The sequence below is a fragment of the Phragmites australis genome, chromosome 6 (genome assembly GCF_958298935.1).
Source record: "Phragmites australis chromosome 6, lpPhrAust1.1, whole genome shotgun sequence".
Taxonomy (NCBI): Eukaryota; Viridiplantae; Streptophyta; class Magnoliopsida; order Poales; family Poaceae; genus Phragmites; species Phragmites australis.
In genome coordinates this window covers 1430323-1495559 of record NC_084926.1, presented here as the reverse complement: position 1 = coordinate 1495559, position 65237 = coordinate 1430323, and the positions used below count along the sequence as shown (strand labels likewise).

At 45.6% G+C, this 65237-nt stretch overlaps 4 protein-coding genes and 1 long non-coding RNA gene across 10 annotated transcripts; 4 read left to right on the top strand and 1 right to left on the bottom strand.

The window, feature by feature from the left end:
- The first annotated feature begins 10991 nt into the window (after positions 1 to 10991).
- Positions 10992 to 20597, top strand: LOC133920970 (uncharacterized). 5 transcript variants are annotated; one of them, XR_009910187.1, is made up of 24 exons: positions 10992 to 11388; positions 11495 to 11551; positions 11660 to 11687; positions 11789 to 11855; positions 12033 to 12146; positions 12333 to 12555; positions 12847 to 12981; positions 13937 to 14041; positions 14211 to 14306; positions 14531 to 14660; positions 15386 to 15436; positions 16163 to 16273; positions 16540 to 16649; positions 16770 to 16935; positions 17015 to 17095; positions 17182 to 17241; positions 17331 to 17465; positions 18282 to 18343; positions 18421 to 18468; positions 18550 to 18646; positions 18870 to 19041; positions 19825 to 20022; positions 20148 to 20247; positions 20352 to 20597. XR_009910187.1 is itself a non-coding variant. In XM_062365641.1 (21 exons), the coding sequence occupies exons 1-21, from the start codon at positions 11015 to 11017 to the stop codon at positions 18987 to 18989; spliced, it is 2349 nt and encodes a 782-aa protein (XP_062221625.1). In that variant the 5' UTR covers positions 10992 to 11014; the 3' UTR covers positions 18990 to 19262. The 5 variants fall into 5 exon arrangements, 3 of the variants coding, with proteins under 3 accessions (XP_062221625.1, XP_062221624.1, XP_062221623.1); XR_009910188.1 differs by having other exon boundaries at positions 20148 to 20262; XM_062365641.1 differs by lacking the exons at positions 19825 to 20022; positions 20148 to 20247; positions 20352 to 20597 and having other exon boundaries at positions 17352 to 17465; positions 18870 to 19262.
- On the bottom strand, positions 19524 to 22333 carry LOC133920971 (wall-associated receptor kinase 1-like). Its single transcript, XM_062365642.1, has 3 exons — positions 21349 to 22333; positions 21086 to 21253; positions 19524 to 20981 (listed from the first exon to the last, which is right to left on the bottom strand). Exons 1-3 carry the CDS (start codon positions 22274 to 22276, stop codon positions 19789 to 19791), a joined length of 2289 nt encoding a protein of 762 aa, XP_062221626.1. The 5' UTR covers positions 22277 to 22333; the 3' UTR covers positions 19524 to 19788.
- A 5206-nt stretch (positions 22334 to 27539) lies between these two features.
- Positions 27540 to 30811, top strand: LOC133920969 (SAP-like protein BP-73). 2 transcript variants are annotated; one of them, XM_062365637.1, is made up of 2 exons: positions 27540 to 27741; positions 29460 to 30811. In XM_062365637.1, the coding sequence occupies exons 1-2, from the start codon at positions 27705 to 27707 to the stop codon at positions 30563 to 30565; spliced, it is 1143 nt and encodes a 380-aa protein (XP_062221621.1). In that variant the 5' UTR covers positions 27540 to 27704; the 3' UTR covers positions 30566 to 30811. The 2 variants fall into 2 exon arrangements, with proteins under 2 accessions (XP_062221621.1, XP_062221620.1); XM_062365636.1 differs by having other exon boundaries at positions 27544 to 27741; positions 29451 to 30811.
- A 14908-nt stretch (positions 30812 to 45719) lies between these two features.
- On the top strand, positions 45720 to 46508 carry LOC133920328 (uncharacterized). Its single transcript, XR_009910090.1, has 2 exons — positions 45720 to 46217; positions 46312 to 46508. It is a non-coding gene; the product is annotated as an uncharacterized LOC133920328 (long non-coding RNA).
- Positions 46509 to 54332: 7824 nt separating this feature from the next.
- On the top strand, positions 54333 to 55483 carry LOC133920968 (protein G1-like6). Its single transcript, XM_062365635.1, has 2 exons — positions 54333 to 54609; positions 54747 to 55483. Exon 2 carries the CDS (start codon positions 54755 to 54757, stop codon positions 55481 to 55483), a length of 729 nt encoding a protein of 242 aa, XP_062221619.1. The 5' UTR covers positions 54333 to 54609; positions 54747 to 54754.
- Positions 55484 to 65237: the final 9754 nt, after the last annotated feature.

Sequence of the window (65237 nt, the reverse complement as noted above, 5' to 3'; positions counted from 1 at the left end):
GCGAGGCCTGTACAGCACGCACGTGAAGAAGGCCTGCTACGCCGAACAACGAGGCCCAAATCAAATGGGCGGCGGGCACCACACAAATGGGCCGTGACCGGGGTGGTAGGCTAGGCCAGAAGCGACCCCACCAAACCGCGAGTTTTTTTATTTTTATATTTTTTCGATTAAAAATTTAAATATATAGGTTCCTAGTTAATATTTACAAAACTAGACGTCTCAGAGAGCGATAATAACTCCTTACCGACTCCTGAGAGGACGGGTGAACTAGCGCCCTCCCTTATTCGTCCTCTATGAGGGCGGTTATGCCCCTTGCCGCTCTCTTAAGAGGTGGTTAGGAGCCAGCCCCGCGCCCCCCTCCCCTCCTCACTCCTCTATATAAGGCGTTAAATTGAGAAAAAATCCCTATTTTATTCTAAAAGAAGAGAAAAGTAGAGAAGATGAGAGAAGAGGAAGACAACGCGGCGAAGCCCTACTGTTTTCGATCGACGGATTTGAATTGCATTTTCTGGTAATTTCTTTTATACTCATATTTCTGTTAGTAAGTAAAGTAGTACTAGATCTAGAGTTTAGCGGTATGACCTAAGGTTTAGGGTTTAGAAAATGCTGTATTTAGTAGTATATTGTCAATATTAATTACGACACGGTAGAATAGCCATTAAATATATAGTAGTATTTTTGAATATCTAGATTGTACAGAGTAATAATTGTAGGTTAGTTTGCATTATTGAATAACTTATTGTTAGGTAGTAATCGTTGTCGGTAATTTTTTTTATTCTGATAATTAGAAATATAGTTTATCGGTTTTAACATTGGATATATTTGCGAATGTTTCTAGGGATGACACATAAATTATATTTTCAGATATATTATGGTGAATGTCAAATTAGTTATGGTCCTAACGGTATAGATTTCTCTGGTTTCGTCATGTCGTCAAGGGTCTTAGTAAAGCTAATGAGAAGACCATTGTGGGTGTGTGCAAGTGGCTGATGCGATATTTTCAACTGGATTCGCAGCAACATGATCTTAAGCTGAGAGATGTCCTCAGTTGTGCTAGTCAGGGCTACTTTGGCGAGTTCGTCCCGATCGATGCGACATCTACTTGGAGGCATTATGTAGATATATCATGTGAATGTGTGCTTCCTCTGATTTTGTTAGCTGAGGTGTACCAGAAGGATCCAACAGAGATAAATTCTGCGGAAGCAGTAGCCGGAATAAGTCAGACAGTGGTAGATTAATCAGACCCGGCAAATGTCAGAGCCAGGCAAGATGTTGGGGATATTCCTGAGATGCAACCGATAGGTGTAGCCGATGAGGGGGAACACATCCCTAGCATAATTAAAGAGATGGAGTTGGAAGATCAAGAGCTGGAGGAAGCCGTTGCCGATGAGGATTTATCCGACAAGGAGGGAGATGCTCCTATTCTTGTAGAGTGGAGGAATCAGGAATTTTCAAAGCTGGTGGTTAGTGAGGCTGATCGGACACCGTGGGAGTATCATGAGAATAATGTGTCTCAGGGTGCTATGTACACTACAAAAGAGTCTATTATTGATGCAGTTAAATTCTGTTCGCTGTCTCTTCAGAGGCAGTTTAAGGTTGTTAAGTCGAGTAAAAGGGAGTACGATGTGAAATATTTGGTGCCTGAATGTCCTTAGTGGGTGCACGCATTCAGGGGGGAATGAGTAGACTACTGGCAGTTGCAATGTAAATTTTGATTCAATATATTCTTCTTGTCTATATGTTGCAATATATTAATGTACATGTGGTTTTAATGCATATATGACGCACCCTCCAACCCCCGAGCTTCTTGACCCTGCAGTGGACAAGAGACACCGCAGCTTCTTGTTCGCCGTGCACCAGCCGGAGTTAGGGGTATTCCGACCATGTGGCCATGGAGAGCTACTTACGATCCACGATTGTTGGAAGCACCGGTATGTCACTATTTACATACACATGTGCCGATTCATTTATGTATTGCATCCTCCAGTTTATTTATATTCCCAATGGTGCAGGTTGTCAGCATCGGAACTCCTATCGCTTTGTCGTTTGGTGGAGGCTCGAGCGACGGAGAACCCCTAGGCAGCGGTGAGATGATTCTATTTTGACCGCTCGCTGATAGCAACCCTTGTTGACCGATGGAGACCTGAGACACATACTTTCCACCTCCCCTATGGCGAGATGACTCCGACGTTGCAGGACGTAGCCTACATGTTAGGCTTACCTTGCATGGGAGCTGCCGTTGGAGTCATCGACATGGATGCTGACTGGGTGAACACCATGCATCAGCGCTTTGACCCGGTTCAACGGATATACGACGCACCCCCCTACGTGCCTGAGTTCTTGCACGATCCACGAGGGCCCACGAAGAAGTCGATCCTGCAGTTCCATGTACCTTCCAATTAAACTTCTCATTTACTTTTCGAGTATCCAAATATTTTTCTTATTATAACTTGCCATACTTGTAGCCTGCGTACATGCACCCAGAGGCCGACGTGTACTCAGTGTCGAGGCATTTGGAGGCCTACCTATTTTGGCTGTTTGGCTGGGTTATGTTTACTAGCGCCCAATGCCACATTGTGTCGAGAATACTTGTTCCGTACGCAAGGTTGATAGCGGATGCGGAAGGTGATGAGGTACCACAGTTTAGTTAGGCATCTGTTGTCCTTGCTGCGACATATCGGGTGTTGTGCGACGCGTGCACGAAGAAGTAGCCACTAGCCAATTTTGCTGGGTGCCTGTCACGGCCCAGAGTTTCTAAAACATGTAGTTAAGTGCTAATGGGTGTCATTAGCATCATTTGTTTGGTTTTGAGCAATTTTAGGCATTTCAATTTTCAATTAAACAAATCATAAAAATCAATATTAGTTGATGCGTTGTCAAGCAACTCACCATATTGCTATACAACATAGGGCTGGAAACAATTTTAGAAATTAATAGATGTCAGGAGGAGAATATAAATGAATTTTCCCAAATTTTTGGGAATTGTTTTAAAGGCATAAAAATCAAAACAAGTTAGAAAAGCTTGCCTCTTTAGAGAATTTTTATTTGAATTTGGTGCAAGCTTTTTGGGTCAAACAAGGTAAAATGGATTGTTCATGATTTATAGAAGCCAACAAAATTTGTTCCACAATTTTTAGACCATAGTAAGACCTCCACCTTGATAACCAAAGTGGTGAAGATATTTTTGTTGCCGGCCGGTTACTGTTCATCGGCCCAGCCTGTCATCCCCTTCGCGCGCGCACGGCTCTGCTCCCCCTTCTCCCGCTCTCACAGAGCAAGCGGCGGCCGCCTTTGTTGACTTCGGTGGCCAGGCCACGTTGTCGGAAGCCGAGCACAGCGCCGTGTCCTTATCTTCCCCTCCCCGCCCTTTTCTCTCTCTCGCTCTCTCTGCTCCTTCTCTCGCGCGGCTGGAAATCAAAGCGCAGAGCACACGCACTGGCCGCCGGCCAAATCACCGCGCCGCCGGTGTTTTCCGCCGAGCCCGAGCAAGGTAGAGCACAGAGGGAGGTCGTCAAGGCCCTCCTCCGCCGTTTCCCCTCCTTCCTCGGTCGTTTCCCGCAAGGATTGAAGCCGTCCGCGCCTTCTTCTCCAACGGCGGCAGCTGAGCTCCGCCGTCCTCCGTCGACCCGCCACGTCCTCACTTCTCCGGCCCAACCGACTGCACGGTGAGCTTCCCCGTGCTCCTGTACACCTTATGCGCGCGCCGTTTTCTCTCTGTCCCGTCGCCGGCGCGGTGTTCCGCGGTGGTTGAATCGCCGCCGCCTCCCCACGCACGCCGCTGGTCGGGCCGCCATCGAGCTCATCGGTCGGGAAGCGCGCCGTTAGCTCTACGCGCTCACGTAGAACGTATTTGTGTGCTCGGCCGGGCTTATTGCGTCGCCGTTCGCCGTCGGCGTGTCAAAGCCGTGCCGCCGTCGTGCTAGTTTTGCCCTCGCCGTCGCTCGCCGTGCTCCGGCCGTCGCCGGCGTCGACGTGTGCCCCCACCGTGACCGCGTGCTCGCACCAATGCCGTTTTTGCCCTCGGCCGAGCCGTGCAGGCTGCCGCTCATCGCCGGCAGCCACCGCAAGAGCCGCCGGCCGTCCTCCAGTTGCGCGCGCGCAGCTGCCGTGGCCGATTTTGACTTCGGTCAAGGGAGCCGGCCCCACCGGTCAGTAGCTGGGGCTGGGCCGGTGCCGGTAGAAAAAGGCGTGGGCCCATTTGAATATTAGAAAAAAAAATCGAAAATTGCGAAGTAAATATCTGTTGAGTTGATAAATCGGCTGAAATCTTGAAAAATGCATAGGAAATTATGTAGAGCTCCAAAATTCGTGAAACCAATTTTGTTGGTTTTGTTGTACCATGATATATCCATTAAAAATACCAGTGGCCATGAAATGTGTGCTGTGAGTTGTTGAGTTAATGAAATATGTCTAAGCTTTGATAATTCATAGTTAAAGTTTGGTATTTCCAAAATTGATGAATCTAATTTTGTTGGCCTTGTATTATCATACTCTGCACATGAAAAATTCTAGGTGTTGTGAAATGTATAATTAAATTTGTTTAATTAATGAAATGTGTTTAATCTTCAATAATTCTTAAACAATTTTTGATAAGTCCAAAATTGGTAAATCCAATTTTGTCAATCTTGTTAAATTATGCCACGTTCTTTAAAAGTGCTAGGGTTTATGAAATACTTACTGAGGATTAATGAGTTGTTAAATGCTAAGCAGTAGTTCAGATAAGGAAATCCTTAAGGCTTTTAACTCATGGCATAAGTGCATTGCATCTCCACTGTTGTCTTACAGTGAAGCACCTTTCATTACATGTCATTCATATTCATTACATAGCATGCGTGATTCTTTTAGGGAACTTCGACCCGGCGAACGAGGCGAACGAGGCTATCCCCGGAGGTTCCCGCAGTGGTGATCGTGACTCGGGTAGCTGTGAGCAGCAGCTAGGGCAGCAAGGCAAGCATCGTTCATATTGCACCGTGTCTACTTGAAAATTTAATATGTTATCTACGCTTATGTATACATTGCATGTGTCGGGTACCGAGTTGGGTAGAACCTATGCCGATGCATTCTCCCATTTCGGTCACGTGTCATGTGTTATTCCTTGGAGCCTAGTGGTGTCGTCGAGGTCTAATTATAGTTCGCTTTGCTTAGTGGTACTTAGGCTTTCCGGTAGAAGTCGACGACGGCGTCCACCGTTGTCGCGAGCCTAGGGCTTATTACTTGTTCACACTTATGGTTGTGTTGATGATGAGTCGGTTTGGTGAGTGGTGAGTTGAGACGAGGTGTGGGCGGTGTTAGGGGTGTCATCTGCTCACGAGGAGTCCTCAGGCAGTTCGGGAAGGGAACCCGGACACCGTAGACCGCTTGTACCGGTTAAGCACCGATCATCGGTGTAGTCGGCTTTAGCACTTATCTTACTCACCACATGCTGATATAATGGTAGGCGAGCCGATTACCTTCGCAGACGTGGTCATGTGGGCCTCGTCATAGACGGTGTGAGTCCGGGCTTTTAGCGGTATTAGTTTGCTCGGGGAGTAGTTCTAATACCGTCGTGCCGAGCTATGGTTGATCCACATGGTTGGGCCTGGTTGGGAAAGGTTGTCACGGGTACCCCCTTGTGTGCATCTTAGCGGGTGGCACAAGCCGTATGGTCCCTGTGTCGTGTGGGTCCAGGAGTATCCCCCTGCAGGGTGTATAATCAGTTCGAACTGCCGCGCTCTCGGTCATGAGCATCGCTATCGCTTATCTCCACCGAGCGACCATATTTTGGTCGTAGAGTTTCGATATGGGTTGTGGCATGGTTGGATTGGGGTGGTTTGGTCGGTATGTGGTCGGTGGTTTGGGGGTAATGGCTTACTTTTATACACTTGTTGTTTACATATCTGATGTGGTCAGTTGGTTGGCAGAGTTTGAGTCGGTGGTTGGTTAAGTCAGTTGCTTACACCTAGAGTCTAGGTTGCTTACCGCTTAATGAACTTAAACATGTCTTAATCCTTGCTACAGCTTTAAATGCATGATCCTTGGAGTCGAGAATATATATACTCATACTGTGTAAGACTTGCTAGTACCTTCGTACTAAGGGGTGCTGCCCTTAAGTTGTTTTCAGGTTCTCAGGTTGGCGAGGAAGAGGCGGTGTTCGGCTACTTTGTGCCTGCCGATTAGGGTGGCGGGCAGGAGTAGCACCTTCTACTCCGAACTCCGGCGCTTTTGGTATGGAGCCTAAGGGCATACGGCTCCATACTCTTTTGTTGTATAGGTTTTTCTTCCGCTGCTTAGTTGTTGCTGTTCTTCTTTTGTTGTAAATTGTGGAAGCAGTTGCATGTTTAATAATTGTAATCCAGTTTAATTACTTGCTCTCTATTAAACTGTGTTGTGATATTTGAGTTGGAAGGCATGTGTTCCGATCCTGGGCACAAAACACGTGCCGGGACTACCGGAATGGTATTCTGGTTAATCGTCGAGGTTGTGATTATGAATAATGATCCTCCTGATGATTAATTAGAATACTATTTGGACGGTTCCTCACAGTGCCCACTACTGCTACAGCTTTGGTCTTACGAGCGGTTCGCCATAGGCCGGCCAGTTGTGGATCGCTTCCCGTACCCTGAGGAATTATATGACGAGACCGAGGAGGACAGACCCACCATGGCCTCGCTGTGGTGTTGACGCATGGTACATACTTAATTTTTGAATGCTTTAATTGTCACATGTTTTTGTTATGGATTCAGACTATGTTTCTCACATGTTTTTGTTCTGAATTTTGACTATGTTTCTCACATAGCTACACTGGGTGCATGAGCAGACCCATAGCATGTATGAGCTTTTTCGGTCGCAATTCGATCAGCTTCGTCCAGACGACGTGGTATGGACCCCGTACAACTACTTGGCCATCCAAGGTCATGTTGGTTTGAGCCTGTCTCCGTTGTGTACCCACGACGAGGAGTACTAGCTTACGAAGACACCGCTTGTCTTCGACATCTTCGTCGAGGAGTACTCATCGCACCGCGTCATGTGGCAGTTCAGGCGCTACCAGGCTTTCCCCCTTGTCAGCATTCGCACAGTTCCAGGACACGTCCACAGGTAACTATAATCAAGTAAATAATTCATAACATTCGTCTCATTGTCAGTCTATTTAACGTGGTTCACTTGCAGATATACATGAAAGGGATAGCCGGGTGGCAACCTCTGGACAGATCGCTTGGCGTCGTACGTCTCAGCATGGGCCCAAGCCCTTCAGTATGTCATGGAGGAGGCGCGTCCATTCGGCGAGTGAAGCTTCAAGGAGTACCTGTGGTGGTACGTGCCACGTACACATACACGGGTCACCTTCACCCCAGTGAATGTCCGCCCCACGTCGTATCGACTACAGAGGCCTACCCGGGCTATTAGGACATTAGCGGTACGCGTAATTTACATTATATTTTAGTACCATGTACTCGCGTAAGAACGACTATAAACTAAACTTTTCATTTCTTGTTTGTTTTCACGAGCTGATATCATTTATGATATCCATAGGGATGCAGCTGAAACCACAGACTGCCTCAGGCAAGGGGTGCAGCTTAGTGCAGTGGATGTAGTGGGGTTCATCAAACGGGTTTTCAATAAGACCGCGCGGGCCCTCAAGCCTACCTCTTGCCGGTCCACCGCAGACGTCGCAGGAGTGCCTCCCATGTCAAGTGGGGTCAATGCAGAGTCGCCCATGAGGTCTGATGTGCACCGCCATCTACCGGGGTCGGTACCCACACGACCCCTTGTACCACGACCTAGAGGCTCGGACCCAATAGGTACAGATATTTCATACGCACGGCGTTTAAAGATATTTGTTTCTTACTGGTGCATTAATTTGAAATAAATATTAGATGCACCTACACACGTCTCAACGCTGCCACCTAGACCGAGCATAGTGTCGATACCGTCACCAATCGTAGGCCACTCAGGTATTAGGTGACACTACATTGCCGTATTCAATATATTCAATAGTATATCTAATATTGTCCACAGGTTACTTCGGAGATGAGACCGGGCTGTCTTCAGCTACACCTCGACTGATCCCACCACCAGCGTTCGACCCCTACTACGGAACGCACGTTTGGCCATCTGCTGTTGCACCTGCATACCACACATGTACAATAGTGCATTTTATACAAATACTTTCATTTCCATATTTCCCGTATCTAATACATTCATCTCTTCGTAGGCCCCTCCAGTCAGTACACATGGACACCGGTAGAACCTTCACAGTCTTCATACCCGAGCCAGGAGGATGAGCCTGGGTTAGACCCCCAGTTCAATCTCATGAGAGACTTCTTCGGGGGCACACCAGACTACGATGTCTTCCAGCAGTCCCAGCTACCCAGTGCTCCACTTCAGACATAACACACCCAGGAGGAGGCCTCGACACCGGTGATCCCTCCTAGGCCTACCAGACAGGTTGGTGCACCTGACGCCCTGACCTACTCTAGGGGCCACGTGAGGGCCAACCAGTGGCAGCAGCATCGGGACTATGATGGTGGAAACGATCGACGTCAGCGGGGGAGACAGTAGTAGGATTTTATATTTGTTTTTTAACTTACATATGCATATTTGATTCGCGAGCTATTCTTACATATTCGAACGCGTTTAATCTCTATGGTCTACTTACCATGTCATAACTGCACTTCTTATTCTAACGTGACCGCACGCTAGTTGCATTTCTTAATCCAACATGACCACATGCTACTTTGTATCGTCCTCGGATATGTATGAACCGTTCACGACAGACCTAGAAAAGTATTTTTACAAAGCTACTTATACACGAAGTGACCACTCGGAAACTCTGTCGAGAGTCTAACTTTAGTCACGAAGTGACCACACGACTTTATTTTAACCATTAAATAACATCACATCTATCCTGACATAATCTGCATACACGAATTGACCGCACCACTCAACTTTAACCATAAAATAACAATACATTTGTCCTTGCGCAGGCTATAGACAAGAAGTTACAACACGAGACAGCTTTTACCAAAAATTAAATGACAACACTTGTATCTTGACACATGGAATCGCTGTCTAGCATCAATGCCACAACTTTTCTATTCTTCAAGAAGGAATCTAATGCTTCTGCCCCCGCTAAGCTCTTCCACCTACTCTTTTTTCAAGAGAGAATCCAATGCTCCTGTCTTCCTCCCACCATAAATAACCCCACCTTCATACATGGATACACCGCTCATTTCTCAGTTCTCTCAACTGCAGTGTCTTCCTTAGCTCCACCAAGCACACCCAAAAAAATATTAGGGGATTTTCATCCCTCAGAGGGTCGAACCACCGATGTGCTTCTGTAGTGACCGTTGTAGGCTTCGTGAGTCCCAGGACATCTCCTACACCTATGGGCTACGCTTCTTCATGTGTACCAACTACTAATACGACGAGCCTCAATATAGACCGTATGAGTATCCACCGGTATAGCAACAAATATCAGCCACATCTTTCCCGATTTCACACACTATTTTACTAATCTCTCATCTTGTTCTATTTATTCAGTCTCCTCCACCTATCTGTGACTTTATTGAATGGCTCAACATTGATCAAAATGAAGACTAGAAGCGGCGGGTCGACATGACCATACGGCGGAGGAGGGAAACTTACGCACGTCGGAAGTACGAGCAACAACAAGAGGAACTACGCCTGAAGCGGCAGGAAGAAGAGCGCGTGAGGAAGGCAATGCATGACCATACCGCGGCTCAGGCTTGCAAAGCTGGGAGGACAAGAAAGCGGGAGATGGCCCATCGCGCTAAGGCGGCAGGTACCGATGCCTTGCAAAAGGGCAAATATCCTAGATGTACTCAGTAGATAGTATCTAATGTAACCCGACATGTTTTCACTCTCTAAGACATGTTATGATTAGGAGCGTCATACTATTAAGTAGGTCTTTATGCGAACTATACATACCATTTTTTTTGTTGTCGTGTTTTTGTGATTACAGTCTCATGTAATATTTTCCACAATATGTATAATCTTATGTTTGTAGCCGTTTGTAACCTAATTGCCGCGTAATATGCTGCGAGTGCTCCACATATATAATTTATTCACAAATATTGATTTTATATCCTCCTAACAATACGTAAACTAGTCTAAAATATCGCTTCCCCATTATACCGTATTGGTCACTTTTTAACAATTTTAATTCCAAATTTTGCAACATATCTATTTCCCCATTTTGTAACATTTTAAAAAAGGCCTACCCGCCCTTCAGTGAGCGGTTGCCCTACCCGCCCTCTGAGAGGGTGGTTAGTCCCCTTGCCGCCCTCTCAGGGGGCGGTAGACGCCTAGTTTTGTAAATATTACTCCAAAAAATCTATTTACTTAAATTTTTAATCGAAAAATATAGAAATAAAAAACTCCCAAACCGCTAACTCGCCCCGTTAGTTTAGTTTTACGTAACCAACCTGTCCACTTATTCGTACTACTTAAAAAATGTCATCGGATTCCTGTTCCGTTTGTCTGGCGTTCCGCTCCTAAAAATCCCGTTCTCCCCTGAGTTCTGCTCTACTCCCCGTGTGAGCCTGCGTTGCGCGCTCTTGCACCCTCGCTCCCATGCGTTTCCTAGTGCTGCCGCTCACTGCTGCATGCGCTCCCACATTACTACTGCGAAACATGTACCAGAACTTGTAATCCAAAAAATCCCGTGGTATACCTCATCAAAGCCCCAGTCGTTTACTCCAGTGGCAATCATAATTTGGTAACATATGCTTTAGTAAAATATGATGCTATCTTAGTTAGGGACGATATTCATCTATGATTGTATCATTTTTCGAATTTTATAACTAATCCTGTAATTTGGTAGCACGTCTGTACTATATTTATGGTTGTAATTCGATAACAGATGTTTTAATAAAAATATAGTATTACCTTAGTTAAAGATAATCCTCGTCCATAACAAGATCATTTCTCGAATTTTATAACTAGTTGTGTGAAATAACATTTCGTTGAGCCTGGTCTAATGAAATCTGTTTCCACTAAAAATAAAAATCCCCAGATGCACCCCCGCACCACCGCTCACTCGCTCACTCCCAACGGCGCGCACGCATTCCTCCCTCCGCACGCTTCCGCTTCCTTCCTCCACACTCCTTCACTTCCTCTCCCTTCTCCGATCAGTGCAAGCATCGCCGCGAAACCTAGATCAAAGGGTGTCGTGTCAGCCGGCGAATCGGCGAGAGGCGCGGCGCGTGTAGCTAAGAGTCAGGCAGGCATGGAGACGCCGCGCCTCGTGCTCGGAGCGGCGTTGCGAGCCCCACCACCAACTTCTCAATTCCGGCACCGCCGCCTCCCGCGGCCGCGCGTCGCTGCACACTGCCTCCTCTTCGCGCGCGCCCCACGCCCTACGCCTCTCACCCGGTGCTCCTACTCCAGGTGCGTACAGTTCCACACCCAGCACAGGTTCGTGCAGTCGTGCTCGTACACTTGACGCGCGCGCGCGCGCGCCTCACTTAATTCGGTTCTTCGACTTGTGTATCAGGAAAGGGAAAGGCAATTCTCAAGGTAAGCCCGGTCGCGAGAGCTCCAGTACCGTCCGGTTGGTGCCCGCTATCTCTATTTTGTTACGATTTTAGCACTTGGAGTTGGAGCAGCCATTGGTTGATGCTTGTGAGTTTGTCTGTGTCGGGGTGGTGGGAATTTGTAGGTTGGACGCCGAAGCAAATAGCGACCAGGTACGGATTGAGATCGACACAGATAAATGCACATATCTTCTAGTATTGTTATACTTTGCTGGTTTACGAGGACTATGAGTTTAGGGTCACTGCTGTTCCAGGGAACAAATTTGGCTGATGAGCAACGTAAGGGTGACATTCGGGAGCTCTTCAGCCAGGCTCAGCGGAGTAATTACTTCTTCCCTTGCTTTGTTCAAATGCTGTTTTATGTCTCGAACCACAACTTAGTAATACCATCGGTTAATGTGTTTTAGTTTGCTCCACAAGGTTAGCACAGTTAGAAGCATGTATTCACATCACCCCGTTATTTTCTGATAAATAGGTAAAATAATTTGTCTGTTACAGATATCCTGTACCTGAACAAGCAGAGGCTTGTGGCCATGGAGGAGCTGAAGAAACTGCAAGATGAAAATAAATTGCTTCTTCAGGACATAGAAGCACTAGAAACGGAAGCACAAGGTGCACTCCCTGCATTTTTTAGTTCAGGAACTATTAGGACCAGAATATCAAATTGCACAACCTCCAGCAATCCAATGCTGTGTGTTGATCTGACAGTTTTACCTTCCATTTCTCATTCTTAATTTAACTTCATATGCCTTTCTCTTCCCTTTTACATATTTCATTTTCTGATGTGTCTCCTTTCAGGTTTTCCTTTAGAAGCAGCACAATCATCAAGTTTCTGTGAGTTACTCCTGCGGATAGATACGATGACCATTTCTGGAATGATCAGCACGGAAGTAGCATCTGATTTAAGAAAGAAAGTTGTCGATAATCGAAGCACTGTACAAAGTGCCTTTTCTGATATTCATCATAAGCCAAATACTGAACTGCTGTCAGAATTGCGACTCTTTCTGCGTAAACCAACAGAGTATGCTACCATTTACCTCTATGTCCTCCAGCTTTACTATTGCCGCCTTGTATTCAAAGTGTTTGCCACATTATATAACCTGCCTATATTGGCATCATTTGGCATCCATCTGAGTCAGCTTGAAGATTCATGTCTACATGGCAACTCATACACACTTGACACTTATATTTCATCCAGTATAACAAAGAACTGTGCACTTACTTTATTGTAATCAAGCAACCCGTTTGATTTGAGTCTTTGTTATCATAATTGTCACTACAATATTTTAGCATATGTTCAATTGCTATGCAGGAAACCTCTTCATGTTGTGCACATCTGCATCGAAATGGATCCAGTAGCATCATGTGGATCATTATCGGCCTATGTTGCTGGTTTATCTTGTGCGCTACGAACAAAGGGTAACTTGGTGGAGGTCATACTGCCCAAGTACGCAATCTCTCTGCCCTTAACAAATCTTTGGTACAATATTGCTACTGCATGCTTTAGAGAGTAATGGTCCAAGAATCTTTGGTACAAATCATTGGTACAATATTGCTGCACACTGAAGGTTTTTATGTTGTAATGGTCCAAGAATTCGTATGAACGTGGAAATTTCTTGTGGGTTGATTTAGAGAGTGAGCGTCAACAATGTTCAACTGTATAACACGCTTCTATGTTTTTTTTTTAGAAGCAGGAAGGAATCACCTCGCCTCTAAGCTTTTAGCTGTGTATTTGAATTGTATTACTGTATACTGATACTCTAATAGGCTTGAACCCGGGTGCTCGTAGGTCGTGTGCGTAGCTCCCTAAAGGGTTCGGTTCTACCCTCTCTTAAGACAAAGCCAGGGGAGCATTTTCTCCCGTGGTCGAGTTTTTTTTAACTAATACTCTATTAAGTTGCATCAGGTAACAAATCATTGCCTCTCAGGACGTGCTTTAAGGTTTCAGCTATTGTTGTGGGAAAGTGAAATTCTGACATACAAATCACAATATCCAGCTGACACAATTTTTTGCTCATTCTAGATGGATGTTGTAAACTTGGCATTCTTTTGAAGACTGAAGTACCGAACTTGATGGTCAACCTTTTAGTTTTGACAACCATCTATGATTCAGTAACATACCATTTATTCCTTTCAGGGCAGCACATGCTAAGTGATTTACATTACTTAACCAACCATTTCGAAATAAGTTATGTATTACAGTAGTGTTATTTTGGTCTATAGTCCTCAGTTTTCCCTCTCTTTTGTTTTTTGGAAACTGATCACATGCGTGTAAGATTTGCAGTTTGTTGTTATCCTTAGCAAAATAGGAATATCCCTTTTTTGGGTGTTGTGGCACATTTATGTCTTGATTATTGCAAGCAAAACAATCATGCTAATTGCATTGGTATGCCACAAAATAGGTACACCAGCTTAAATGTGGACATAATTCATGGTCTGAGGAAAGCTGAGGCAGAGTATGAATCTTATTTTGGCGGCCTTTGGCATAAAAACAGAATATGGACAGGGTAAAGATATACTCCTAGTATGCAAAGGGACCTTACAAGCACTATTATCTAGCTCTAGTATTATTTTAGTTGTTATATATTATATTCTCATCTTAGAATTGGTGCATGCTTTTGCATTTGTCTAGTTCTAGATTTGTTTTCCCTCCTAAATTTTTCGTCTTTGATGCAGTATATCAAGTGGTGTTGGTATTATACTTATCGAACCAGTTCAACACTCCTATTTCAATCGTGATATGTTAAGTGGCTACCCTGATGACTTTGAGCGGTATGCAGTACTAGATTATAATAATGATAACTTTTTATGAATATAACATGCAGAAGGACCTGATGTTGAACTGATTAACTTTTGTACAACTGTTGATCATTGTACCATTTTAGAATATAAGTTGTTGTTGTTTATTGGAAGCTCAATATATGAGACAATTGTGGTATGCTGCTTTTATTTTGCATGTGACATACAAATGACATGTTCTTACTGCATCTTTTTAGATTTTCCTATTTTTCTCGTGCGTCGTTGGATTATATTGTAAAATCTGGAAAGCAGCCAGACATTTTACACATACATAACTGGGAAACTGCTATCGTGGCACCACTTTTCTGGGATATATTTGCTCACCAGGTCAGTTTTAGCTGAAGCCTATTTGTTATTGACTACTAATATGCTCATCTCTCTCAAAGACAGTGCTTTCTCGAAGATATTCTTTGTATCCGCTCTTTGACGGTATGAGGATAGGTCACAAATTATTTCCTCGACAACCATCCTATGCTCTTCATTGCTTCTTCATGTTAAATGGATGATAATATCTTCTGATAGGATTTTGTCCTGTCATCACCAATGTAACATATCTCAGACTGGAAACAAAAGAGAAAGCATGTGCACAATGTGCCCAATGCAAATAAATTGAATACTACCTCTAGTCCAAAATCGATGTTGTCTTAGAATGCATGCAATCAAACATTTAAAACATTTACTATTATGCGATAAAGTATTTGGAACATGATATAGATATTAATAGATGTATCATCAAAAGTACTTCTATATTATTACAATTTTATAATATATGTTAATACTTATTTTGAAAAATAATGGTCAAATGTGTGCAGACCAGACCATGTCGGTGTCCTAAATGATATGTAAATCAGACCATAGGTAGTAGTTTGGTGCGAATAGTACAGCCCTGGTTGTTGCATTCCCACTTGGATTCTGAATAGTGAGTTTACAGCATGTATAAAACATTACAAATGTATATGCAGAATCAAGATTGAATATTATTCATATACGTTAGCATTTTGTTATTGAAATCCTTGTGTGAAGTTCTGACTTGTATTTTGTTATACTTTCAGGGGCTTGGGAACACTCGAATATTACTGACATGCCAAGACTTGAATTCACAAGTAAATATTCATAATGACTTTTCAAATTGTAGAAGGGGGTACACATGCACTATCACCACCACCAATGTGCCTCGAGATTGATGCAACTTTTAAGATTCAAACTGCCAACCATCTTCTAATCGTTGCAACATCCTTTTCGTAAAATTTGAGGCATTTTTTAGGGCTCAGTAGTACATGTACCTACATCTACTAGTGGTTTCTTATCTTTCCTTAAATATTGTATGTTTCGTGCAATGGTTGCTAGTTAATCGTAGGGAATGGCCTGTAGATCACTATTGCCACTGCATAGTTTAGAAAGAAAAAAAAAACTCGACCTATGGAGAAAGACGGCCCATAGCATTACTTTTAAAGGTCGAGAAAAGGCACCGAAGGTCGACCGTCCAGGGGCATCAGCAAAAGCGACTTCGCGGTCACCCAGGACCACACTGAAAGCGACACACAACGAGACACCTTTTTTTTGTGAGAACTAGGGTTCTGGTTCGAGCCCTGGTTTGTAGCAACACAACTGGGTAACTTACCATTGTGCTATCAGCACGTTCTCACTGCATAGTTTAGAACATACAAACTATAGAGCTGAGATATGCATCTCCACATGTATATGTAGGTACGTGCACTATCCTACCCATCCCAGGATGGACTAGATAAATTGTATCATTTTTAAAAATATTTTCTACCATTCGATTTTTTTTTAATGGACAATTACAAAAAGAGAACTCCTATATGCAGTGCCTAGAGGAGCCAAATAAGTTGGAGCTGTGTGGGCTTGATCCTCATAACCTTCATCGTGCTGACCGTCTTCAGGATCCTAATAAGACACATCTTGTTAATATTCTAAAGGTAAATCTTCTTAAAATTTCAGGATTTGAATGCTTTGGTATATCTTAGACATTGAAGACTATGGATATCTAAATTTCTGTCATCTCTGGCAACATAAGCCTTTAGTACTGAGGGCAATTCTGTTTCTGTGGGAAACTTATTGTTCAAACATGTGTAGATGTCCTTGAATATAAAATGCCAGATAGAAGTAAATTGTTCCAAATGCCCTTGATGTACCCAATTAAGCTTATATCTTTCTATGAACTTCTGCTCATATATGTTTACAGGGAGGAATTGTTTACTCAAATAAAGTTGTTTTAATGTCCTCAATCCATTCGAAAGATGTTCTTATCCAGGATTTGAGACATGGGTTGGAAGCAACATTAGCTGCACATCAGTAATTATCTGATTTCTTGCTTATCTTTCCATAATTCTTCGGCAGGGGCTGGAAAGCATGCTGGCCACAATTGGCAAATGCTTTGCTGAGAGTTTCTCAGACACTTTCTTTTCTTTCTAGGGAGAAGATACTGGTTGCTTCTCATGGATTGGATGGTGAACTTTGGGACCCATCCAAAGACATTTATCTTCCTTGGCGGTATTCTGCCAATGATATTGAGGGAAAGTCTGTTTGCAGAGGAGCACTTAAGCGGCGCCTTGGGTTCCGCAGTTGCTCATCCATTGTAGTATGTACCTTATTGTTTTGCACGTAAGCTCTTCTGTTTACTTAGTTACGACAGTGAACAGGTAAGTGCCATTTGTCAGGTAGGATGTATCTGTGATGGTGATTCAGATATTCATAATCTCAATGAAGCAGTTCATGTTGCTCTGAGCAGAAGTGCTCAGGTTTGTGTAGTTATTAGTTACCTTCCATTTGGACATAAACAGTAGATTTCTCTATTCTCATAGTTACCAAAGGTTATACTGTATAGGTCATCTTCATGGAAAAGTTAGGGTCTGTTGGGAACTCAGCATTAAAGGAAGAGTTAAAGGTATCACTGTTCCGTGTCTAACATAACTTGTTTAAGCTTTTCATGTTCATTGCGTACCTTGTGTGTAGTGTAATTTCATTTCTTTATAGTTTGTTCAGTTTATCAATCAGGGAGACAAAATAACATTCGTTGAGGCATACGACGAGGCCCTTGCACACTTAATATTTGCAGGCTCTGATATCATTCTTTGCTCTTCCTTTCAAGATCCATCTCTGCAAATAGCGGTATGTGAAAGTGAAACCAGCCTTTTTCTGCTTCTGCTTAGTAAACAAAGGTTCAAGTACAAGGGTCTCTGTAACTAGGAAAAGTAAGTGTCCATTGATTTGATGGAAGGAGGAATAAGATTACTGGTTTCCAGAGTATGGCTGATTGATTGATAGGCGTGAACTCATTGAATTGAAGGGTGAAATACTGAAATCTGCTCCTTGTCACAGAACTGGTGTGGATTCATTTCCACATGCTAGTAAGATGGAACGACTAATTCAGATACCATTTTGTTCTTGGTGATTCTTTCCTTTTGCATGTCATATGTAACATGTCGGTTGCAAACATATTATCTACCGGCTGTTTAATTTATCTCAAATAGAGCAGGGGTGTACACAATTTTTTTCGTCTCATTGTCTATGACAGAAAACAGCACGCCCACGTGGCAGCCTTCCATGAAAAAAGGCAATAGCCTGCATACTAGGCTCCAAGTGAGTGGCAGCGTTAGTGCATGGGCATGGCAACCCATTCTTAATTTGTAAACAGTCAGCAAAAACAATATTTTTAGTATGCATATCATTTTCCTCTCAAATATAAGGACTAACATTTTTTATTTGCATACCGTGGTTTTATTCAGTTTTCTGCTATATATATATAAATATATATTTTTGTGAACAGATCTTGCTGCTACATTTGTTTGCATTAAGCTGTGTTGAATTTAGCAACATCATAAATGACGAGTTATATTTCAGGACACAGAAAATAACTGTCTATTGCGATTAGTTTCCACCCCACTATTGTGTCTCTTAGTAAAATTTAAGTCTCTTCGTGGGCAGATGAAGGCAATAAAGTATGGATCTGTGCCAGTACAGATAAACTTTCCCAGTGATGGATCAAGGTAAAAACCATAAAACATTTTTTTCGGCCATTCATCTGTTCAATGTGATTTAGACAAAATGTTTGCTGTGTCCATAGTGAGTCAAAACTGCATGACAACAGCAGAAGCTTACAGTATGGATCAAGGTAAGTGTTTACATCAGTTGATCGCCGACTATGTATTTATGTTGTCACTTATGTCCTCTGTTTGTGTGTACTTGTAACCAGGCTGTCTGAGGGACATGGTTGCCGCAACAGAGCAATGTCTCAGTACATCATCTCAACCTACGGAGACTTGTCTCTTTATCAAGCACTTGATGGCTTTGTAAGTTCACAGCCTTAGGGGGCCATAGCTATCATGTCACAGAGATGTTCATTGTGCACATTTATTTATCTCCCAAGTCTGAATAGATCAACTATTGTTCTGAACCATCAAGATAGGCAAAGTTATAAACAAAAGGCTCAGGAGGCTTTCAGCCTGAAACTATCTTATATTATGAAGTTATTTGCTTCTTGAATTGACACACAATTTACTCCCCAATGTGCAGAAGAATGATCCTTCCCGCTGGGATCAGCGGATTAAGGATGGGATCGCTAAGGGCTTAGAATGGGACGCTGAGTGTTATGACCTTCATTGGGAGGCCTATTCCTTTATAAGGCAGCTGTGAATTGGGCATCTGTTAGCGAAGCCCATGACACACCAGATCCCCAAATAAAAAGGTACAATTTTTGCACATAATCCTGTAAATTTAGTTTTTTAGATGAACTATAAATCAAGTTAAGCAGTTCGTTCATTCTATGGTCAGTAAATAAATAATAATAAACAATGGTTCGCAAAGCCCTTCTGTGTATTTTTTTCCTATACTTGTAACAGTGACTCCGAGCTCTTATGACATCATGTTGTTTGTCCTTTGTAAATAAGTATGACCCGTAGTTTCATTTGAGTGGCTGCAGGCTGTTTTCGTTTTTCTGTTTTTGCCCCTCGGGGCTTTGTATTTGGACCGTTTGTTCTTCCTTCTATAATACAATAACATGCAACTCTCCTGCAATGTTCGAGAAAAGAATAAGTATGACCTGCATTCAGTTTCACAATAATTAATTAAGAAACTACTTATCCTTTTTCTTAAAGAAGAAACATGAACAGTATATGAGATTAGACTCAGATAGTGTTGTACTGAGAAAGTAATATATCATTGGTTCCCTGGGATCTTACAATCGACATAAACCTTTTAGAGGTTCTTTTGTTCCACATTATCTGATCACGTACTAGTTACTTGAAGGAGTTAAATTCGCACTGCACAAATCAAGCAATTTGTTATTAATTTGAGAATGAGTCAACGTCTCACTTTCAAACTCTCTAACTGCTTGATCTAGTTTTGCCTCAACAGTTGTGCACCTTTTTGTTATTACAGTCAAAATAATCCAAACTTGACTTTATTTGCTAAAGAACGGCACAAATATTATGATCTACAAACTAAAAGTATATGTGCTGCCCTCTTCAAGATCAAGGACGTCTTGCTGTCTGAACTTGTAAGGAAGGTTCTGTTGTTCCATGCCAAGCAAGTTCTGCCTCTCTTCAGCATTGCCACCAGCTTGAACCCACGGGTGCTGCTGGTATCTCCTTAGCATCTCCAGCCTCTCGGCAGCCTCCTTCATTGTTGGCCGTTCCTCCCCGCTCATGCTGAGGCATCGCACCACGAGGTGAGCAATTTCTTCTAGGACATCAGCTCTCATCTCGTTCCTCACCTGGCTGTCCAGAAGCTCTTCATACCGGCCAGCCTTCAGTGCCGTCATGAAGGATGACACGAGGCTCCTGTTTTCCTCAGGCCCGTCCAAGTACAGTGCCTTCTTCCTAGTCAGAAGCTCCAGGAGGACGACACCAAAGCTATACACGTCGCTCTTATCGGTTAGCTGGCATGTCATAAGGTATTCAGGGTCCAGGTACCCGCAGGTCCCCTGCACCAATGTTGCAATCTCAGCCTCATCAGTCGGTGCCAATTTTGATGCCCCGAAATCTGAAACTTTCGCAGTGAGCTTGTCGTCGAGTAGAATGTTCGCCGTCTTGACGTCTCCATGGAGGATTGGCGGCGAAGCTGAGGAGTGCATGTACGCGAGAGCCTCCGCGGACTCCACCGCTATCCGAAGACGGGTGTCAAAGGTTATGTCAGCCTTGAGGTCCTTATCGTGGATGTAGTGGTAGAGAGTGCCGTTTGAGACGAACTCATAGACCAGCATGGGAACTTCCACTTCAAGGCAGCAGCCAAGCAGCTTCACGACGTTCCTGTGGTTGATTTGGGAAAGGATGAACATCTCCCTTGCGAACTCCTTGGTCTGGGCCTCCTCCATCATCTTAGACTTTTTTATTGCCACCACCGTCTCGTCCTCGAGGATACCCTTGTAGACGATGCCGTGCCCGCCACGGCCGAGAACTCGGTCATCGGCGAAGTTGATGGTCGCCTTCTCAAGCTCTTCCTTGGAGAAAATCTTGAACCCACCTGCTCCGGCGCCAGCGCTACTGTAGGAACGCATCTGCTGCTGCAGGAGCACGCCCCCGTTTTGCTCGAAGAATTTCTGCTTCGTTCTGATGAGCTTCCTCTTCTGGAGCCCCAGGTAGAGCCAGAAGCACACGAACACTGACAAGAACACTCCGACGCTGACTCCTGAACATTGCGTACTCATCAGTATCCCGATAAGAAAGAGTAAATTGCCGAAACTAACGAATATACAAGTACAATTTTGGCTCACAGAATGATGATTTGTGTACCTGTAACCACTTTGAGAGCCAACGTGAACTTGTCCTTGTCCCGGCAACCGTTCTGCGTAGAGGCGTCACCACTAGTTCCCGGAGGGCATTTGCAAGTGTAGTTTCCCGGCGTATTTGTGCAGACTCCGTAGCAGGGGTATTCGTCTTTGTGCTGGCACTCGTCGATGTCTTCCGTTTGCAGAGCAATTTCATCATTGGATCAGTCAAACAGGTAATGTGGCTGAGGAAAACCAGTGACGCGCGCATTGCGTTAAGATGTCTACCTCTGCATCCGTCGTTGAGGTAGGGGTTGCCCTCGTACCCCTTGGAGCAGTTGCACCGGTAGCCGGCGCCGTTGCTGGAGTCGACGCACCCGCTGTTGGCACTCCGGCACGCGTAGTCCGTCGTGTTGCGCTTGGCGGCGCTGCAGTTGCCGACGTTCCGGACGGCCCAGTCGAGCACGACGGGCACGGCGAAGTCGTCGGTCCGGTTGAGGTACACGCTGTCGCTGTACCTGAACCACTCGGCCTCCACTAGGAACACGTAGCGGCACCTCGTGACATTGGTGTTGAATGTTGAGTCGCCCTGCCCCTGCGGTACGTTGAGCGTGTTCGGCTCGAAGAAGTTGACGCCGGGTGGTATCGCGCTCTGGCAGCACCCCACGCCGGTGCACTCCCCCGGAATGGCGTACTGCGACGGCCGGCACACGGACATGCAGCCGCTGACGTAGTAGCCCGCCATGTCGGAGAAGTAGCCGAGGTTGGGGCAGCCGAGCGCGACGAGGCGGTTCTTGGCCGGGGAGAAGAGGTAGGGGCTGGTGCCGAGAGACATATACGTGTCGGAGGTCCGGCCGCCGATGAAGCCCCCTGTGGCGTTGTAGCACTGGCGCGTCGCGTTGAGGTAGGTCCGGGCCTCGCCGGCGTCAAGGGCCAGGCTGGAGAGCTGGTAGTTGTAGCCGTATATGGTGAGGCGGGGAGGGGAGCGGGTGTCGTCGCAGACGAGCTGGAAGCCTTGGAGGCCATCGTCGCGGTGGCACCCGGCTCCGATGCCAAATGGGTAGGGGACAGTAATGTTGCCGCACCTGTCGCGGCAGCCTGGCCGCGCGATCCCCAGTGGCGGTGGCTGCAGCTTAGCCGACGCCGGCGCCAGACGCGATAGCAGCACGGCCAGTGCGATCGCCTGCAGCCGTAGGGTGGTCGCCATGTTTGACATGTTCTCGTCTTTTTGCTCCGGCTAGACAGTCAGGTTCCGATATTTGTGATGCCCACCGTAGCTTGATGTAGCAACCAAAAGAAGATGCATGTGCGTACACGCGCCGCGGTTTTGGGTGCTGGTCACTTGGTCAGCGTCAGAATGGGGGTGGGAAGCTGCATCGGCGTCCACTTGCGAGGCTGGTTGGTCCAACTCATGCTCAAGTTGATCAAATCGATCAATTCGCGTGCTCCTGTTGCCATGTGACGATGTGAGATTTCCTGGATCGGCCAACCATGACTACGGAAGTTGGACGAAACGGATTTACGGACCCTCGTTGAAAAGTTCAGGCAATGTTCCTTCTAATTTTTTGCTCATATTGGAGCATTATCTTTTAATGTAAATCATGGTAAGTTGAAGGAGAACGAAAGGTTGCTGTTGTGGATATTCTGCCACGCATGAAATTATTTGTCGGAACTAATTTGCACAAGGAGAATAAACAAGAGAAGAAGCCGAAGTCATGCATTCAGATTGGCTCCATGCATATTGAGTTATATTCCAACCGTGGCTAGCTAGTTTAATTAGGAGAGTTAGACTTAGAGTATTAGCAGGTGGCAACACTATTTTTTGGAACTTGTTTGTCACTACTCTAGCTCCTAGCTACATATCAGTACGTTTATAGGTTAAGATTAAATAGTTTAAGTCTCAATTTTTGATTAAAATAGAAATAAAATGACTCATCTAAACATCATCGATGTATACGTAGCTTTAGCTCTACGAATTTTTAAAGCTAGAAATACCTAGCTTAAAAAATTCTAACTTAAGCTCCGCTAAACGTTCCCTTATTACTCATGTCAGGTTGAGTCAGGTGCCTGCGTGCACCTTTGTGGGTCGGCTAGTTAGCCAAGTTGAGTATGGTCGGTTTGCTATATGGTCGAGTCGGACTTTGGTGTTGTGATCGAGTCCGCGTCATCCTGGTGTCTACACACGCATATTAGGTGACTGTCGTCCTCTGTATGGACTATGGAGATGTAGAATTTTTGCATGAGTCTTCATGTGGAGGTGTCTTCTGAAGCCCAGATGTTGACTATAAATATGGACCGTATGAGTATCTATCAGTATAGTAACAAATATCAGCTACATCTTTCCTGATTTTACATATTGTTTTACTAATCCATCATCTTTTTCTATTTGTTCAGTCTCCTCCACCTATCTGTGACTTTATTGAATGGCTCGATATTGAACAAAATGAAGATCAGAAGCGGTGGGTCGATATGACCATGCGGTGGAGGAGGGAAGCTTACGCACATCGGGAGTACGAGCAACAGCAAGAGGAACTACGTCTGAAGCGGCAAGATGAAGAGCGTATGAGGAAGGCAACGTATGACCATACCGCGGCTCAGGCCCGCGAAGCTGAGAGGGTAAGGAAGCGGAAGAGAGCCCGTCGCGCTAAGGCTGTAGGTCTCGATGTCTTGTGAAAGGGCAAATATCTTAAGTGCACTCAGTAGAGAGTATCTAATGTAACCCGACATATTTCCACTCTCAAACCGCTAACCCGCCCCGTTAGTTTAGTTTAACCTAGCCAACCTGCTCGCTTATTCATGCTACTTAAAAAACGTCTACGGATTCCTGTTCCATTTGTGTGGCGTTTTGCTCCTAAAGATCCCGTTCTCCCCTGTGTTCTGCTCTGCTCCCCACATGGGCCCGCGTTGCGCGCTCTCGCGCCCTCGCTCCCGTGCGCTGCCGAGTGCTGCTGCTCGTTGCCGCATGCGCTCCCACGTTACTACCTGCGAAACATGTACTCGAACTTGTAATAAAAAAATCACGTGGTATACCTCATCGAAGCCCGAGTCATTTACTCCGGTGGCAATCATAATTTGGTAAAATATGCTTTAGTAAAATATGATGCTATCTTAGTTAGGGACAATCTTCATCTATGATTGTATGACCGGTGGTGGCCTTGTGGATGGCGTGTGCACGAGGTGTCAGGCATAGCTGTGTGGGCGGTTGCCTCGGCGACTGCTTTATTGCGTGGTGGGTGGGGTGCGGGGAGTCATGAGCGAAGCCTATCCTGGCTGGTTTTTTGGTGCCGACAACGACAACGCCCTTGGGCATTATTCTCCTCTCTGGAGGCATTGTTGCGGTGACTCTCTCTCCCTCCACCCTGCGGGACTCTCCGGGTGAAAACCCTATCTGGGCTTCTGGATGGGTGACAATGGCGTTCTTGCATGTCACATCCTCCTTGGAGGCGTCGCCTTGGAGGTCCATCTCTAAACAGAGGTACTCGCTGGTCCAGATGCAACACTGGTCTCGTCGGCGATGGCTTTCGCCACACCACCCCTCGACATGGGCTCTGGAGTTGTCGACGGGGATGCTGCTTCTTGCTATTTTCGCTTTGTGTTCCAGTGGACAGCTGACACACTGTGAGGAACGTCCTATGGTAGAGTTGAAGCTACTCTGTTGATGGGGTCTAACAGAGCTCAGCAACGATGACACGAGGCATGGCTCCTTGTGGTGCCAATGGTGGCCGTGGACGCAGGCGTGATTAGTGGCGGACCCAGGATTTCTAGTTAGGGCATTCAAACTTCGACGGTAGTATAAAGTATTCAATGGAAAAGAAAAGATTCATAATATTAGACTCCATAATATAATATAAATTATCTATATTAGAAATAAACTCAAATATTTATACAAATTACACAATAACTAATATGATTTAACTATACGCTTCTTCATGGATTGAATGCGCAATATCATGACCTCGTCCATGACTTTCCTGAAAAACTGGCTCTCAGTGAATGTTACGAGATAGTTATTCAATAATTAGTCTCATATTCTATTTCTTAGCTTATTCTTTGCATAATTCACTGCTGAAAGTACCCTCTCAACACTAGCAGTTGCCACAAGAAAACTAACGCCAACTTGAGAAGCTTATGACACCAACTTGTGAAACCTATAAATAATAGGATACATGAGACTTTTATCTCTTCTAACAAGCATGATTGGAAGCTTCCAAGATTTTATATTTCTAAACCTTTTATCTGTACGCATATCTTTAATAAAAAGTCTAAGTGCGTAGCTAAAGGGTATCAAATACTTGCTTGAGAAGACCATAGGATAAAACCGAGCAAGTTTAAACATGTGATCCGGGTCATACGCAACAAATTGATTACACACACACACACACACACACACACACACACATATATATATGCCAAATACATATACATATGCTTAATTATTTGATAAAAAATGGGCATTTAGCTGAATGTCCTTGAATCAAGGGAGGTCTGTCCTTAGGCGTGATGACATCGAGCCAGTGGTTGTGATCCTCTGCAGTAAGTCAGAGTTGGTTGTCGCTCGAGCGGCAAGCTCAATAACGATGACCTACTTTGGACTCAGTTTTTTTAGCTGTATTTTGAGTGGTGTGCGAGCCGTGTTATTTGAATTGTTTCATCGCCTGTTGTTGAGGGTTTTAACTGGTTTTTTTCTTCAAATTAACCGTACAGTTGTAAGGTTTTTAGGTTTAATTTTTCTTATAAACTGAGTCAACTCTCTTCTTCTATAATAAAATCAACTCCTATTAAAAAAAGTGACGCTGACACAGAGTCATGGATATTTTCCTTCACTTTTGGTTTGCCCCCTGATTTCTATGAGAGGGACGTAGGCTATTTGCTGAACCGCGGTTCGTTGTTTACGATATATATAATTGATGTGTCATGTCACACTGCCTTTTAAATTTTTTAGGTCACCACCTTTCTCTGAGAATCATATTTACCATTTTTCAGAGAGAGTACAAGCTTAAAAAAAGGCTTCTTACCGTACAAAGTGGATTTTTTTTCTTCAATATTCGCAAAAATACATACACATTTCAAAATATTGTAAATTTAGGCTACACCACCTGTTAGTAGAGCGACAACAATGTATTACCTATCCAACCAGCGACACCTTTAAAACACTAAAGGGTGCTGGTGAAATAAATATTGTTTGAGTTGCCAATCTCTGGGAGTGTGTTCTAGTAGTTCAGTTTCTAATGGCTGCGCTGGATGTATGAGTTTATTGTAGATATGGCTTTTGTTGTCGCTGTGAGAGTTTAATATAGGATATTGGTTTGGCACTCTGTTCTTGGTGCTGCAATTGGAAGCTGGTTCCGCTGTCTTTAGTTTAAGCAGGGCATGAACTCCCTTTGATCTGCAAAGTATGGAGTGCTCAGGAGTAAGATAGCAATCGAGTGTCGCGGGTATGGATATAAAGTGCTGAGCATTACTTGTATCCGCTAATTATTTTTCTGTTCGTGGGTATACCCATGAACACCTACGAGTGAAGAACGAACATTAAACCTGTCGTTCGTGGGTAAGACTGGATCTTCTACCAGTGCTAACTTAGGCGGCAGGGTGCTAGGTCAGAGCCTAGGCGTCGGTGTTGGTCGTGATGGGCCTCGACGGGAAGGGGCTAGGAACGGGCGGCATTAGCGACGACGATATGAGGTTGGGTGGCAGAGAAGCTGAGTAGCACAAGGCAGGGATGGGTTGGGTGGTAGTGGGGCTGGGAGGCGATGACTGGGTGAGGATCAGGCGGCAACGCGTGCTGGGAGCAAGGGGTGTGGAGTGTGGGGTTAGCAACAGTGGAAATGGGAGTACTGAGAAGGACGGGTTGAGAAAGGGACTGGGGATTTAGGGTTTGGAGGATTATGTTAGATCTACCTATCAAACTAGTTATATGAGTAAACGGATTTTATAAATATAAGTATGTCTTACCTATTACACGGGTATGATATGGATAAATGAATTTAGGGTTTAGAGGATTAGATTTTACCCGCTTATCATATTAGTTATATGGTTAAACGGGTTTCCGGAGCAGAGAAGAAGGGAATACTGAATACTGAAGCCATCGAGGGGCAGAAATTGGGCTTCGAGCTCAGTTCTGCGGCGAATAGAAGTTGAAGAGTGCGTTGTGCCGAGCGCGAGGCAGATCGCAATCTGAATCGGCATTGGTGGCCCACGCACCCAACGGGCCTCGCTCTAGAAAGCAACTGTACGGGCTGAGACTAGCCGTTCCACGAAACCGGGCTCAGGCCTCGGCACGCACGGCCTATTTCGCGGCCTCAGCACGCGCGATCCCTCGAAATCCCCTCCCACCGTCCCGAACCGGCCCACCCGGCGCGGCTCGTCCATCCAGATGCGGAAGGCATCTCTGCCGTCGGCCAGGAAGCACGACGAGGTCCGCGAACGAGTGACACGAGCCGGCCCACGTCCCGGCGTGTGGACTGTGGAGTGACTCCGCCCGCCCCGCAGAACCCTCGCCCAGGCCGAAACCCTCGCCAAAATCCCCCAACTCCACCACTCCGCTCTTCTCCTCCGCAAATCGCTCTGCCCTGATCCAGCGCGCCGCCTCACCACCGACGCCGCCGTCGGTCGGGAAGGTCCAGGCGGCCCACCCCCACGAAGGCATGTCAGCCGCCGCCCCTGCCCTCCTGCACCACCACGGTACCGTCCCCTCCTCCTTCGCCTCTCGTCTTGCTTAGCTACGCTTGCATACCTACACGTTCTGCGCGGTACCGTCCAATTCTGACCAGCTAGGGTTTCGTTCCACCGTTCCGCGGCGCAGTCCCTTCGCCTGGTTGTTGGGCGGCCCTGATGTCAACCACTCGCTTGTCCTGCTGTCCGCTGTGCAGTCTTAGTAAATATCCCGCCGTCGCGCGCGCGCCTCTGTTTCGATGAGGGGGCGCAATGTGAGCCATGCGGGGGGCAGCGTAATAGTGGAGATTGTTTGGTATGTGGCGTGCGTTCCTACATGCTGCGAGGATGATGAGTTGTGGAAGGAATCCTAATCCAGTAATACTATCCTAGTGAGTAATAAGGGGTTAATATTTTCCTATGAAATTCTTGCGTTCCAAATTGTGCCTAATTAGTTTTGTTCCTGATGGAGCGTGCAGTGAACAAACTATAGAAATGTAGGCTGCTCTATTGCAGTACAGCACTGCAAACCTCACTAGCTAAGATACTAGGTAAATTTTTTGTTCTCCAACTATAATAGGTCTGCTGTTGATAAGGGTGCCTGTTGTCGTTAGCGCCTTAGGGTGCGTTTGGTTGCTGGCATGCTTGAGCCTTACCCGTATCTGGGAGCCAGGCTGAGTGTATGCAATAGCAATTTGTTTGGTTGCCTGGTGTACGAGCCATTCTTGCAGTGGTGAACTCAAAAATCTACTCCAATTTGCAGTCTTTATTTAAATGCAAGAGGCTGTTAGATGTTAAAATGGATCTGCGACTTATAAACGTCATCAACAGGATGTGTATGCACAAATAGATGGTGTGTCTACTTCACACTTCCTCCACAGTTTTACAATTAAAGCATATCCACTTTTTGAGTGCTAATTTTTTCTATTTAGACACCCTGCACTTTCTAAGCTGCCTGGATGGACATGTTGACTAAGTTATCAATCTTTATTCTAGCCCGGTAGGTGACTGCCAGATTGATATATGCATGTTCAAAATGGATTACATTTATTTCCCAAATTTAATTTGTATGAGATTTACTGTCGGTCACTATTTCCTGATATTGTCACCAAGTGCATGCATTTCTGATTTATTGTACAAGGCGTAGTCGCTTGCCACTTTTTACGCTGTTCAGCTTTAATTAGGATCCTTTGTTAGCTGATTCATGAATATGGGCAGATCTACTGTATCCTATCGACCTCCGCTTGTGATGTAGCACTGTACATACGTTGCAGATGTACAGACAGGACATATGAATGGTTCATACCATTTAAGCCCATTTTATGCATCTATTTATGATCGAGCTGTATTGTGACTTGCATTCTGGACTAAATGTGAATGAGAGTGTGTTTGACACTTGTTTTTCGTATGAACACCCTAATAGTTCGTTCTGCTTCACCCTTTAGGTGGCCTTTATATTTCCTTAAATTCCACTAGTTAATTTTGTGTGTGTCATATATCCTAGTAGTTTTTGGTACTGATACTAATATGAACATGGTCACCAAGACAATTGGATCAAAAGCATTATTGTTAGTCATCCCATTTTGGTTCATTTTATTACATATATTTTTGGTAATCTAGGAACTTCTCCTCATGCCCATATCATTTACCGCAGATCATTCCATCTTAAGCTGCCAGTTTCCTCCTATTTCACCATACTTCTAAAGCAATAACTAATCTACAGTGTCTTTTCTGCCCAGGAGTTTCAGGCAGAGCAACCCTACCTGTGTATCATGGAGATTGCAGATTCCCTCCAGGAGCTTGTTTCATGATTGCATCACCTATGTTGGGCCTAATGAGGGTATCTCTAGTATGTAATGCTAGCCCCAATAACCATAGGCCGAGGAATTCGGATATGTCACGACAACAAAAGGGCAGTTCTTCTAGGGGCAAAGGCAAGCCATACCAAGATAAAGATGATTCTGAGAACATTGATGAATTTGATAGTGATGTCATGTTCTCCAAAAATGGACCACCAATCTCTTTGGCAAGCAACTCCCGTCCTCAAGCGACATCAGCTCCTGGGGAAAGAGAGAAGGAGATTGTGGAGCTATTTAAAAGGGTTCAAGCACAACTGCGAGCGAGGGGGAAAGGCAGGGAAGACAAGAAGCATGAGCCTGCAAAAGTGCAGGGTGAGAGGGGCAGTGTTGATTCACTTCTTAAGTTGCTTAGGAAACACTCTGTGGACCAAAGAAGAAAGAGTAGTGATGACAAAGAACATAATTTTGATCTAACAAGGAGCAGCAATGATTCTGGAAATAGACAAAGCTCAACCATCTTTGGCTTAAAAAACGACACCCAGGAAGAGCAGAAGAAGCCACCACCTGCATCCTTCAAAAGGCCAGCCTCAAATTTCAGAAGAAGATCTCCTGTTCCTGGAGTAAAATTCCAGCCTGCTATCAACGCCGATAAAGACATTGATGCCAAATCTGTCGCCAATAATGTCACTAATGCTGTACAGAAAGCCAAGACAACTCTTGATGACAGGACTGCTACAGATGAACCTGACACAGTTTCTCCATATCAACCTGACTCTGTAATACCACCAGAAAATATATCTTTGGATGACTTTGATGTTATTTCAGATGATGAATCCGACACTGATGAACCTAATGAGGAGTATCTTGAACCTTCTTTGGAAAATTCAGATGTTACAGATAGTGATGAATCACATGATAACAGTGCTGCACGAAGTTCTGATATAAGCTCTTTGAAGGTTGTGGAACTAAGGGAACTTGCAAAGTCTCGAGGAATCAAAGGTTACTCAAAGATGAAGAAAATTGAGTTGATTGAAGTTTTGAGTGGCACGGCATGAATGTGGTACTGTGGTGGCAATAGTCAACCTGGGTTTCTGTTTTTTAACTTCAATCTGTCTTGGGCATGTGCTCCATCTTTCACTCTATGTCTCTGAGGTCTATGCCCTTTTAGATAGAAATTTGTAAATGAGCAAGACTAACTTTGTTTTGGTCTGTGCTAATCATATGCTGGCTCCTTTTGAACCTTTGTATGTTAGTTAATCTGTGTTGAGTGGAGTAAGCTAGCTGAGCCATTTGTTTCTGCATTAATGCGCTGTTTTTGCAGAGTTGAACATGGCGGACCATTTTCTTAGCACACTGATCTACTGGATTTGTTTAGTGGTGTTGGTATTATTCTGAACAATTGTTCTTTCTATCTGGGCTTTGCTGTGAATGGAAGTCTTGGATGCAATTTTTATGAGAGATGTTTGTGCATCTTCCTTTTCTACTAACATAGATGGTGCTCCAATATTTCCTAATGCACAAGGTTATCAGATATGCATGGTTTCTGTGTTGTGACTGCAGTTTCAGCTTTGCTCGTGAGAGGAAGATAACGCATCGATTCAGTGCTTCAGAGACAAGACAGAGGAGAAGAGAGTATTAACTCGTGGCTGCATTATTACTTCGCTTCTGTTCCTAATGCTAATCGCAATATGTGCTTTGGTGATCCACGCAGGCACACGTACACGACGACCGTACCGGCCCCTCGTATGCTTTGCTTTGATTTCTGGGAGCCTGCCGTCAGATCCGGAGTTCGCCGTCTCACGTGCCGCCTCTCTGCTCCTGTCTCTTCGCTTCTACCTCTACTTCCCGGCATCATTTTCATTTCCCTGGGCCTGCATATTGCGAAAACCTGATTAAAGCTGTCTCATTTTCATACGGCCGCACTCATGGTAGTACTACGGAGTAATAACAGTGCAAGTTCCAGCCAATCTCTTTCAAAAATATTGTAGTAGTCTCGTAGTAAAAAAAAAAAAAAAAGAACCAAGAAATTTAGGGTCTGGTCAGCCGGTGTCCATCGCTGCCGCAACTTTGTCTTGTTGGCGTGCAGTAGCCACATACTGACATACAGGACTACAGGAGCCTTTATGCATGGCTTTGTCCTTTTGCTTTTCCTCAGTATACAGGACTGTAGTACTCCTACACTAGTCTACACAAAACGCTCGACGATATTGAATTGATGAGCATGTGTGCATCCATGTAGCTGGCTAGGAACGAAAGAAAATTCTAGGCTGGTAAAAAAAAAAAGAGTGAATGATAAAAAACAAATATTATGCTATTTGTAACACAAAACTACAAATATTATGTCTTGTAACACAAAACTATAAATATTGTGTATTAATTTCACACAACTCAATTTTAATTAGGTTCACCTATAAATTATCAAATGTTTCTTCAAAAAATTTAGAACTTTTTGTATGTGTTTCATAATACATGTGCAACTTATTTTAATTAGAATTACTCAAAAAGTACATGTAGAATTTAAACAAAATTATTAAAAATATACTTTTATAACTTTTAAAAATTGTTATGACCTCAAATAAAATTCTAAAAATATTGGAAAATTCACTAATATTCTTCTTATATGATGGACTAATTTTTAAAATTATTTTCAGCCTTAGATTATATAGTGAAAAAGTGAGTTTTCAGCCTTAGATTATATACACGAACTCCTCTCGAAGCTAAACCGCGACGATGGTACTAGGCTGGGCGCGCCGAAACTGTTGATGCGTCGGAGTAGGACTAGGCTAAACCGTGGCGAGGCTGGATTTCTTCAAGCAGCAGGAGCAGTCAGCGGCGTCGTCGCATGCATGCAGACAGTCGAATTCGAAACAACTGAAAACGACTAGTCTACATCATGTATATATACGCTCGTGCATATATATATACATGCATGGTCCATACGCATCCACAGTAACACACATGTACACTAGCTATACGGTCATAAGGTGTGGACAGTTGGACGTAAAGGGTTGCATGCCATATTTACTGCTAACTAGCTAGTACTTATGCTACATCCGTTCTTTTTTATTTTTTATAGTCTTTAAGGTGTTTTTTGGCTACTATTTTCATAACATTGTATCCATATATACTAATAAAATTATATTTTTATGAAAGATTTTTTAAATATAATCTAGTTATATAATTTTTATATAGCCAATATTAATAGTTTCAAACATATCAGTGATCAAGCTTTTAAAAATTTGATTGCATGAATTCTAAAATGACAGAAAGAAATGGAGGTAGCAGTAAGTAATATCTCCCGTTCTTTTTTTTTATCCTTATCCACGGCTATTAAGAAAAGCTATTGTCGATGGTTAATTTATGACAATAATTTTGGGATGTCTTGGTCGAGGGGCGCGTGAACAATACTTACGAGGTGTGTATACTATAAACTTAAGAATACAGGGGTTATTAAAATTCAGGCATCTAGAAGGATAATAGCCCTATATCATGTGTATTTGGTTATCGATGTTTTGAAATTGGTTATAGATAAATTTTCTCGACTCCTCCCTCCCTTTATGTACAAGAGAGAGAGAGAAAGAGTAAACTTACAAGTGAACCCCTTTTGCTCTGATGATACTGACGAGATCATCCCATCCGTCAGACATCTCTATGCTCACCTCACGTTGGTCAGTAGCTTGCCCTATCCTCTCACTAGTCTCGCACGCACGCCTGCGAAGCGGCCTACGAGTCCGTCATGTAGCATTTAACGCTACGGGACGGGGCATAACACCTATGTGCTAACCACGACCTGCCCGCCAGGGTGAAGTACCCAGGGAAGAAAAAACACTTAAGTGAACAATATTTAATGAGAATAGACTAGTTTGGTGAGTACCTGACCGTGGCTAGCATTCGTTGGTCGCATGATTTCCTATGTGATAAGGATCCTGGTCACGAAGGCACAGACTAATCGTCCGAGCGCAGACTGGTCGCGAGGTGGGACCCTGGTCTGGGAAAATCTTCTGTCAACTAGAATTGGTCGGTGTGGGCCCATGGAATAGGGACCCCTATTCTATACACCGACAATAGCCCCCAAGCTCCCTCGCGGATGCGGTGGTCTGAGTGGTTGGCCACGTGGTTGCAAGTGGATCTCGTCGTACCACCTGGCCCCAGGTCAATACGAGTTTACCCCAGGAGTGGCTATCAACGTCGTCCACTTTCGTGGCGAGCCCACAAAACCGCATCCCGATGGGAGGTTTTAAGATTCCAGAGAGAGAGAGAGAGAGAATAATGGGAGAGAGAGATGTCGTGGGAGAGGGAGACATTAATTTTTGCCATACTCGAGGGAATGTTTAGCCCCCACGCATGGTCTTATAAATTCGAAAGCCAAAGCTTGCCTATGAATCATTTTGCCATCTCCCACAACCCCCAAGCCCTTACGCTCAGAGCCCCTCGTCTCCATCTCCCATAGCCTCCAGGCCCTAGCACCTAGAGTCTTTCATCCCCATCTCCACCCGTGTCCCAGTAGCCCCCTCACCACCCCAGATGGCGTCGCGGACCGACAAAGAGCCAAAATTTTTCAAGTCCAGGTGCACTACGGTGAAGCTGAAGCAGATGTACAACAACCGTCTGCTCCCTCACCACCTTTCTTCGAGGTACCGCCCAGGGGAGGAAGTGCCTGCTCCTCGCAAGGGGGATATCGTGATGTTCGCCTATTTCTTTTTGGTTGGCCTTGTGTCGTCCTTTTCTAAATTCTTCACCATCGTCATCACCTTCTACGACATTTGACACCTCTGCCTCAATCCCAATTCCATTATCACACCGAGTGTTTTCGCACACATGTGCAATAACTTCATTGGGGTTGAGTCATGCCTCGGTCTCTTCAAGTATTTTTATACGGTCTGGTTACAGACCAGGCCAGCCACCGGGAGCTACGGGTTTTGCCTCCACGACGGTACCACGGGCTGGGTATCGGGCTCCTACCATGAGATGGGCATCAAGTTGTAGTGGTCAGGTTGAAGGGAAGAATGGTTTCACCTCAAGACAGAGGATTTGCTGGACAACATCTGTGTGCCAAACAGACAGGCACAAGTCCTCAACAACTGAGGAGCTCGTATGTGACCACTCCAGAGCTGTTGAGCCTCGCGGCCAGGGTCAAGACCCTTGTGAATGTCGGACTGATAGGATCAGATGGTGTTCGTGACTTCATCAAGTGTCGAGTGTGCCCCTTACAGAAAAGAGCACATCCAGCATATATGCATACCAAGAGTGACGACGTCACCAGGGAGAGCTCTCTAGGTAACATCGCAACTGCTTCCATGGTGCTCTTTGTTTATTCATGTTGTGTATTAAGTATCCCTCTTATACAGATCTCTCTGACAAGTCCATTGAGCTGCGGGTCAAATTCCTCATGGCGGCAGCCCTGAGGAAGGATGGCCCGCCGAAAGACACTCCTGCATTCTGCGACCTCTCCCCGTCGGAGAGGGCTAGGATCAGATTGGTATGTTTGGCCTTTTCTCGGAACTTCCATCATCAAGCCTTCTCCTGGGTTCGAGTTTCATGGTTTGCATCACCGTAGGGTCTCCCCTTGGTTAATGTTTTGTGTTCAATAATCGATGAGATCACAAAGACCGCCTGGGAATTGATCTTGCTACCAGTATGCTCTCTCCATCGCCCAGCGCCGCCCTGGTCGGCTGGTCACCCAGCTGCAATGTCGACATAGCGGGTCAAGGAGGTGAACAGACCGCATAGAGTCTGGTAGTGACCACGAGCGGCGGTCCTGCGAGCGGCATTTGTCAGCAGAGGGTCGACCAACATCGTTCTGACCAAACTCACCCTGCCCAGACTCGCTCTGACCAGGCGCGCTCTGACTAGGCATGCCCCGACTGGTTTCGCTCTGACCAGTTCGAGAGCGGTCAGGATGCCACTGGCCAAGCACCCACGCTCGAGGGGGAAGAGACTGGCGGAGGATCCGTCTACCGTGGAGAAGTCCAAATGTGCTCGTGGTACGCCGAGTACCAATGGCTCGACTGCTGGACTGTCCTCCCTTACCAGTCGACCCAGCGTCTTTACAAGGTCTAGGCTTGTCCTTAGCGCTCAGCCACCATGGTTAGTTCCCCGGTTAGGCGCAGATACTTTAAGATTTCTTTCTTTTCCTGATTTTGTAAACCTATTGTCCCGCAGGTCTTCAACGCCGCCCGCAGCCTTAGTTGTAACTCTTCCACCAGTACCTTAGCCACAAGTTTCAGTCCCCTAGCCTGTAGTAGCTTTGGCCCAAAGGGCAATGAACGTGGCTCCTGCACCTACTAAGCTAGTCGCGGAGCCCGTCCCAACCTCCAATATGCTCTCCCTGGCCATGCGCCTCTCCATCTACATGCTGATTGACGAAAAAGAAGTGGCTGCCAGCAGGTGCGTCGCACTAGAGAGGCAGCTGGCCAAAGAAAGGGAGGCGGAGCTCACGCTACAACAGGAGTGTGGCGAGCTCCAATGAGAAAATACCGTGCTCGTCGCCGACCTTTCCCATCATAAGGAGGACGAGAGCACCACACGTAGCATTCTTCGACAAGCTTTTACGGTGCTGAAGGCGCCTGTCGGTGTATTCAGAACCAGGGGTCCCTAAGTCCCGAGGCCAGGCCGGCTATCCACCACATGTCACCACCCTGCGAGGTAAGAAAAAGCTAAGTCCCGGGAGAAGGTGCTCGGGGCCGCCGCCTCTGGTTCCCGAGCACCCTAGTTCCCCGATGATCTACAGGGTCCAAATACTAAGACCAAAGTGCTCGGGAGAGAGTGCTCGGGGCTGCACGTGGCAGCCCCCGAGGACCCAGTGCCCCGAAGGCCCCACCAAAGTGCTCGGGAGAGAGTGCTCGGGGCTGCACGTGGCAGCCCCCGAGGACTCGGTGCCCCGAAGGTCCCACCGAAGTGCTCGGGAGAGAGTGCTCGGGGCTGCACGTGGCAGCCCCCGAGGACTCGGTGCCCCGAAGGTCCCACCGAAGTGCTCGGGAGAGAGTGCTCGGGGCTGCACGTGGCAGCCCCCGAGGACCTAGTGCCCCGAAGGCCCCACCAAAAGTGCTCGGGAGAGAGTGCTCGGGGCTGCACGTGGCAGCCCCCGAGGACTCGGTGCCCCGAAGGTCCCACCGAAGTGCTCGGGAGAGAGTGCTCGGGACTGCACGTGGCAGCCCCCGAGGACTCGGTGCCCCGAAGGTCCCACCGAAGTGCTCGGGAGAGAGTGCTCGGGGCTGCACGTGGCAGCCCCCGAGGACTCGGTGCCCCGAAGGTCCCACCGAAGTGCTCGGGAGAGAGTGCTCGGGGCTGCACGTGGCAGCCCCCGAGGACTTGGTGCCCCGAAGGTCCCACCAAAGTGCTCGGGAGAGAGTGCTCGGGGCTGCACGTGGCAGCCCCCGAGGACTCGGTACCCCGAAGGTCCCACCGCAGTACTCGGGGGAGAGTGCTCGGGGCTGCACGTGGCAGCCCCCGAGGACTCGGTTCCCCGCAGGTTCGCGCAAGATCATTCGACGACCCGAAGGGTCCCGTCGTCAGGGTGTCATCCAGTCAAAGGCCCAATGCCGCATTTAATAGGCACGCGCGGCCTGACATCCTGACATCCTGACATTCTCAGCTGCCCACGCCCCAGTGTCAGACCCTGCCATGCACTAGCAGGGGGCCGTGGGTCCATTAAATGCACGGGTCCCGTCCCGTTTTTATCCAGGTGCCTCGGGATAACGTTGCCAGAATCGAAGCACTCCGCCTGCCACCCTGCCCTGGCAGAAGAACAAGACAGGGTGGGCGCACTGGGCACCTCTGAGGCTGACCGGTGGGCCCCTTTTAGGGCGCCCCGAGGCTTCCGCAGCGGCTGGTGGTCGAATGCGCGCCGCATTTCTCCACCGCCCCTGTCACTTCGCCAAAATGAAATGATTACGCCTTTCTCCGTGGCACCTTGGCATTCGTGTCCCCTCTTTCCCATTCAGGATATGTTGAGGTCGGCGCGCCTATAAAAGGAAAGGATGGAGAACACTAAAAGAGAGGGAAAAAAAGGCCTTCGACCACCAGACGACCAACAATCTCCGACGAACCAGGCCAAAGATAGATCGACAGACACTCGAACCAGCTCAAGTTAAGCTAGAACATAAGAGCCTCAAGCTCTTTGTAAACAGCTCTCCCCTTAGAACCAGATACCTCCTTGAAGAATTCCCTTCAAGGATAAATATAGTGTTCATACAGGAGTAGGGTGTTACGCCTCCGTGCGGCCCGAACCTGTCTAAAACCCGGCGTACCCACTTTTTCTTGCATTAGGGTGATCGTCTCCCGCCAGCCATCGCATTTATTTCCGTTCCCGCTTATTTCCCAAACAAGTTTTTTCAGGATCATCCCCCCGGCCGAATCTCTAAAAAGGGGTCTCTCGGGATCCCTGCGACAGGAGTTCACTCTCCGACAGCGCCCCTGAGGAGCCTCGAGTTAGATATCATTGAGCCGAAGGACCCGCGCATAGCCCAGGCCTAGGATTATGCTACCAAGGTTCTCTTGAAAAAGTTTTCCAATCTCCCGAGTACCCTGGTGGCGAGGGGTGCCGAGGATGTGGCGTAGGCGGTGAGGGATGTGGAAGGGTACATCCTTTGGTGATATCGCAGCCATGATCCCAACTTTAACCTCGATCGTATTTGAGAGGGGGTTGCGGTAGCTGGGCCTCTAGCCAAAGAGAAACTGTAGGAGGAGTGCCAAAGGGCGGTGGACTATGTGGGATCCATCTTCCAGGTGGAGGCCGCTGATGAGTAAATATCAAATTGTCATTTAGGTTCTACATTATGTTTGGATGAAACTTTTTTATTTCTCTGATGAGTTTTGTTGTTGCCATCATGGTCGTAGAAGTCCCGAAGTGACCGAACCTCCCTCCCCCCCCACTCCAGGCCCCTAACCAAACCTATTGACTATGCCCACGACCAATGCAGGCTAGAAGTGGAGCGATCAGGACTAGCCAGCTCCCCCGCTCGCACCGAGCCCTTGACAATGCTCATCGAAGATTCCATTGACCAACGTATTCGGGAAGCGGTGGCCGAATGTGAGTTAGGATTTGCGGTTGAGCGAGAGAACCTGTAGGGTGACTTCTGAGGTGCGTCGGTCCTACCATCACTCAGTCACGTGTAGTCCTAGTCTAGCCAAGACAGACTCAACCAACTAACCCCTACGAGGTTCCCGACCTATTTTCTTGGTCAGCTTGTCGAGAGGAGCTGTTTGCAGCGCGAAGAGACCTGAAGTGACTGACCAGAGAGAGCAACTAGCGACGCGAATACTTCTACGACCGCCTTAGCCGGCCCTTTGCACCCTTTGACTCACTGCTGCGGTCCGCCGGTGTTTAGGTAAGTTGAAGCCGTGACACCGTGACCGGTCATATCGACTGGTTTTATGCAGCCTTCGAGGAGGTCGACGATCTTGAGTGGAGGCTTTGCGAGACCGTCGTCGACCACCTTTTCAAGGTCAGAGTCACCGGCACCTGCATTGCCCTTGTTTGCGTCTATGATCGTATCCTTGACCTAGACCTTACCTCGGTAGTCGCTGCCGGCTTTGGCGGGGTTCAAAGGACCACAGAGGAGCTTGGCGCTCTCGTAGACTCATTTTTTTTATGCGGATCGCTCCCTCCTTTGGACCGTTTAGTTCGACCCGCTGAGGGGCATCTTTAGCGCCTAGGGATACTGAATAAATTTGTTAGAAACAACCCTCAGGCAATACCCGAGCGGTTACTTGTAACATGAGGACTTGCTTTGATGTAAACATTCCTTGTGTTCAATTGGTGAGTGGGTTTTGAGTGCTTGTTGGCAATGTTCCTACCGCTTAGGATGCCCCTTAGCACAACAAGCCCTTTGGGTCGACCAGCGCTCGACCGGATTCAGGGCTTGCGGCCTCGTGATCGTTATCTCTCGAATGCCCATACCTTTATCACCGTGCGAGAAACAATTTTGACTCTCACCCCCAACATTATGATGAATCAGGTAGAATAAAAACATGTATGCTGCACAAAAACAAACTACGTATCCTAAAAGCCTTAGCTCCAACCGTTTGGTTGGCCGAGAAACTACCGACCAGGCGCTCTAGCCTATAAATCGGAAAAACTTACAATTTGGTGATATTGTTTGTACCTGCAAAATAGAGTCTGGTTTTTGATTTTGAAAAAACTTACAAACCATGTTCCACACTCATCAAAAAGATCCTGCAAAATAGAAAAATAGGCTCATCTTTGAGCAACCATACACATGAAACTTGTGCTATGTGAGCTTGTGTAATTGGTGGCCGACCTCTGTAGCTAAGTTGATACGACTCGCTCTATTCCTGGACTCGTCTGAGGTCGAGGTTGCCTACGACTATTGTCCACTCCTGCACTCGGTGGTCACGATAGCGCCTGAGGCTCTGTTGATACCACCCTGCCTGAATTCGGAGAACGTTAGCGGGATTCTTCGCCCGGGTTCGTATTGTCCTTTCACCGCACCTCCTGTTCACCACGCGAGTAGTTGGTCATTCTAGGCGACCAACGTGCGCTCTCCGACTAGCAAATTGAGTCCCGTTTATTCGTAATTATGAGGTTTGGATGGCCAGATCGCACTACCACTGGAGAATTCCTTATAGGCTTGGCCTCGATCCCCTTATTGAATTTGCCTACTGCCACAAACAGGAATTCAAAACCGCCTAGGTCTTTTAGGGAACAACCCCATGATAGCGAGCCCCCAAACAATGAAAGAACAAGAGAGTGGCATACTTTGTTATGCTCGAGCTGGTAATTTGGCAGATCGGCCATGGTTCTGACATGACCCGCATCGTTTCATCGGCTCACAAGCATTCTAAAGGTCCATGGGCCAATAGATTCCTTACCGGAACACTTTACTGATAAGAGTGCGGTATGAAGCATGGCCAACGCATATGCCTCCAATGATGTCGAGGAACATTGTGCTTCCCCCTTCCTAAGTGATGTATTTCAGTAAAAGGCTGTTGCTCCTTTGGCGGTAGAGGCGTCCCTCTACCCAAAGCACTTGTGGTCCTACCACGTGACCTTTTATGCTGACACATCATCATCAGGGAATGCTCAATTCTGAAGGTAGTCTAAGATTTGATCCATCCATACCATACCCGAATCGAACAGGGCGACCACATGATGGCCACCTGAAGTCAACGACACTAAAGAAGGCGTTGTCTCCAAAGGTGTTGTCTCTGATGCTCTATTTCTAAGTGGGGCATCCTTTCCACGTTGGTCTAAGACCGCGATGGGTAGTCGTGTGAATCTTTTTTCAAAGACTCTAACTAGGACAGGTGCGCGAGAAGAGACTAGACGGGCCAGCCCATCGGCTAGAAAGTTGTCCTTGAGATGGACGTGCTTGACTTTGAAACCGACGAAGCGTCACTCTACCTTTCTCACTTCGTAGAGGTATGTCACCATCGTCTAATCCGAGCATAGGAAATGTTTCCCACATGGTTCATCGCTAGTGGGCGTTTTACCCCTCGTGTGGAGGTTGCTCGTATTCCAAATAATAGGCTCTCATACTCTGCAACATTGTTTGGTGGTCTAAAATTTTAGTTGAAATGTGTACCTGAAGGTGTTGCTGGCTGATGGGGTCAAGATCGCTCCATCCCCCAGTCTAATCAATGTGAATGGCCTACCAATAAGTGTGGTCCTGTACCTGTTCGTCTCTGGTCGTAGAAAGCACCCGCCATTCGACGACCACTAACGCTTCCATGACCTGTGAGGGTAGCTGGAAAATAGGACAATGACTCATCGTCTGGTCGAGGAGTGGCCAGTACAGGAGAAGAAAAAGGGTCACCTATTGAGATCCTGGGAGGTTGCCCCCATTCCTTTATCCGCTGAGAGTGATCGTTCTTTCTATTAGAACTTGAAGAGCGGAAGACCCTATTTCTTTGCCACAAGATGACCCTGAACAAGGAAAAAAATACATTCAATCACTTTAGGAACATCCTTTAACCAGGTCAGGAATCTCATGTGGCCAATGGCCCTGGTTCACATTGCGAAGGGCACTTTGGTGAAGAGGATCTCACAGGTTGGTGAGCGGTTTGTCCCGACGCGGTGGGCACATCTCCAGGCAATACCATAGTTACTGGGGCTACCTCCCCCGGGGCATATGGCATGAAGCTCGCTGCAAGTACCTGAGACATCGGGGCCTATGCCGCTCTCTGTTGCATGGTCCTTGTTGAATTTCGAAATCGAATTCTGATTCGATGTCTAAACTCTGGAGCGCACCGGGCTCATCTTGGTTGTATACCATGACGAATTTCCTATGGTTATCGGGTTCCTCAGAACGTGACTCAATGGTTACTATGGATCTGGCCATGACTAGCCCAATCTAATCTCCAATACTCATCGAAACGCAGAAACACGCCCTCCTACCTGACGCGCCAACTGTCAAGGGTTAATCATTGACAATGATTCCGGCGTGTATTGGTTGAGGGGCGTGTGAACAACACTTGCGGGGTGCGTATTCTATGAACTCTAGAGCACAGGGGTTATCCAGATTCATGCCTCCAGAAGGATAATAGCTCTACGTCCTGTGTATTTGATTATTGGTGTTTCAAAACTGGTTATATATGAGTTTTCTCGACTCCTCCCTCTCTTTATGTACCAGAGAGAGAGGGTGAACTTACAAGTAGACCCCTTTTGCTCTAAAGATACTGATAAGCCGGTCCCATCAGTCAGACATCTCCATGCTCACCTCACTCCGGTCAGTCGGCCTGCCCTGTCCCCTCACCAGTCTCGCCCGCATGCTTGCGAAGTGGCTAGCCCTGCTTGTGAGCCCGTCCTGTAGCATTTAACGCTACGGGATGGAGCATGACACCTCTGTACTGACCACGACCTGTCCGTCGGGGTGGAGTGCTTAGGGAAGAAAAGACACTTAGTAGAAAATATTTAATGAGAATAGACTAATTTGGTGAGTATATGTCCACGACTAACGAAGGCTGGTCGCGAGATTTCCTATATGGTAAGGATCTGGTCATGAAGGCACAGATTGGTCGCACGGTGGGACCCTGATCCAAGAAAAATCTTTTGCCAACTAGAATTGGCCGATGTGGGCCTATGAAATAGGGGACCCCTATTCTATATACCGATAGCTACCATACGAGTGTAGTGATTGACAGTACCATGTTCGGTTGCCTTTAATTACAACGACGACTGCGAAGGTCGCTATCAAGATTTCATTGGCGCCACCACCGTTATGTATACTCCGATCCTAAATATAAGTTGATTTATGTTTATTCTAAATCAAATTTTTTTCTTTTAGCATCAATAACTAAAAAAGCAAAAAAAAAACATAAGGATCAATAACGTAAGGTTGATTTTACTAGATTCGTTGTAAAAAATATTTTTATAATATTTAACTCTTTCTATTTAAAATAATATATTTTTATAGATATTATTAATTAAATTGTTACATTAGAGACTACATCTATGTCCTAATGAACTAATGTTTGGGATCAGATGGAGTATAATAATTCATGCATTCGCGCGCGCACCATGAATGTTTAACTGTATATAGCTAGGAAGCTAAATAGCTAGCAGGGTGAGACAAGGGGCACTGAGCACCGGCTGACATGTGATGTGACCGACTCTCGATTTGGGAGGTGGTTGCTATTCAGTGCCCACTACTACAAAACATGGCATAAATAGCGCTCTATCAATATCAGTTGTAAAAAATCATCACTAAAGACGTATCAATATCAGTTGTTAAACTCCCACGCACGAACAATGGCTGAGATGCTAAGAACTGGCACTGATAAAATCGGACCTGAAATATTTATGAATTTGAGTGTTGGCTCGTCCGGCTCGAGTCCACCTCTCACTCTCTACCTTATCTCTTCACGGGATCACAGGCACACAAACAACTCTCATCAATCCCCCTCCCTCTCTATATCATACCTCTTCCTCTTCTCCTCCATCTCTTTCGGTTGCTCCCCGCCTGAGCCGCTCCTCGACGTGGTACGACCCCATTAGCAGCAATGCCGCCTCCTTTAGCGGGCCCGTCAGGAAGTGGCGCAATGCGTGGGTGCTCCTTCAGTGGACCCGTCAGAGAAGGGGATGTGATGCCAGATCTGAGCTCGTCGCCCAAGCGATGATCAATCATGTTGGTCCCAAGTGGCGGCCGAGCTTGCCAACCCTTGAGGCATGGCCTCACTGCCTATATTCGAGCTTGCAGGCCTCCAAGCTCGTCGACCACTCGAGCACCATGTCGACCCTGAGCGACGACAGATCTCGTTGGCCTCGAGCTCTTTTGCCGCTGTGCCACCCCCAGCTCGGTGGCCTTGCTGTTCTTGCTGTTGTATCACTTCGGTTCTTACTATTGTATCACTTCGGTTCTTGTTGTAGTACTTCTGTTGTATCACTTCGGTTCTTATTGTTCACTCATTTTATCACTTGATGCAACACATATTACATAGCAATTCACCATTCTTCAGTGGCTCTGTGTAGGTCATCATGAAGCGATGTGAATGCTCCTTCTCTTGCCTAATGTGATGGCGGTTTGTAGATTTGGGTGGTTAAAGTCTTGAGTTGGTGCAAATTGTTCGACGGGGCCAACGCTACTCAAGTGCAAGGTGCAGTTGTAGAAGGGGTGGACGACAGTGGTGGTGGCGCTAGGAGCAACAGTGGAGCTGGCTCTTTTGAGCCAACTCAACACGTTTATTTTTTTAACTCGGAAGCTTTTTTAGTGTCTGTTAGAGTTGCGAATTGACACTGAAAAGAATTTTTAGTGTCGATTCTAGATTCGACACTAATAGTTACTGACTATTAATAACGAGTAAAAGTGGTGGTCGAAAAAACGACGTAAAATGCTTCTTTTTTGCAGCAGTGGCCGGCCGAATCCCCGCTGCCGGACGGGCCAGTCGTATCGCCTGTGGGGCGCCTCTGCCGGCCGTCGCACAGCGCCATCTACAGCAAGCTGGCCAGCGCGCGGCCGCGGCATGCCGTGGAACTAGGGCCGGAACTCTCGCTGCCGCTGGACGCGACGCCGCGCAGGCGACCCGCGGCGCGATTTAATTTCGTCCAAGCGCGCCATGCACCACGATTAGCGGCCACTGTAGCGCCGGGGTGGTCCCCGTTCTTAAACCCGCCGCAGACCTTTGGATCGATCGATCGGCTGTCGGCCTATACGTACATTACACAACACAGGTCAACGTAGACCAGCCCAGCCCAGCCATATATGCATCTGCATGATAGCAAACCCGAGCTGCCAATGGCTAGCTCTAGGCGGCCATGCAGGTAAATGTGCATTTGTAGCTGTGCTGTGCATATATGACCATGGTCACGACCAAACCGCGACCTTTTGACCAGCCCATATAAGTACATATATGCATCTCCACCTTACAGCTGCCCGAGCCATGCATCTACTCAGCTAACCTCGACCGGTCGCCTCTGCATGCACTATAGTCATGGAATCAGAATCTGAACCAGTTGAAGCTGTTGCATGAGCCCAGCAGCCAGCAGCCAGCTGATCGGTCGATGCATATATATTTCCCGTGTGCACACAGTGTAGCTACTCCATGACTTTATGTAGCGTACGAGCCTATGTATCGTCTAGGCTTCATACAGTACATCAATAGTGCGCAGCATGCATTGCACTCTCACATAAATATGCGCCGATGCACATAGGTTCACAGGGTACTTTACCCTGCACTGAAGTGATGAAACGGCGAAATGGAAGGCCTGGTGCCGTTTTGTTTACGGTTAAATTTATCACGCTCTAAATTTAATCATGTTATAAATTTTTAAATAATTATTTAGTTGATTATTATAAGTATAGTAACCTATACTTTGTTAGCCTAGTTCCTGATTTACATATCATACATTTAGTTTTTTTAGTAATTTTATCATATTTATAACTAAAAATTTCTTAACCGTATTTAGCTAACTTTAATCACTGCTACATTAATGATCATATTTACCACTTATTATTATCGGATTATAGAAATCGACAGTAATATCAATCCAAAAGAAAATTAATATCGCTCGTAGTTTGAAAAATAACCAACCCATCACTACCGATTTTTATCAAGCACCCGTAGCGATACAGTCTGAGATCTGAAATTTTGTACTCTCACGTTGCTTACTCTCGTCTCGGCAAAAAAAATCGCTGAGTGCTGATCAGCACCTCCATCCGGTCATCCTGACGTAATCACTGACGCGTGAGTTCCACTCCACGTGTCAATAACGACGACGTGAAGTCGGAGATCGCAGTCCTATCTACATCCCCTTCCTCTCTTTCTCTCTCAATCCACTCCTCTCTCTGAGCCTTCCTCCAGTCGGCCCCACCGCCGCCTCTCCACCCAAATCCGCGCCTCCAAGGCTGCTATGCCAAGATCCAGATCCAGGCTGCAGGGCGCAGTGGGAGGCCTTGGGCGCCAGGTCCCATGCGAGCGATGTGGGGTGGCGGAGCTGACGCGCTTCAGGCGGAGTGCGGCAGGCGATTGAGGCATGCAACTGCTTCGGGCGGTGCGGATTTTGGTGGCCGGTGGCACGCATTTGCTTTAGGGGATGTGGGTTTTGGCGGCCGGCGGCGCGCTGGTTCGACATGCCTACATGAGAGTATGAGACCGATGCGTGTCGCGCGGGATGTGGGTTTCGGCTCCACGGCAGCGCGTCCATGGCATGACTCAGGGCGCGGGCGAGGTCCACGGTAAGCCCAGGGCACGAGCGGGTCCGTGGCTGGAATTGCGAGCAGGAGAAGGGAGACGCGGTAATCTGTACAGGTCGAGAGGATTTGATCCATCTATTTTGCTCTTTTCTATCCAATTAGTAGACGATGGACATGCATGAATGCGTTATTGTTTGCTTCTGTGTCAGGAAGGGGAGAAGGAGGGCAATGATCAGATGTGGATGTTATTTTTACATGTGCAATGTTCCAGTTGCGTGCTTCTGTGACTGAATTGTTGTAGTTCTTCCAATTAGTGTGAAATCAGATTTGGATGAGAGACGTGGATGAGATTTTTTATTGTTTCTGATTGCTTGTGCAATTTCTAAAGTAATGAGTCTTTTTTGAATGTTCTTTTTGTTTGTCTCTTGGATTCGTAGTGTAAAATTAGATAAATAAACGGGTGCGGTAGGACGCCAGCGGGCAGGCGCGACCTCGTCGGCGTGTTCTGTGGCGGCGGTCTTCATGTCGTTGTGTTTCTTGTGTACGGCGGCGCAAGACCGAGCTAGCGTGGCAACAGCGGTAGAGCTCGAATCGAGTGAGCTCATTTATTTATTTATTTTAAAATATTAATACTGTCGGTCGATAACAACGGACAACGATAACAATCATTGTGCTAGAATCGAGCCTGTCCATCCGGCAATGATAGCAACCAGAGTTCGAATCAAGCCGGCTTATTTATTTATTTAATTTAACAACAGTAATCTAGAGTTCGAATCGAGCCGATTTATTTTTTTATTTTAAAAATATTAATACTGTTGGTGAACAACCATCGACAATAATATCACTACTTTTGTGTGAAACGAGCAGTGAAAAACTATTACGTAATAGTGAATCGTGGTAAATTTAAAGCTGAACCAAACAGTGGCCATGCATACAATTCCTATATAGCTAGGCTGCCTGCCACGTAGGCGCATGTAGATGACGAGGGAGAGCAGAGGGCAAACGGTCAAAGAGGCCAGGGCATATACTGTTGCTTGCGCTAGTGATCAGTAAATGTATATATCCATACACTGCACACACAAGAGCACATACAAGGAGAGAGATAGAGAGATGGAGGGAGAGAGATGCAACAATGCATGTGTGCGATGCTGTGATTGTGTGAGAGGGAGGAGGAGGAGACGGTGCGACGCTCGAGGAAAGAACAGTACCGTTGTGAACAATACCGGTCTGAGTCTCTCACTTCAGCTGCCTCCCTTTATTTGGACAGACATTCTATGGCTCGGCCAACTCCACTGCTCCGCACCGTCCTCCATTCGCGCGTCCATGCATCAACCCTCTGGACTCTCTATCTCGATCAGACGTATCACTGCACATTATATTGCCCATTGATCGATCCGTCTCTATTCTATTCTCGCGCACGCGTTCCACGAGCATGGCGACCTACTCCTCTGATTCCAACTGCTACGCGCGCACTCATCAATCAATCCGGCCATTTCTTTTCTGGGCAGCCCATCCAAAACATTGCAGCGATCCATATTTTGGTACGTTATTTCATGAGAACTGCTTTGGTACATTATTTTATTTGGGAATAAAGCTTTCTTCCCCCCCCCCCCCCCCCCCGAAACCATGAGCAGGAGCGCTGCTCTTTTCATTTAAGAAGGAGAATAACCAAATAGATACATATTAAAAAATATTTTGGTACATATTTTGCGTGGCAATGCTATATTATATTGCTATATTCGCATGCATCACTAATTATGTTCGGGACGAATAAGATAAAATAATTCCGTGCATGCATCCTCAAGATAAGCTGCTAGTTAAGCGTAATCGGAGACGATGTACTTTCATTGTGACAAGGACACATTAGATTAGTTAGCAGTTGTGTGTCCAGATCGTTCTCAAAGATTTAATTGCATGCCGACCTTGGTGATTACTGCAAGCCAGCTCGCTAGTTGAGTGCTGCACATACAAATTTGTCTCTATCATCAACTATAGATATACACACTATTTCCAGAAGATTGGGTCACGTACGAGCTACTAAATTAATTCAAGTTGGCAGCTGTGAGAGAGAGAGAGAGAGAGAGAGGGAGAGAGAGAGAGAAAGAAAGAGATGTGTGGTACGTGCACGAATTGAAGCCCAGATCAACAGTGGTTACGTACGTAGCCCACCAGCCCCACCTTATATTTCTAGCACTTGAGGTAGACCACACATATAGGAGCCTTTACAGTTTAGATTGGATTGAACCATACGTGTCCTTGGATATAAACTGGAAGCATCATATACTATAGCTCTACGCATCATGAAGCTGGTCCTCAACCTAGAAGTATTATTTGACTTGGAAGTATAGGATTTTTTCCCCCTGAGAAATTAAGATTTCCCATCTTATATTTACTAATTGGAGGCTCCTTTTAGTGCCTCCATATTAATCCTAAGAAAATCCTAGAAATTCTCATAAAAAAGCAAAACATCTGACCGTCAAATTGATTGATTGACTAACTGTAACCATAGATCAATAATCAAAAGAAACAAAAGATTAAAAAATAAATCATAGAGTCCAACTCTAAGACTACTTCTTGCCTTGCTTTTTTTTTTTTATAGATACCCTTTGTCCAATAAAGTTACGTTAGCAAACTTCAACTTAATTACGTTAGCAATCAATACACTTTTCCAAATCAATTAAAATATGCCAATTAAATATGTGTATAATCAAACATTATAAAATTAAAACAACAGAAGGCAAACATATTACGGATTCTCACATAAAAAATAATATGAGATTCGGTGACGACATTAAAAATAATAATAATTTCAAAAAATCAAGAAACAAATAAAAATCAATTTGCATAACACATAAAATGAAAATTATAAATTAGATCTATTCACAAATAATAAACATGATTCCAATATTATGAACAAAAATTACATTATATTTTACATCCTAATATTTAAATATAAATAGCTGATGTATCTTAGCATACAACCATTATTAATATAAATATCTAGAATTTAGCTATAAGCTAAATTTCTAGCCTGTGCAGTCGCACAGGTTGATGCGCTAGTGATTATAATGCATGTACCTTTCCTCGTATATATGGTCGGCAGCAAAACACACAAATGTCTAGATTCAGGTATTGTGTAGCATGCCATGTTGACATGTAGTGGTAGTTGCATCAAACTGTACGTAAAAGTGCATATGCGGCATATTTATGTATGGAGCAAGCTAAGCAAGTCAGGCAGATTGAAAAGAAAGAAAGGAAAAAAGCGAAGGCTTGGAACTAACGTTGCCTTTGTCCATCATGCATCCTGATCTAGGCTAGCTCTTGCTACTTTTGCTTTCTTTCTAGAGAAACCGTGCGTGCAAGTTACTATCCATCCATCCATCCATCCATCCATCTATCTAGTCGAGCAGCTAGATGCATGACAGCGAGACATCGATCGTTTCCTGCCCGGGATTGGCAGGGCTTTTTGACCGATTGGATGTGTCCTCGGCGCGCAACACTACCGGTCATTCGTGCTGTTTAGATTTAAACCGACACTCATATAATTTTTATTATTGATTTGAAAAAAAAATCAATATCAATATTGGTTTTAAAAAATAACTAATACTAATAAGTTATCGATTTTAAAAAATAAGTATCAGTATTAGTGAGAATTAAAAACCGACAATTAGTGCAGGTTTTTAATTTCAACCAGCACTGATAATATGATCAAACCTGAAATTTTAATTGAATCAGCTCCCAGCTCAACTTACGTCCGCCACGGTCTCACGGCTCGACCTTATCTCTTCCCCGCACCATCGATCCCCCTCTCCTCAGACCCTCACCTCCTCCTCTCTCTCCCTCAGTCCTCAGACCCTCACCGGCAACTCCTCACAGCATCTCTTCCCCGCCGCCGCCGTCCTCCTCGTCTGTCTCTCGGTCTCCTGTCTCCACCGACCTCTCTCCTCTCTCAATCTCCTCTCTATCTTGGTCTCCTACCTCATCCAGCCTTTCTCCTCTCTCTCTCTCTCGATCTCCACCGGCGAGGAAGGCAACGGCGAGCTTGTGGCCACCAGATCTGGCGCTGGCGAGCTCATGGTCGCCGGATTTGGCAGTGGTGACTTCGAGGGGCTCCATTGGATTTGGTGGCGGTGGCTTTGAAGGACTCCATCTGGGCCGGTCGAGCCGGAGGGGCTCCACGCGGGCCTGACTGAAGTGCGACGGTCCTGTGGTTGAGGCTGACAGGGAGCGCCGGATAGAGCCAAAGCGCGCCGAAGGGCGGCTGCAAGGACTCACATTGTGTCGTCGTGCATAGGCTGAAGGGCTTCTAATCCGCGCATGTGTTGTGTTGTGGTGGCGGCCTTCGAGCCGCCGCGTTTGTAGGTGTGCCTGGCAGTGCCCGACGGGAGCAACGACAGAAGCGGCATCCGAGCCGGCTTAGATGCCGCTCCCGCCGCCACCAATTTTTCTTTTTTTTTATTCTTTGAAAACAGTAATTGTTTCGGTGCACAACTAACACTGATACCAGTCGAGTATCAGTTCCAAATAAAAAATACCGATTGAAAAATCGACGTTTTTTAAACTACAGTGATATGTCATTTTGCACTAGTGCAATATCATCCGAGCATCTCGCCGGGACCTGCCGCAACAGTGCTGCTGATTGCTCCATCGTGGCTGCGCCCTGCGCCTTCACTAGAGCTAGCGAATATCGAACCATCTCCTAAGGAAAAAAAAAAAAGAAGAAGGGAAACTATTTGGTTTTCATTGACTTTTCCTTCCATTTGTGCATGATTGATATCTGGTTAGGACCGTGACAAACCTGATAATGACATATACGCCCGTCCGATCGATATTGACGATCTCATCCCCGTCTTTTTTTACTTGTCCCTTCTAAATAGACACCGTCCCTAATACAAACTTTGACTATTACTCTCTCTATATATTCATAAAATTTATGCAACAAATATTAATTTGAAAGTATTTTTCATGACAAATCTGACAATATGATTTTATGTTGAAAAAAGTACCTAATCGTTAGTGTGCATAGTAGTGGTTAAAGTTTGTAATATTTTAGTGCATATATTCTTAGACGACATTGATTTGAGAAAGAATGGATCGAGACGTCGAGTATCATTCTTCTTTGCAAGTTACTTCCCTTAATATCTCTTTTTTTATTTCCTTTTAGTTCAAAAGGTGAAACATGTATCAGAATGTCATTAGTCCTCAGTGGCGGAGCTAGTATTTTTGTGTTAGGTAGGCACTCCAACTGTTTATAATCTCACAAAATCAATATATAAGTAAAACAGTTTAAAAGCACAATACAAATGTATTAAAAATATCTCGTAATATCGTAAATTTAATAAATAAGTTAAAATTTTGCAAAAAATACAATATAAATTGTTGAAATATGAAATAAGGATTTACATAAATAGAAGATTAAAATACTACTCTAGATTCTTAAATTTGTGCTTTCTCATAGTCATGAACGTCCCAATTATATCATCATCACTTACTTTGGAGAAAATATCCAACTCAATAAATGTGATTAAGCTAGATAATGGTTCAAAGTTTGGCACAAACTACTCAATCTAATTTCTAAAATTATTCTAATTAAATATCATGTGAGAAATTTGAATAATAAAGAAAAATAATAACATCGATATTTGTCAACAAATATCGAAACAACTAACCAAATCGATCAATCCCAACAATAATAACTGATACTCTATCATACAATACATCTACTCTAGCTACTAACTAGTACCGCAGCCACTTCGCTTCCCTCTCTACTTTCTCTTTTTTAGATTAGGATCAAAGCTAGTACTTGATTTTCTAGACAGAGATCAAAACTAAGGATCCTCATATGCCTAAAGCAATCAGGAAATTACTTGTTGTTAAGTTCTTGCTAAATTTTATCAATAATACTAAGATACACTTCTCTTTTATAATGATCATCAATTAATTGTTTGTACCTGATCAATTAAAACTCACACATTGCAAATTTTGAGATTGCAATCACTATTGAGCATACAAGATTACAAGATCAATTTAAAGCTCACGGTATTACAACATTGAACCTTAAACATTTTTGCATGGTGGGTGACTATACTCTATGCTCACAGGCCCATGTACTCTCTGGTCCTGCATATACTTACACAAAAATACACATGCAAAAAATAGGTGAATCCCAGATAGTCTTAGGCCTACTGGATTACCCTCTGGTCCGCCGTGTCGGTTCTTGATTCGAGGGCCCTATATTATTGAAGCAGAATTTCGTACGAACACTTTGCATAATATCAGCTTGTACTAACATGGCAGCGCAGATAGTAAATATGTACGATCGATATATTTGCCAGTATTTGATCAACATGAGAATGAACTATATATGTTCGTTGGATCAGCATCATACGTCATAGGATACTATATATATTAGTGTCGGTTACTACTAGCTGTTGGAGAGACCGAGCAGGTTTGTGCAAGAATGAGTGCGGTTAGGGTTCGGTCGGTGCGGAGGCAGGCCAGATCGATCTAGGATCTAATCGTATGTGCTCACAGGCTGCAGTAGTGTACTGTAGACTGTACCGTGTGCTAGCTTTGTGTTCAAAAGCAATATTTACCACATGCAGCTAACTTTCACTTGTCACCGTCGTCGTCCTTCCCCAATCCCTTCGTTCCAAATAACTTTCAAAGCTCCCCCCCCCCCCAACGGTGAGTGAATTGCTTGTACGTACATCGTGTGTATGTGTTGGCGCGGGCTCATATTTAATTTATGGGCCTACTGTTCAGAAGACGTACGGTGACCGTTACACTGACGAGTTTTTCTTAGTTCAAAATATTTGTCAATTATTTTCTACAAAATTCAAAGCTAGCTAAATCAATAATAGTATGGTTGAGCGACTGCTCGACAGTGGTCAGCATATTGTTTTTATTATTCCTCAAGATATGGATGTGTGCAGAGGTATAATACATTTTAAATAAAATTATGCTAGGAGTTCTGGTACACACTTAGAAAGGAGGTAGACACTGCACCCGGATTCAAGCCCGCATATGGTGCTTTACGTTAACAATCGAGGAAGACGTCGGTACACGAAGTGTAATATATATATATAAACTAGTTTTGCTCCTGTTACATATATATACATATCTCTGACATCAATATAAACAAGCACAGAAGCTAGTTTATTTAAAGAGCTAAACTGACTTGATGCCAGACTGTCTTGATAAACCACTTTTCTAGACAACTAATTAAGCCATGCCATATTCAAATAGTATTATTTTTATTTAAAAAGATATTGGTGGTCGAAGCTTAAATAGTTTGATTGTATGCAACATAGAGCATCACTTTTTTTTTTGTATCGCAGGAGTATCACATCTGCCCATTTCCCCTTCCAATAATGTTTTAGGCCAGTGGTAGTCAAATGTAACAAAGTTTGACCTGCTAATACGTATATTTATCTCTATATACGCACTAGGTATAAACAATACATAAAAAATAATCACAAATGAAATAGTCTTATGAAAATTAAAAATTTTGAGACCATGAAATAGAAATATTGGCATGCGACGATGTATCAGGTGGGACATGTGGAATCTTGACTAGTTTATGTCTACATCATGACTACAAGTATGGATACCGGACGCCGTACGTGTATATAACAGGGATGCACAAATATAATAGCTTCTGTGCATGCACCATGTACGGTATTTCATGTCGTCTAAGTAACATATGTAACCTGTTCCTTTATGCATTTTCCTATCCGAGCCTGTGCAACACTGATGGAAGAACCATCACATCAGCACTGCAACAATAGAATTTAGAAAGGTCAAGGATCCACGGGAAAAAATCAAAAGAATGAAGAGGCCTTCTCTCCAGATTATCCTGCATGCAGTCATGTCATGTTTCTACAGATGGAAGGCATGGAAGGAATTGCACCTGCACCCTCCAAAAAGACGTCCTTGAACAGTAGTATTTGATCAGGCTTTATATTCAACATAACGAGTACTTTGAATTCACAAATAAAGAAGCAACTATCCTTTCACAAATAGATGGCAGGCAAAAAAAAAAAAGATAAGTAAGGGCCTAGCTTTGTTTTTATTTGCTTTCCTACCGCCCCATTTTCACTCACTCTCATTCTCTGTCTAGCTAGCTATACCCTACTACACCTACTCTATTGCCTCTCCCCAACACCAGTACAGTACATCCCAATGCCGCCCAGCCTGCCTAACTAAAAGGCTAAACCTATCTCCTCCACCCCTCACCCCGGCCTCTTCCAGCACTACCACAATGTACTGTTCATCCACCTCCCTCTCCATCTCTTTCTAGCTGCCTGCTGGCTCCCAAGGATGACTTGACCACCTGAGCATCAGAGCATGCATAGCATTCTTGGTCATGGTGTTGTTGGATGGATGATTGGATCGTTGGATCGGAAGAGTACGTACTAGCTAAGAACTGCCGAGATTCTAGCACACGCATGCATCCATAAGCTTACACGCTACAGAGAGTACTAGATCCGACGCTGCACATTCAGGTACGCATGGATCTCACTTCTTCTTCTTGATTTCCTCTCTTCTCCTCTCCTGCCTAGCGGCTATTGATGATGAGCTCGCATCAGAGATTCAGAGCAAGAAATGATGCTTCTTGGTCGTGTTGCATTGCTGATGACAGCTGCGTTGATGGATCACCGCCACCTTCACATGATCCCGGGCCAAGAACCCTCGTCGGCGGACGGCGCCTTCCCGGACAGCTTCTTCCTCGGCCCAGCCGCGGCCGTCATCTTCTCCGGCGGCGCCGGGGCGTCGGGAGCTTGCTCGTCGTCGTCGGACGCCAGGGCCTTTGTGTCCTCGGCGGGTCGAGGCGGTCCTTCGCCTTCGAGCTCCTCGCTGTCGCTGAGCCGGTACGAGTCGCAGAAGCGCCGGGACTGGAACACGTTCGGGCAGTACCTGCGCAACCACCGGCCGCCCCTGTCGTTGTCCCGGTGCAGCGGCGCACACGTGCTAGAGTTCCTCAAGTATATGGATCAGTTCGGCAAGACCAAGGTGCACACGCCGGTGTGCCCCTTCTACGGCCACCCCAACCCGCCGGCGCCGTGTCCATGCCCGCTGCGCCAGGCGTGGGGCTCCCTCGACGCTCTCATCGGCCGCCTCCGCGCCGCCTACGAGGAGAATGGCGGCACGCCCGAGATGAACCCCTTCGGCGCGCGCGCCGTCCGGCTCTACCTGCGCGAGGTGCGCGAGACACAGGCGCGGGCCCGGGGGATCAGCTACGAGAAGAAGAGGCGCAGGAAGCCGTCGTCGGTGTCTGCCGCGGCGGCGGGGCTGTCGTCCGAGGGGAGCCCTCCTCCCGGACCGTCCGGTGGCGGAGGGCCCGACACGTCGGCGGCGCCGCAGTTCATCATGCCGTGAGTTTTTCCCTAGCTATCTACATCCATTGATCCACATGAGTGTGAGGTAGCTGCTAGCTGCATGCCGGTGCGCTGGTATAACAACAAGGCAAGACCATTGTTCTCGTCTTCTTCAGTGGCTTAGGTTCTTGCATTTTTCTTAATTAAGATTTCTCCTTTTTTCCCCGTTTCATCATTTTAATCACTGCGTGAGTACTAGTTTAATCATTGCTGTTTTAGTTCGCTCTCAATTTAATTGGTACAAGCTGTTTATGTGTTTTGCTTGGTTTATCTTGCTCCACGAGCGGGTCGCAAGATCAGTTTGTGCATCTCCAGCAAGAAGCCGTACGTTGTTCTGCAGTATTGTCTGGGAGAAAATGTTGCAACTACTGTAGCAGAAGTTGTAGAGGTAGAGCTAGCTAGTTTGTAACATCTCTGAAGTTTTTTTTTTCTTGTAGTAGCTTGCTGAGCAACAGGTAGTTTGGTGCATAAGCCAGCAACCTAACTTGCTAGGTATTCATCATATTGGCAACTGAACAAAAAATGCTTCATTATTCATTCATGTTCTGCTGGTGGTTCGATTTCCTTTTATCATCAGGAAAGCAAAAAGGGCAATGCATGGGGAGAGAGGGCGAGTGATCGATTCGAAAAGCCCGGAACAACATATGTTTTTGCCTACTTGTGTCTCTTGTACATAATCCATGATTTCCAGGCCAACCCCATATATCTGTAACTTGAATATATTGCTTCAATTAATTGAGCTTGCAATTGCATGGTAATTAGTTTCCTTTTGTGGTTGGCATTGCAAATTGCTTCTTCTTTTTCTTTTCAAGGGCATTGTAGTGGCGGTAATCATCGTAGGGCGCTCGTTCGTCGACTGATGGAAGTTGAAAAATCAGTCACGAGAAGAATAGCACCTCCCTTCAAAATTACAATGACCGAAGGTGTAGCTCCAGCCGTCCAGAGGAAACAAACAAGCCAAGCAAAAGAAGTAAGAAAGGGGGAGTCTTTCAGAGAGAGAGAGAGAGAATGAAAGAAGACACGCAGGCACTGAAACAAACATAGGGGTTCAACTGGTTGCGTACTAGCTAGTGCCATTGGGCGACACCTGTTTTAGCCCATGCTTTGATGCTTCTGTGTGCCTTTCCTTATTAGAATTACTGGATCTGGCTTGATTTGCCTTCACTTGCATTTCTCTCTCTGCTGGGAGTATAGTATATATATACAGACAATAATCTTTTATCCAGATTTATATCATGCACTCAACCAATAACCAAGGTTTTTTTTGGGGGGGGGGGGGGGGTGGGGGGTGCTACAGTTACATATTCCTTGTGGTTTAAATCAGGTTTACTATCATTTTTAGTGTCCAACTCTATTCTTTTTGTCTGAAAACTATATATGTACATTTTAAGAGTTTGGTGCCACTATCAGTTCAGTGCCACATACATACATATTATTTCATATCATCTACTCTCACATGTATATCAGTATATATTATGATATAGTATTGCTACCAGGAGCTAGCACAATCATATTCCTGTTTACACAGTTGATGCATCTTGGCCCTTTCTTAGCATCCATCGCTTTCTTAGATTTCGTCCGTCCCTTCAATCCATAGTTGAAAAAAGATTTTGATATGGAGAGGGAACAGACAAAATCGATCATGTTCCTTCCCCTACTTTGAAGAATGCAGGAATACACACACACAGACACAGTTTCTATTGGTACTGAATAGCACGATGTTATGGTAGATAATGGCTACTTCCATTTGTTGACAAGTAGTGTTTGTGCATACTCCATGTAGTGTTTCAGTAGATTTATGTTAACCAGTTGTTAGTATAAGATTTTACACGTTCATCCACTTGTATGAAATGAGCACCCATATTTAATTATTTACTCTAGGTTAATTTGTACTGTAAAAGAGCATCTTATGATTCATCTGATCTTATACATGAAAATTATTTCTCCAAGAGGTTAAAATGATTTTTGTGCAATTAAAGTATGGTTATTATATAGCTATTCATATTTTAATTAAAATTGACATTCACAAAAATCATTTACTCAAGATAGTAATGTATATAAGGGACCATTTTCCAAAAGTTGATTATACGAATGGTCTGATTATCTCAGACCGTTGGTAACAACATAGGATTTTAATCAGGTCTATGTGATTTGTTTTAAATAGCTACTGTAGAATGTATTGTGCCAAGCTAACCATTTAATTTGCATGCATCTAAATGGGAATTTTTTTTTCAAACCTTCAGAAACAGTTCAGAATGAAAGAAAACCCTCATTAATATTGAAAGATAATGTTTGCATGTAAATTGTTTTGACTGACAAGGTCCAAACACTAGCTATATAGAACCATGCATTGTTTTCCTTGTTAACCATCATTTGACGTATATCTATATAGCTAAAAGTATCTTTAAATTGTTATAACTAAAAGCAGTATATTAGTTAGTATTCATTCCTCAACCATGCGTAGAAATGATTTTCTTTCGCGTAATTAAGGTGCACACATGCATGCAATTTTCAGGGTAGCACAGCTCACATTATTCCTCAGCGCTAGACCTACCGGTAAATCTAGCCTTCCCATGCATCATCCATTCTCTTCTATATTTCTATTCGTTCATGTTGCTGCTCTCCTGATCCTTGTACTGAACCTAGATTTTGATGAGTCGTCTAGAGCAGACTCCTGAAATCAAGGAGGGCCAAAACAAAAAGAGACATGCACGCGCACACAGAACAGGGAGAGAGAAAGCAATTTGGATGCATGTCACAATCTCAGCAGCAATATAATGGCGGCAGAACCAGCAGCAGCCAAGTGGAGAAGACATTTCTGGTTCTGTCTTCCAATACATACAACAGATCTAATGCTGCTGCTACTCTTGTTACGATATGGAGCTTTAGTTTACTAAGTAATGAACTCGTTATATGTACAACCTCTACCTTGATTTAATTGCCACTTAGAACATCACTACGGTCTCTAATACATATGGTGGGCTTTTTTCTTCTCTAAGACAATTTTAGACCTAAGGCAGTACTCCAGTAAACAAATGGATGAATCCAGTGTTCGTATCCAGATCACACAGCAACGCTACCGGAGACAGCTTCTTTGCCGAGTGCCTCAGGCACTCGGCAAAGGACGATATACACTCGGCAAAGGCTTTGCCGAGTGCTACACTCGGCAAAGGACGCTCGGTAAAAAATTTGTCGGCAAAGACCTCTTTGCCGAGTGCACTTTATCGGGCACTCGGCAAAGGCTTTGCCGAGTGCAATGCCATGACACTCGGCAAACAGGACATCTTTGCCGAGTGCCTGTGAATCAAACACTCGGCAAACAGGACATCTTTGCCGAGTGCCTCACCTTGGCTCTCGGCAAAGCGGAGGCCTCTTTGCCGAGTGCCTTACCATGGCTCTCGGCAAAGCGGAGGCCTCTTTGCCGAGTGTCATGGCCATTGCACTCGGCAAAGTGACTGAAAACAGCCTTTTTTATTTGTTTTTGACATCCCATCCAAACAAACAGATATATATATATATAACAAACATCACCAACATCACATATATATCATCAACAGCACATACATATCACCAACACCACATATATATCACAAACATCACATGTCTCACAATATATAACAAATAAGTTCACAAGTAATCCAAGTGCTCCATCATCTACAACCATAATTGCAAATAGAAGTACCATTAACAACTACAAGTATCATCACCAAGATGGTCAATGAAACTGATTTGGTGAATGATTCGCTGAAGCATGAGTAGATAAGTTCACTCCCCTCCTCAGATTAGCTGCATACCCATCAGGGAACATTAACGTCTGGATCCATTCTAGTACTTCCCTCCTTTGAGGCTTGCTCAAGACAAAATCGGCCTTAGGCCTTCTCCATGTCTTGCCGCGACTAGGAGGCTTCATATGTTGGTTTGGTCTATCGCATATCGTTGCCAGATCCACTCTAGCCTTAACGTTGTCCTTTGACTTGTCAGGAATGTCCATGATTGTTGCCCAAAGTGCCTCGGCAACATTCTTTTCAGTGTGCATTACATCAATGTTGTGTGGAAGGAGAAGGTCATCAAAATAGGGGAGCCGAGTCAAGCCCGACTTATGAGTCCACATATGTTGCTCACCATATCCCACAAAACCACCTTCTGGATTGACCACGAGACCATCTATCTTTTCACGAACCGTGGCACCAGTCATTATCGGTGGTGCAGGGTCTGTCACTACGACACCTTTCGTAAAGTTCTTGATGTCTCGTCTGAATGCATGGTCAAGAGGGAGGAATTGCCGATGTTTGTCGAACGATGAATACTTGCCACCCTTCTGCAACCAAATGAACCTCAGACCTTCCTTGCATACTGGGCATGGGAACTTCCCGTGAACACACCAGGCGCAGAATATCCCATACGCCAGGAAGTCATGCAGGGAGTAGTGGTACCAAACATGCATTTTGAAGTTTTTCTTTGTAGCTCGGTCGTATGTCCATACCCCTTCCTCCCAAGCACGGACCAATTCATCAATCACAGGCTCCATGAACACACCCATATTATTCCCCGGGTGTCCAGGAATTATCAACGACAAGAATACGTTCTGTCGTTGAAAGCATATGCCGGGGGGGAGATTGAGGGGGATAACGAACACGGGCCAACATGTGTATGGGGCAGCCATCATTCCATAAGGATTGAACCCATCTGTTGCCAGCGCAACACGTACATTACGAGCCTCTTTAGCTTTCTCATGATGAATGCCATCGAAGTGGGTCCATGCTTCACCATCGGATGCATGTACCATCCTGTCAGGATTGTATCGTTTGCCATTTTTGTGCCATGTCATCTGTTTCGCGGATTCCTCGGTCATGTATAGCCGTTGGATCCTCGGTATGAACGGAAGGTGCCGTAGGATTGTCACGGGAATGTCAAGCTGCCTCTTCTGGCCATCACCAGAATCTACCTCCAGGAACCTAGATGATTTACACTTTGGACAGTACTTTGCTTCCACGTATTCTTTCCTAAATAGGACGCACCCCTTCGGGCAAGCATGTATCTGCTCATACGGCATCTTAAGTGCACGAAGGAGTTTCTGTGACTCGTGCATGCTCTTTGGCAGAAGGTGACCCTCCGGAAGCAGGCTGCCAATAACTGTCAACATACCATCGAAGGCGTCTCGACTCAGGCTATACTGGGACTTCAACGCCATTATGCGTCCAATGGCATCCAGTTGAGAAACCTTTGTCTGGCCGTGAAGGGGTTTCTGTGCCGCGGCAAACATGTCGTAAAACGCCTTTGCGGTTGCCTCTGGCTCCTCCTCCGTACGTCCTTCAGCGAACTGTGCCTCGTGATAGTCATTTAACATGTTTGCTACCCCGGCCTCAGCATCATAATCCTCGACGCGTGGCCTCACCACCTCCTCTCTCGTACGATCGGCTTCACCATGGTAGACCCACCGGGTATAGTCTGCCGTAAATCCATTCTTCCAAAGATGTTCCCCCATTACCTTCTTCGTTTGTCTTTTCCTGTTTGCACATTTGCTGCAGGGACAGCAAATTTTACTCGCTCCTTTAGCAGCCACGCCAAACGCCCGTTCCAAAAAAGCATCGGTCTTGTCGATCCATTCATTGGTGACCTGACCCTGACTTGCGCGGCCCGTGTACATCCACTCACGGTCCTCCATCCTCTAACATATATAGCGGCGAGTAATATAAACATCAATTGCATCTACACGACGTTCCTACTATCTTATAGGTGAGGTTAGGTCCTAATCCCACACGAGGATCCGTAGATGAGGTTAGTTTCCATTCTCTACTCCTATTCGAGACAGAATTTCGGCAGCACCTCCCCGCTGTTCTCCAAATACACGTCCTGCTAGGGAGAGTGTGTATCCGGAGAACAACAGGGAGATGATGCCGAAACTCTGTCTCCGATCGGAGCAGATCATGAAAACTAACCCCACCTACGCATCCGCGTGCTGTCCAAAAAACGTGGACAATTCAAAACAGATACGGTTTTAGATATGCAAATATCTGCATATTTCCAACCGTATCTCTTTCGAACGGGAGACGCCTAACTAGGTTACGTGATCTACAACATGATACGGAAAGATGGGTTATACCTAGGGTGGCGGTGGAGTCAGGCGACGTGGTGCAGGCAGTCTCGCAGCGCCAAGGAAGGCGATCGGGGTCACCGAGGTACTCCGGCGCCGCTCCGACTGGCTCTTCTCTGCCAAAAAAGAAATATAAAACTGTTAATACAAAATTTCGGCAGCACCTCCCCTGCACGGTGAGGTTTCCAAAACCTGCAACAAAACCAACGGCACGATAGCCGACATGCACATATATATGAACGGCACGATGGCCGACATCCACAAGATTATATCCAACCGCATATATATAACAATATCACAACCACTCCTACGACTACTTTGACTACCACCACAACTACTTTACCACTACTACTACCGCAACCATTAGTAATACTACGACGACGATGGTATGGCATACCTAGTGATACGGAAACGTCGGGAACGTGACAACGACGACCGGAGCGCCTCCTCCTCCTCCTTCTTCTTCCTCCTTCCTCCTCCTCCTTCTTCTCTTCCTCCTTCTTCCTCCTCCTCCTTCTCTCCCTCCTTCTTCCTCCTCTCCTTCCCTCCCTCCTTCTTCCTCCTCTCCTTCCCTTCCTCCTTCTTCCTCCTCTCCTCCACCCCCTCTCTTTCCTCCTTCTTCTTCCTCCTTCTTCCTCCTCTCCTTCCCTTCCTCCTTCTTCCTCCTCTCCTCCTCCTCCTCCTCTCTTTCTCCTCCTCCACCGGCGGCGCGTGGCGGCGGGCGCGGCGGCGCTGGCGCAGGCGCAGGGGCCGGCGGCGGCGGGCGAGGGCGGCGCGGGGGCCGGCGGCGCAGGGGCCGGCGGCTGCGGGCGCAGGGGCCGGCGGCGGCGGCGCAGGGGCCGGCGGCGGCGGGCGCGGGCGGCGTTGGCGCGCTAGCGGGCGCGGCGGCAGGGGCCGGCGGCCCGGGCGCGCTGGCGGCCGGCGGCGGCAGGGGCCGGCGGCGGCGGGCGCGGGAGCGGCGGGCGCGGGAGCGGGCGCGGGCGGCGGCGGCGGCGGGTGCGTGCGTGCGTGCGTGTGTGCGGGCCGGCTGGGCCGGGTACTTAAATCCCTGCTTTGCCGAGTGCCCCCGATCTGGCACTCGGCAAAGAGGGGTTTTTTAAAAAACATGTGCAAATTCTTTGCCGAGTGCCCCCGATCTGGCACTCGGCAAAGAAAACCGGGATTTTTTTAAAAAAAAATTCAGGGTCTTTGCCGAGTGCCAGAAATATGGCACTCGGCAAAGACCCTCTTTACCGAGTGCCAGACTTCCGGCACTCGGCAAAGTCCCTCTTTACTGAGTGCCAGACTTCTGGCACTCGGCAAAGAGGGTCTTTGCCGAGTGTAATTTTTTAACACTCGGCAAACCCTAATTTTTTCCCCCCTTTTGGCCTCTCCAAATTTTTTCTACGGTCCTCATACAGTACCTGGTACTCCATGTTCCAATGTGGCACATTTCTCGGATTTTTTCTATATTTCTTTAATTCATTTCAATTAATTGAATTTTCTTGGATAATTCAAATTATAACTGCTAGTCATTCGAATAATGAAAAAAAATGAATGGAAAAATGATATTCATGTTATTTAGTATATTGTGAGACCGTATCCAGGAACATAGCACCAATTTCGAATATCAAGGTCACGAAACATGACCACGAACTTGCGATCGAGTTGTTTTTAAATTGTATAAAAAGCAAACAAAGTCCGAAAATCTTGAAACTTGTCAAGATATCATGATATCATATGTGGAGGCTGTCATAAAAATTTGAGAAGGTTTTAAGCAAGTTATCACGTACGATGCTTGCAAACCGAAGAATCTCCGAAGAAGTTTCTTAAAACCTTGCTGAGATTCTTCGGTTTGCAAGCATCGTACGTGATAACTTGCTTAAAACCTTCTCAAATTTTTATGACAGCCTCCACATATGATATCATGATATCTTGACAAGTTTCAAGATTTTCGGACTTTGTTTGCTTTTTATACAATTTAAAAACAACTCGATCGCAAGTTCGTGGTCATGTTTCGTGACCTTGATATTCGAAATTGGTGCTATGTTCCTGGATACGGTCTCACAATATACTAAATAACATGAATATCATTTTTCCATTCATTTTTTTTCATTATTCGAATGACTAGCAGTTATAATTTGAATTATCCAAGAAAATTCAATTAATTGAAATGAATTAAAGAAATATAGAAAAAATCCGAGAAATGTGCCACATTGGAACATGGAGTACCAGGTACTGTATGAGGACCGTAGAAAAAATTTGGAGAGGCCAAAAGGGGGGAAAAAATTAGGGTTTGCCGAGTGTTAAAAAATTACACTCGGCAAAGACCCTCTTTGCCGAGTGCCAGATGTTTGCCGAGCGCTTGCTCTCTGGAACTCGGCAAAGATACTCCTTTGCCGAGTGTCCTATTTCTGGCACTCGGCAAAGAGGGTCTTTGCCGAGTGCCAGATGTTTGCCGAGTGCTTTACCTCTGGAACTCGGCAAAGACCCTCTTTGCCGAGTGTCCGATAAAAAGCACTCGGCAAAGTATGGGACACTCGACAAAGACGCCGTCTCCGGTAGTGATGTCAAAGGAACACATTGAAGCCTCCCACCTACTTAAAGTTCCACGATAGCTATCCCTATTAATAAGTACCGCCTTCAATTGAAAGAACTATTGGGGATGTGTAGTGTCGAAGCCTTTTTTTTTCTCGAAAACCCAATAGTGGGCGAGCTTGGAAAACAATCTTAAGTTTGATACTTTCATTAGCATACGAATGGTGATAATACATGCTTGCTTAAGAAATTTGTAGGAACAAAGAAGAGCTATTGCGCCCTTCTGCCTCCAAGAAGCTCTCTCAATTTTTAGGATGCATGAAATTAATTTATTTTACACTTTTTTTCGAATACAATACTGATTATATTAATTTAATGATAGTGATTACAATCATGATTTTACAGAAAGGATCCTAGAGATTAACTAATGTACACAAACACAAGCATCGATTGTCATCTCCAAGTCCGACATAGATCCCAATCACCTCAGCACGTCACCAAACCACCGTGAGAGCATGTAGTGGAGACGAAAAACACCAAGGACGGGACATTACATGATCTATCAAAACAAAATGAAGAGGCACTTGACCTTGGAAAACTGCTAACCAACTCAGGTATGTGCAAGAGCCTATGAACGAGCATCGAGTAACATATTCGTTTCCCAGGCAAATTAGGAAGCTAGCACCGTTGAACAAGCCATCGACCTGGAGCACAAAGTCGGCGCCGTCAATTGAAGCATCAACAACCCAGAAGAAGGAGCATCCAAACCTAGAGAGAAAATTGCATCGATCTTGTTCATGATCAAACTGAGGAAAACATGACTTTCTAGATCTTCTCTGGAAAACTCACATAATCTACAGTCGCCGATGTCTATGTCTAAGAGATAGAGAAAGCAAAAATCACTGAGCACTATTATCGCCATAGGAAAGTCAAACCCTAACTTAAGTAAATCTACTACAGTGGAATTTATTGGGGTCTATACCCCTCTCTCCCCCCCCCCCCCCCCTCTCTCTGTATGGAAGCGAGGTCCCCGCTCCTTCTTGCCGCCAGCGAAATCGTTGTTGGGGAAGGAGAGGGGCCGAGGGGAGACAGCATCAGAGGATCCCTATCGGCTAGAGTCACGAGAGCCCCCATGACAAAGCCA

Bases quoted from the DNA above. Each gene is read 5' to 3' on its own strand.
- LOC133920970 (XM_062365639.1), top strand. From the start codon at position 11,015: ATGCACCCCCGCACCACCGCTCACTCGCTCACTCCCAACGGCGCGCAC. The intron at 14,307-14,530 runs GTATGCAGTACT...GCATCTTTTTAG, and splicing joins TACCCTGATGACTTTGAGCG to ATTTTCCTATTTTTCTCGTG. The intron at 17,096-17,181 runs GTTTGTGTAGTT...TATACTGTATAG, and splicing joins CTCTGAGCAGAAGTGCTCAG to GTCATCTTCATGGAAAAGTT.
- LOC133920968 (XM_062365635.1), top strand. From the start codon at position 54,755: ATGGATCACCGCCACCTTCACATGATCCCGGGCCAAGAACCCTCGTCG.
- LOC133920969 (XM_062365636.1), top strand. From the start codon at position 27,705: ATGTCAGCCGCCGCCCCTGCCCTCCTGCACCACCACG. The intron at 27,742-29,450 runs GTACCGTCCCCT...TTTTCTGCCCAG, and splicing joins TGCCCTCCTGCACCACCACG to GAGTTTCAGGCAGAGCAACC.
- LOC133920971 (XM_062365642.1), bottom strand. From the start codon at position 22,276: ATGTCAAACATGGCGACCACCCTACGGCTGCAGGCGATCGCACTGGCC. The intron at 21,254-21,348 runs GTAGACATCTTA...TGCAAACGGAAG, and splicing joins CCTCAACGACGGATGCAGAG to ACATCGACGAGTGCCAGCAC. The intron at 20,982-21,085 runs GTACACAAATCA...CGCAATGTTCAG, and splicing joins GGCTCTCAAAGTGGTTACAG to GAGTCAGCGTCGGAGTGTTC.